This window comes from Trachypithecus francoisi, unplaced genomic scaffold, assembly GCF_009764315.1.
Source record: "Trachypithecus francoisi isolate TF-2019V2 unplaced genomic scaffold, Tfra_2.0 Lachesis_group15, whole genome shotgun sequence".
Classification (NCBI taxonomy): Eukaryota; Metazoa; Chordata; class Mammalia; order Primates; family Cercopithecidae; genus Trachypithecus; species Trachypithecus francoisi.
Genome location: NW_022681460.1, coordinates 28,427,541 through 28,499,629, shown reverse-complemented (window position 1 = coordinate 28,499,629; position 72,089 = coordinate 28,427,541).

Here is a 72,089-nt window from a genome sequence, read left to right as displayed (position 1 = left end):
ATACATAATTTGCTTTTATTTTATCCATATTGTGTAGAATAACATTGTATTTCTTTAAAGACCTATAATGATTTTAAAGTCAGATTGCCTCCTCAACCATGGCAAATCACACCTTGTTAAAATTTGGTAATTCAAATGAATTATCTGTTCTCTTCATTGAAGAGAAGATGCATTCACGACTTTAGTTTAATTGTTCAGCTGTTATTTTTGTTGCCTCTAGAGTCTTTTGAACTTTGTTTTCTACAACAAAATGTAGAGAGACATCCCCTAGGTGTAGAGGGAGCCCCAGCATCTCCTGATAAGCAACGTGAGTGGACCGGATTCCTCTGTCTCTGGTACAAGACCCATGAGGCCCTGCTGATATGATTTGCTTTATGGCAGTGTGCAGAGCTTGTGTTTCTATTAATACTGTTCTAGGGTACAGATTTATTTGCAAATGTTTTTATTGGATTCTCCTGACAGTCATCTGGCAAACAAAAGCTCCAACATTTCTGGGGTTACAAAACAAGTGTCAGAATGTTTATTAGTTTCTTTCCTTGGTGTTATTTCTACTGCCTTCCTTATCCTCATCTTTCCCTTAGTTTCAGAAACAAACTTCAAAATCTCATAATCAAGTATTTATTATTAAACATAAAAGGATTACTAGAAAAACAAATATCTTGTAAGTGTCTCCCAAATCTTACCAAAATCATTTGAGTAATGTGGATGACAAATAGACCTGTAACTCAAGATTTTTCAATCATAAAAGATGCAGGGCTTCCTTCTCAGAAGAAAGTTTGAATCTACTTTAAATGGATGAAAAAATTGAGATTTGGATAGATCAGTTGTGTGCCTAAGGTGATTAGAGATATAGCTGTTGAATTTTCTTTTGTGTTTCTTTTCTCCTAGGATCTCCATAGAAGAAAAACGAAACCTTTTGCTTTTCACCTATGGATATTTTCCTGTCTTAAGAACTGCAATTGCTTTTGGTTCCCTTCCTTCCTACCACATCCATAGGAATTTCTCTGCCCTTACCTTTAAATCTTAGCCTGTTAAGCATTCGTGTCCCATTCAGAAATCATTGCACCCATGCTGTTCTGCTGCTTTTTCCCCTCCCTTCCTTCCTTCCTTCCTTCCTTCCTTCCTTCCTTCCTTCCTTCCTTCCTTCCTTGTCTGCTCTTTCTTTTCTTTTCTTTTTTCTTTTATTTTCTTTCTTTTTGAGGAGTCTTGCTCTGTTGCCCAGGCTGGAGTGCAATGGGATGTTCTCGGCTCACTGCAACCTCCAACTCCCAGGTTCAAGCAATTCTCCTACCTCAGCCTCCCGAGTAGCTGGGATTACAGGCATCCACCACTATGCCCGGCTAATTTTTATATTTTTTAGTAGAGGCAGGGTTTCACCATGTTGGTCAGGCTGGTCTCAAACTCCTAACCTCAGGTGATCCACCTGCCTCAACCTCCCAAAGTGCTGGGATTATAGGTGTGAGCCACCACGCCTGGCCCTGCTGCTTTCTTTAGTAAGTGACCAATAGCCCATGTGAGGATCACAGGAATGTCTATTTCTCAAAATTATAACCTCCCTTTTATATCAAGGGAACTGATAGGTATTTTATAAAACTTTTCCAAATTGGTTAAATTGGTGACCGTTAGGATCACCAGCTGTATTCATTGCTATCTTAGACTGTTTTTCCCTTAATAGGGAAAATCTCCCACCCACTTCTGTTGTCATTTATGACAACAGCAGACTTCAGTAGAAGAGAATTGTGACTTTTTGCTTTCAGGTTTAGGATTAATGAACCCTTCCCTAAACCTTGCCTCCTGAGTTTCTGGCTGCACTTTTTCTCTCCTGGAAATTGTTTCAACAGAGTTCTGTTTTTATGTTTTGTTTTGTTTTTTAGTGAGAAGACAGCATAAAAGTTCATGTGACTGGCTCACTAAGGTCACAATGCATATTTCAGCGATAACTCCCAGTGTCCAGTTTCCTCCTGCTGGCCTAAAACAACAGAGTTCTTCATTTTGGGATTAGAGCTTCTCTCTGGAATTGCGGCACATTTCTGAGACCTCTAATTCATGTTCATTAAAGGAGAAATTCTACTTTCCTGGTGGGAGCCTGGGGAGTACATCTCAGTGAGGCAACATACACTGATTTTAATCATGATGTTCCTGCCATGAAGTTTCTGTGGGTGTATGGGGGAGACATTGAAATTCCTCCTAGGTACTACTATGACTTTACTTGTGAGAACTGCCATGAAGAGATTGTTGGGGCTCCTCTTTGTTGGTTTTATCACATAGATCCTGACTTCTGCTATCTGTAAACTTTTCTTCTGTACCTGCACTGCCACAAATTCCCTCTAGGCAGTCATCCTTTGCCCTCTGCCTGTGCGGCTTAAGTGGTGCTGGCCCCACTTGAGCGTAGGTCCTACACCTAAGTCAGTCAACTCTTCACAGCCCCTCAGCCATAAGGGTTGCTTCAAGGACAGCATGTGATCCTAAAAGAGTCAATGAACTCTATGAGACCTTTCATGGAGCTCCTGGGAGACACACAGATGCTCTCCTCCTGAAGCCTGACTTTGTGAAGAGAGGAGGGAGAACTACTGTGGATGTCTTCCATCTACTTGGAGGCTGAATCCAAAGCCAACACCAAGGGTGCAGCACTGGGGAATGAAAAGTGAGAAACTGGTCCAGATGACATTGTTTGAAACCCGAATCAAGCAATATAAGCTGGTCTTCTTTGTTATATCAGCCAATAAAACATCTTTTCTTGCTTAAGGTTGTTTGAATGGGATGTTTGGTCACTTGCTACCAGAATCCTATCTGATATGCTCAGTATGGTAGTCAACAAACAGCGTGAAGGACTCATCTACTCCAAAAATGCTTATCAGTAGATTTTAATAGCCAAGAATAGAACTGGTAAATTAAAAAAAAAAAAAATAAGTCATGAAAAAATAGAAAATACTTTTAAATAAAAGACTTCTAAGTACTAAGGTCACTTAAAATGACAACAAAGAATCAACTTTTATTTATGTCATTTAATTACTCCTATCCACAGGCTGTTCCAGGTCGTTTTCATGATTTGACCCTTTCTATGTCAGCCATTAAATAATTTGGTACAAAATGCAGTGTGGTGTGTTAAATAGACTTTGTTTTGAAATGTGGCTAGTTCTTTAACCTTGGGCAAGTTTCTTTGCCTCAACTTTTAGGAATATTTTTATGGTGATAATGTAGGTGAAGTGCCTCGATCAAGGCCTGGAATAATGTAGGTAGTCAAAAGTAAGAGCAGCTACTATTTATTGTTACTGCTATTACTATGGCCACTTGCTAGAAACGTAAGTACCTTCCCACGTGTTCTAGTTTTCATTACTCCTAGTCAGGGAGCTGCTCTACCCTCAGCTGCCTTCTCCTATTGTGGGTCCCTTCTGATGATCTGGAATACTAGCTCCTTTCATATTGATTGTAACTATCAACTAAATGGTCGCTTCTAGAAATTCTGTATTTCTCCATACCTGTTATTTCTGGACTTTTGATTTTGATTACAAACAATGAAGAACATAAAATATAGTTACATACAGTGGAATGCAGCAATCAAACAACAGTAGAAAGTGATGGATTGCAACATCTCTCTGTACACACAGGCATGTCTATAGTCCTGATTATTTCCTTTCGACCAATACTTAAAAAATCTGACATTGCACAAAAGTTAGCTTATATTATTTTACTATATGTTACCCCAAGAATGGCCAATAGAAGACATCTGTTGGTCCATTTCCCATCTTCTAATCAATCTTAGCATTGTTTCTCACTGGCTCTAGATTAGCCTCAGAGTCTTTCTCAATTCAAATCACTCAGTAGGCACTAATTACAGAATGCTGGTGCTTGAGCTGAAACCTTTCTTTATCCCCTCATCCCTGGGTTTCTTTTTTTTTTTTTTTTTTTTTTTGTGGTTCTTATTTTATTATCTGTGTTTCATGAACACTTGAAAAAATCATGTTGAAATGTATTAAGACATATAAAACATAGAAATACATGGCAAATAGTATATGATATACAATCTTTTACATTTTCTATTTATTAACTGAATCCTTTTATTTGTTGTATCCTGATAAAGGGAAAATAAAATCTCCTCTACTCTTCTGTTTCACCTACTTCTCATAGCTTTATGACAAATTATGCATTGTCATTTTGTAAACAAATATTCATGACATAATACAAAGCAAATTATATTATTTTTCATTATAAAGTGTTCTTTATCATTTTTCTAATATTTTTCCATGAATTAAATATTTCTGATATTTCTAACTTCTGCTTTTATACTCATCTGTCTAGATTTGTTCATCATTTAACTTTATACCATCCTTAAACATTTTGTTCCAGATTAATTTCTTGTTTATAGAAATAGCAGGGTTGCTGTGTGATCAAAGCTTCCAATCTAATAACTTTGTTTGCTCATTAAAGAGTACACTTATTCTCTCTCTGTTTATTTATATGATAGATATGCTTGCTATTAGTTTTTTTTTTTTTTTTATTATACTTTAAGTTCTAGGGTACATGTGCATGACGTTTATATCATGTATAACTCCCCAATGCAATCCCTCCCTCCTCCCCCCTCCCCATGATAGGCCCCAGTGTGTGATGTTCCCCTTCCTGAGTCCAAGTGATCTCATTGTTCAGTTCCCACCTATGAGTGAGAACATGCTGTGTTTGGTTTTCTCTTCTTGTGATAGTTTGCTAAGAATGATGGTTTCCAGCTGCATCCATGTCCCTACAAAGGACGCAAACTCATCCTTTTTGATGGCTGCATAGTATTCCATGGTGTATACGTGCCACATTTTCTTCATCCAGTCTGTCACAGATGGACATTTGGGTTGATTCCAAGTCTTTGCTATTGTGAATAGTGCCGCAATAAACATACGTGTGCATGTGTCTTTGTAGTAGAGTAATTTATAATCCTTTGGGTATATACCCAGTAGTGGGATGGCTGGGTCATATGGTACATCTAGTTCTAGATCCTTGAGGAATCGCCATACTGTTTTCCATAATGGTTGAACTAGTTTACAATCCCACCAACAGTGTAAAAGTGTTCCTATTTCTCCACATCCTCTCCAACACCTGTTGTTTCCTGACTTCTTAATGATTGCCATTCTAACTGGTGTGAGATGGTATCTCATTGTGGTTTTGATTTGCATTTCTCTGATGGCGAGTGATGATGAGCATTTTTTCATGTGTCTGTTGGATGTGTTCATGTGTCTGTATGGATGTCTTCTTTTGAGAAATGTCTGTTCATATCCTTTCCCCACTTTTTGATGGGGTTGTTTGTTTTTTTCTTGTATATTTGTTTGAGTTCTTTGTAGATTCTGGATATTAGCCCTTTGTCAGATGTTGCAAAAATTTTTTCCCATTCTGTAGGTTGCCTGTTCACTCTGATGGTAGTTTCTTTAGCTGTGCAAAAGCTCTTTAGTTTAATTAGATCCCATGTGTCAATTTTTGCTTTTGCTGCCGTTGCTTTTGGTGTTTTAGACATGAAGTCCTTGCCCATGCCTATGTCCTGAATGGTACTACCTAGATTTTCTTCTAGGGTTTTTATGGTATTAGGTCTAACATTTAAGTCTCTAATCCATCTTGAATTAATTTTCGTATAAGGGGTAAGGAAAGGATCCAGTTTCAGCTTTCTACTTGTGGCTAGCCAATTTTCCCAGCACCATTTATTAAATAGGGAATCCTTTCCCCATTTCTTGTTTCTCTCAGGTTTGTCAAAGATCAGATGGCTGTAGATGTGTGGTATTATTTCTGAGGACTCTGTTCTGTTCCATTGGTCTATATCTCTGTTGTGGTACCAGTACCATGCTGTTTTGGTTACTGTAGCCTTGTAGTATAGTTTGAAGTCAGGTAGCATGACGCCTCCAGCTTTGTCCTTTTGACTTAGGATTGTCTTGGCAATGCGGGCTCTTTTTTGGTTCCATATGAACTTTAAAGCCGTTTTTTCCAATTCTGTGAAGAAAGTCATTGGTAGCTTGATGGGGATGGCATTGAATCTATAAATCACCTTGGGCAGTATGGCCATTTTCACGATATTGATTCTTCCTATCCATGAGCATGGTATGTTCTTCCATTTGTTTGTGTCCTCTTTGATTTCACTGAGCAGTGGTTTGTAGTTCTCCTTGAAGAGGTCCTTGACATCCCTTGTAAGCTGTCATCCCTGGGTTTCTACATTTTGAAATTTTATTATTGAAATTGAGTGCATATTTTGAACTGTTTTCAATTTTTCCTTTAATTCTCTATATACCTTAGATTTGAAGGAGGGATTATTATTTGTACAGTCTTGAAGCTGGAGGCCTCATGACTCAGATTCCCTTTTTTTAGTGGAAAGGGACTACTTTTCTTGGATTGCTATTATCTTATCCCAACTGATAAGAACAACTGCCAAAAAAAAAAAAAAAAATACACAATGGAGGGAAAAAAGAATAGAAACATAAAGAAGTAAGATGAGCAGATAAGAGTCAGAGAGGAATCAGGAAAGAGATGTCATAATCCCAAATCCTAGACTCAGTTTTGATTAATCAATAAATGTGTATCAGAATTGCTGCTAAGGTCCACAGAGTGCTCAGGTGCACAGAAAAGTCAGAATGGTTCTTGCCCTTGAGGAGCTCACAAACTGGTTGGGAGGAGGAGACATATAGCACAAAGTCTGCAGTTACCAGACACTGTAGCAAGGGCTGGAATATGTATGAAGAGAATGAGATTCTAGGATGGAGTTCACTGACCTCAACTAAAAGGGCCCCAGTTTGACATTGTCTCACATTTCTTGTTTCATAAACTAAAGATTGGGTATGTGAGTTGTTACTTGACTTGTCTTGTTAGTTTGTCCTGTGGGAAGCCCTAGTTTTCATAGTAAGTCTGAGAAACCAAGTGTGGTGATGAATAATTTAAAAATACAGGCTCTTGAATCAGACAGTCCTGACTTGGAATGCTGACCTGTTGCTTACTACCTGTGGGATCTTGGGAAGGTTAGTAATCCCTCTGAGCCCCAATGTCTTGACTTAGTGGGTTGCTGTGGCTCTTAAATCTCATCTCTCTGAAGTACCTGGTGGCACATTAGGTGTTCAGTCAACTAAACTTTATTGTTGGTTAATTTTATTGTCATTATGATCAGGTCAGTAATCTGAACCCTGCTTCAATATTTGTGTTTTATTTGTCCACTTCTGAATTGGAAGTTTACTGTTTCAAATCCTAAAGAAAAAGATGAGCTCAACCTGGGACAAGGAAACAAGGATTGAGGATGTTGGCTGTAGTTAGGGGAAAACTTCTGGACTTTATGTTTGGGGTAGAGAGATGTAAGCCAAGAGATGAAGATCCCAATTGAAAGAGACAAACAATCAGAGTGTCAAACACAGAAATCCTAAATATGGGGCAAGGGGTGCAAGGAAACTGACATGGAACACAGTTTGATTTCTAAGTGTTCTCCAGAGGGGCAGAGAAAACTATCTCAGAGTTTGGGAACAGTTTTGTTGATGTGTTGACAGCTAAGGTTAGAGTGGCATTTCCTTTAGAATATCCCAAGTGTGTGGAAAATGACCTCTTACTGAATATTTTAGTTTCAGTTTAACTTCTTCCTGCATAATGAAAAGTGTTGCTTTTTTTTTTTTTTTTTTTTTTTTTGGTGGGGAGTCTTGGTGATAAGTTTGTTTATTTTATGGCTGTGTGGTTCATGGAGTCAATTATATTCCAAAGAAGAGAAATCTGACAGGACAGAAGAAATGGTGCTGCAGGAAGCAGATAACCACAGCAATAGTTTTATACTTGTTTCATGAAGAACCACAGACAGAGTTTAGCACGTGCAGTTAGTGTGGAGATTAAATGTGGCTGAGGTGGCTTTCATGAAATCAAAGTCCTTAATATTTGGCATCATCTCCAAACTGTTGATAGAAATTTGGGGTTGGGTAAATATTCAAGAAAATAAGGATAGATACTGTCTAAAAGCCCTCAACAACCTCACCAACTCCAAGTAAGTGATGTGAGCAAACATCTAGCAGGGGCATTTTCACTTAACCAAATGTAAGGTATAAAAATGCCAACTTATCAAACAGGTAGATTAGGGTTATACAAAAATATTAGGGCTGGGCGTGGTGACTCAAGCCAGTAATCTCAGCACTTTGGGAGGCCGAGGCGGGTGGATCACGAGGTCAGGAGATCAAGACCATCCTGGCTAACATGGTGAAAACCCATCTCTACTAAAAATACACCATTAGCTGGGCGCAGTGGTGGGTGCCTGTAATCCCAGCTACTCAGGAGGCTGAGGCAGGAGAATCACTTGAACCAGGGAGTCGGAGGTTGCAGTGAGCCGAGATCGCACCACTGCACTCCAGCCTGGCAACAGAGCGAGACTCCTTCTAAAACAAAACAAAACAAAACAAAACAAAAAAGTTAATAATTCATTACCTCTTGTAATTCTCACAATAAATCTCTGACTTTTGTATTTTTATTTCCACTTAACAGGTTCAAACGCATTGGGTAACTTGCCCCAAAGTCAACAGCTGGTCACTTACCAAGACTGAATTAGAACCAGGTCTGATACCAGCATACAAGCTCTCAACCACTCAGCTAAAATGCTGTCTTGAAAATGACTCACCATAGTAGTCATTACACACACACACACACACAAACACACATACACTCACACGTATTAGAAATTGATAATGGAAATAAGATTGAAATGTATCTTTAAAGACAATACATATTGTGTAGAAAAAATGCCACACTCACTAAAGTATTGTTTCTTCATTGGAATGTATGGATAGAGGGTTAGCTTTAGTCATTTGTATAATCTTGTTGGTAGAATGAAGACAAGTCATTTTTCTAAATGAATTTCTCTGTTGCTAAAATTCATTTGAGCAACTCAGGTCACAGTGACTTTATTTAGTAGGAGATAAACTAAAACTCTTGCTTCTGCAACTTCTTTGATGGGAAGGCCATTTTCAAGCAAACCCACTACAAGTGAGGTTAGATGTTCTGGGAGGAGATAGGTGTGCAAAAGGTGAGTGGAAAGACAACAGTAACCCTTAGACTGTCATGGGTACAAAATGTCAGGAGAAGCAGTGCATATTATAGGGTAGCTGGAATCATTTTTTTAAAGGGCAGGGGGATTTGAGTTATATATCAATGATCACTTTGAAAAGTTTGTCTTACTAAAACAAAGAGTTTTCAGTTAAAAAAATCAGAACACTGAAGGAGAAGGGCATGAGTATTCCACAACATTCTTAAATACACTGAATTTGCAGTATGTCTGTCTCTTCAGTAAGTATAAGAAGTGTTGGTCAGTGCAGTCAATTGTGAGGAATTGTAGGCGGTCAACATCACATAATATTTTGGGGTTCTGACAGTCATAGAAGACATGGAACCCAAACAGGAGTCAGCACCTGGAACAGGTAGAGATGAGGCTGGAGGGAAGCATGACAGTTGGTACCTTCACTCCTCCTTAGCGTCTGACACAGCCTGGCTTTTGTGTCCAGGTGGGTCAGAACCATGGACAATGGCAGCAAGGAACCTAAGTCTCACATTTGAATCCAGGACTGAAAAGGGTGAAACACTCTCTAAGAAAAACCACCCTTTGTCTTCAGGGAGCTCTGGCTGCCAGTAGGAGTCTGATCTGGAACTCTGGAGCAGTGATTGCTTATGCTGTCTTAAAGAAGCTGCCTTTCCACATATCTTCTTCCCATACTCTAAGCCTCAAGTGAGAGACAAGCCACAAATATTATGGATTCCTTAAGAACCATAATATTTGCCCCTCCCTTATGGTAATTCATAGGACATGTCATTAGTTTAGTGTAGATGTTAAAAATCTTAAAGTAACCTCTTTTCATTGTTTGCTCTGTATTAGGGTTCTCTAGAGGGACAGAACTAATGGAAGATGTATCTGTCTATCTATCTATCTATCTTGGAAGATATATATATATATATATATATATATGATGGGGAGTTTATCAAGTTTTAACTCACATGATCAAAAGGTCCCACAGTAGGCCATCTGCAAGCCGAGAAGGAGAGCCTGTCTGAGTTCCAAAACTGAAGAACTTGGAGCCTGGTGTTCGAGGGCAAGAAGCATCCATCACGGGAGAAAGATGTAGGCTAGGAAGCTAGGTCAGTCTCTTTTTTTCACATTTTTCTGCCTGCTTATATTCTAGTCTCTCTGGCAGCTGGTTAGATTGTTCCCACCAAGATTAAGGGTGGATCTGCCTTTCCCAGCCCACTGACTCCAATGTTAATCTCCTTTGACAACACCCTTACAGACACACCCAGGATCAATACTTTGTACCCTTCAGTCCCATCAAGTTGACCCTCAGTATTAACCATCACAATATCCAACTTTAGTGTATCACATAGCTATTTTATATGTATATATAATATAAACCTGCATACATATGTGCATACATATGCATATAAATATGTAATCTCATGTAATCCCCATATAAACTTCTAATAAAACAACACATGTATTTTATTATAAAGAAAACTGAAACTCACATTGACTGACCAGGCCAAGATGTTGGAACTAGTGAGATGCACAGCAGATGAGAACACAGGGCTCTAACTGTAAGTCTGGCGTCTTTTTAAATTCTGCTGTGGTTTTTCCTCAACATGAATCTTGCAGGCTGTCCTAGACATGATTGAGTCAGGACTTCCTCGGATATTAGCCGTGGAGCACAAGTCATCACAATAAGAAAAAGTGATGGTGCTACAACAACACATGCAAAAAACATCCCCTACAATTACATCCTATTTCACTGTGTTTGACTTCATTTTTATAGGACCTAGGTTAGGCTTTTGTTGGCTGACCTTTCACAGTAGGGTTTAGTCAACCGTTCAGTAGCATATGAGACAGTGTAGTGTGCTAGAAAGAGTGGGGAAGATTGTAGCCAAACTGACCTGGGTTTGAATCTTGGCTCTGGCGTTTTTGTGTCTTTTGCAGGATACTCTACCTCTTTGTGAATTTAACTTCCTAATCTGTGAAGGAGGAAAGACAACACCTTTCAGACTCATGGTAAAGTGCTTGATACAGTGGCAGTTGATTAACTGATGCTAGTATTACAGTTACCAGAGGCATAAGTGGGCCAAGAAGTGGAGGTGGGACCTGCAGAGCCATTGCAGAAGGGTCTCAATGGCGGCCTAGTTTCGAGGTCCTGAGTGATCTTCTGTTTCTCCTCAGCTGGGAGGCCTCTGGCTCTCCCTGCCTCCCTCTCCACCTTGCTGTAATTGTGTTATGAGGAAGAAGGGATAGCTGTGAGACTATCTAAAGAGGGTTTCAGAGTTTGCCTACCGCTCCCAGGTTCCCGGTAGTTGCCTCTAAAACTGAGTTATCTAAAATAGGTACTTCCACTGTGTTCCATAGCTCTCCTGGGAGGATTTTGGCAGCGGCTCATCTGTGTGTGCCTGCAGTAGAAGCGGGATTTCCAGTCATCCCATCACTTCTCGGACTCCCCCTGGGAAACCAGGGGCGACAATGCCCTGGTGCACTGTGGCCGGTAGACAGCAGAGGGCACCTCTTGCCTGCAATGGAATGCAAACAGACCCCGGAGCCAGAGATGTGAAACACGCCAGCCCCATGGTGACCACACTGACTGCTGCTCCCGGGTTTGTCTCACTCTATGTCACTACCTGCATTTGTTCTCTACTCGCCCACGTTCACCCCCACCCTCTGCTTGGGACGGCCTGTTGGTCTTTCATGACTTTTGAGTGAAGAGGGAACTTTGGACTCGGAGGGAGTTGATTCCCCTGCAAGCTGGGGACTGCCGGCAGTAACTCCTCCAGGTCTTTGTTGAGAGAGGCCTTTCGATCATGTGTGGAACTTTGTTTTATTAAATCTGATGAGTTCTATATTTTTGCCACATGTCACAGATCACCCACGTTGACTGAGCCCTGCCAGAGCTGAGCTGCTGTTACCCTGAAATGAAGCCAGATTTTTTAAGTGGGTGGGGGTAATTCCAGTTTGGTGCAATAAATTATATGGTTCTGCTTGATTTGTTTTGCTCTGGGCTGAGAGAACTCATCATGGAATGTATGTGGAGATGTGTGTGTATGGGGACGGGGAGCCAGCAGGAGTAAGGCAGTGGGGAGGAAGGAAGAGAGAATCACAGTGTGCTATAGTGAACCAGTTGAAGAGTAGATACAAGCATAGCCCCTGTCTCTTCCTTTCTGCCCTCTTCCCCACATCAGCTTGCTCTTTTTTCATATAATTTTAAAACTTGGGGCGGTTCTTCTAAAATCCCAGGAAGAAACTTGGGGACTCAAGTTCCCTATGAAGGGTAACAGAATTTCTTGTAATCCTATCTACTTCTTTATCACAGAAGAAAACTCTGGGAACTTAGAATACTAAGAAATATGACTTGTAGAAATCCACTTTTCTGCTGTGAGTCTGTTAATACTGAAGGAGAATGCTGGAGGGTGGCGATTATCATTCCTTCATGGCAATAATTTAAATGTGGTTGGGTTTCTGGGAAGATGAGCCTGGAACCACATAGATAAGGAAATAAGATTTAAACTTAATTGTTTTCTTAATTAACGGGGGGGGGGGGGGTGGTTGGAATCATCTGGACCTGACAGGCAGGGAACTAGTATATAAAACATAGTATGGTAGAGTCAGAGGGACTAAAGTTGGAAAATCTGTGTTCAAATCCTTACTCTGCCTCAAATTCCTAATCTCTCTGAGACTTGCTTTTTTAATCAGTAAAAATGAGGATAAAATCAACCTCACAGGACTCTTATGAAGATGAGATGAGAAAATGTGGGTAAACTCTTCTGTGACATCAAGAGAGCTCAATAAACATTTATTTTTTACTTTTAAAACAGTTCTGTGGGCATGAGGGCAGATTTGGATGTTGTCAAGGAAAGAAATCCATTTGTCTTCTGGGACTTCTCTTTGATGGGACAGTGAGATCACGATGGTGCAACTTTCCTGGTATCACAGCTGGAGTAGGAAAGCCTACAGCTTTAAGAAGGACTTCTGTAGAGAAACTAGGAGTCATATTTTGAAGACACATTGTATTTATAAAAAGTATCCTTCATTTACTTCCAAAACAAATAGGTTTAAATAAGCCCAAGTTTTTATTCCTTATTTAGGATTACTTTGCATGTAATTCCAGGTTTGGAATCTTACAAATAAAGTTTTAAAAAATTTCAGTGAGCTTCAAAAAGCAACAACAACAAAAATTCCTAAGTAAAAAGAACACATTCCTCCAAGTTCAGAGAACTCTGAATGGTAGAAATTTGCTTCAAAAAAATCATACGACTGAAAAATTTTAGCTCACCAGAGGGATGAAAAATTTTTCTCACAGTGACATTTATTTGCACTCGTACAGACATGGGACTGAGTTGAGTTGTGGGTGATTTCATCAGCATGACAGGAGGAAACCTTGGGCTTTCTTCTCCACTATAACATAATTCGTTGAAAGCCAGGATTTTGTTGAGAATCATTGCTATATAAATAAAATAAACTGACTCTCTTCACTAACCTGTTTTGTGTTAGAGGCTAAGCTCTCTGCTCTCTAGGTGGCATCTCTATCTATTACGAAAACACCTATGTTAGGCTAAAAACATTCTCAACATTTCTGCCTCTTATAACCTTGTAGAAAAAAACACTTGAGCAAAATTTTTAAAAAGCCACTTGAGGAAAAGATTTATAATACCTTGGTAATTGAATCATGAGCTGAGAAGGCTTGCACATGACTGTATGAGGTTGCCCTGTTGGAGAAGCCTCCCTTTTGCTTATTCTCCATACCCATATCTCCCCGTTTTGTCTGTCCTCCCTAAATCCTTTGGTCTTCCTAACCCAGGCACCAGTAAGCACTGTTTCTTCATGTCCTCTCCCCGGGCATGACCTTTCTTGATCTAACAATCTTCCCAAGTCACATTACTATAGGAAATTAGCTAACAATAGTGTTGACACCTGTTTCTCTCAGCTTCATCTTCTGATTTCCCTGACTATACAAATATTCACTTTTCCTACTGAAACTTTTCACAGTAATATTTTCTCTTCTGTTACACCTGCCAAAATGTAAACCTTATTAAAAGCACTTATTAATTTAAAATCTCTTGAGTAATAGCCTTAATCACATGGAATTTGCTAAATCTTTCTGGAGTACTTTACTATAGAATGCCACGTGTATTTCTACTAGAATTTCCCAAAGCTGCACTATTGGTAGAACAAACATTGATGATTTATGATTTTGCAGAAAATAAATTGCTGTTAAAAATAAATAATTGTTTTCAAAATGAGAAAGCAATTTAGGCAAGTTTTGAAGACAACTGGAAGACTCTTAAAGCCATCAAAATGAACTTGGATCTTTTAATAGCTCACTGCTTGTTTTCATCGTGACAGGATTTATATTATTCAATTCCTTCAACTCTACTTTTCTTTCACACTCTTCTATTTTCTGCATCATTATAACTCAGTATTTATGGAGTCTCCTTCCTGTGCCCGAGGGCAGTGTATATTCTGTTGGGCAGGACTTGAAAGAGGCAAGAAGAAGGGATGGGACATCATTAGCTCTGACCACATCCCTGCTCTGGTTTTGAGAATTGTTAGCTTTTTTTTTTTTTTTTCCAAGTGAATCAGCATTAAAAGTAAAAAGGGAGATCAGGGTAGTATGTTTCAGAGAGGTTAGCATCTTTTTTGACAGAATTTAAGATACAAGTATAACAATATTCTAACTATATTTTTGTCTTTCACATATAATTTTGGACAGTGAGTAATTATCTTCCATCAAATAACTTTCCTCCTGACTCTTACTTATTCCCCATTATTCATTCAATATATGCTTGTTGAAAATCTTAATGATCACAGCAGTGGTTTAACTATAGGAGAAAGCAAAGCCATAGAAAATAGACTTTCCCCCATAATTTGTTCACAGTTGCAACCAGGATGAAAAGTATAGAGTGGAATATATTAGGTAATAATGAAGCAATAAAAAATTGAGACATTAAATACAATAAGAGCAATATCAGTGCATTTTCAAGGAGCCTAGAGGGACAAGAGAGCACAGATGTGGAGATGGCAATTTGATTGTGGAAGGAAAAGAGTTTTACGGGTGATTATGAACACACACACACACCACACACACACACACACACTCATTTCTTCCTCTTTTCTGCCCTGTCTTGAGTCTTGGAATGCTGACCTCTATGGACTTCTTCATCCAGCTTCCTTGCCATCTGGCTTCCTGTTGGTTCAACCAATGGTAGCTAAAAGCAGGTGAACAGAGAGACTGGGATATTTCTTCTTCTGACCCCTCCCTTCTTGGCTTAGCCTTGGCAGCAGCTGCATTGTCCCCCATCTTTGACATTAGCTTTTGTTGGACAGCCTCTCTTCCAGGTAACACTGTTCTCTCCCCTTGCTGTGCAAGTCAAAAGTGGCTAACAGGTTTCCCTTGTTGTGATTCCCTAACTATAGACCATATCTCTGTAAAAAATTTGTTAAGGCTTTTGAGTTCCATTGGTCCTGTCTTCTGCTGGAACTATGACTGACATAGCAGTTTTTGTAGGTGAAGAAAACAATATGCAGGGAGGCTAAAAGCAGGAATATGCTTGGGCAAATGCAGATGGATCAAATGGAATAGTTAAGTGAGAAAGTGTACCACGTAAATTAAGTTTGGAGAGAATGGTAGAGGTCAGGTGGAGAAAGACATCATGTTCCAAGATATTTGGAGTCCTCCTCTGAAAAGGGAAGTCACGGAAGGTTTTTGGGTACAGAAGGCATATGAGAAAATAATGGTTGAATGTGGACTAGAATAGAGAAAGGAGAGTGACAGCAAGATAATTTTTTGGGAAGCTATGACAGAAATCTCAGAATTCTTATTGGGAAAGTGTCTTGGTCTTCGTGTAAGCAGCATGCTTGAGAATTTACTGCTCCAGCCTTGAGTCTTAAAGGATCGCAATGTGGGTGTCAGTTGGAACTCTCAATACTCACACAGAGAGGAAATAATTGTTGGCTTCTTCTGGGTGACTGTGTGAGTTAGAGATCCCCTTAGCAGGTGATAACACACCTTTGCACAGGAAAAGAACTAAACAAATGACAGATGACTTTGCAGCAAGGAACATTTTAAAGAGAACATGTTTCCACCTTAGTGATGTTTTGAATTAACGATCCAAATATTACATTTCTTACAGATGTTGGAATGGCATCTGCATTTCCCAGATGGGTTTCTGATGGCTGCAGCTGTGCCCCTTCATAGGTGGAGTTCTGAGAATCCTGAAATTTGGATGATACCAGTGGTGAAGCCATAATGTTGTTGGGCTTTCTGTGTGCATAGTTCTTTGGAGAATATGGGATCCTTCAGGGCCAGGTCTCAACTTTCCTGATAGAGGCTAATTTGAAGTCCCACAGTTGGAGATAATATAGAGCAAAATCTCTGAATGATGGTTTTGGCTCGTCCTTCTCTTTTGTGTGTATAGTTGCCTTTGATATTGTATAGTTTTCTTTGATAATAAATAAGGTACATAAAGATACAAGGAGAGGGGTTTTTAACCTTTGTACTGTGTTACTCCATTTTCTGCTGCTATAATGCAGTACCAAAGACTGGATAATTTATAAAGAAAAGAAATTGATGTCTCACAGTTTAGGAGTCTGGAAAGTCTAAGATTGAGGGACTGCATCTAGTGAGGGCCTTCTTCATGCATCATAACATGACAGAAGGCATCACAAGGTGAGAGAGAGAGAGAGTACCAGTTTAAGTTTCTCTTCCTCTTCGTATAAAACTACTAATCCTATCATGAGAGCCTCACCCTTGTGATCTCATCTAACCCTAATTACCTCTCAAAGGCCCCGCCTCTCAATATCATCAGCATATGAATTTGGAGATTAAGTTACCAATGCATGAAACTGGGGGACACATTTAAACAAAAGCACATTTTGTGTTGAATAATTCTTTATCATAGGAGAAGGAGCTGTCCTGTATATTGTATGATGTTTAGCAGCATCCTTGGCCTCTGCTTTCTAGATATCAATAGGATTGCACCCTTGTCCCTTCCCCCATCAGTTCTGACAACTAAAAATGTTTCTAGAAATTGTCAAATATTCCATAGTGGCAAAATCATACCTAAGTGAGAAGCCCTGTTGAGAGAAAGTAATAATAAAAGGACTCTCCTTGGCAAGTTAAAACAATTTTTCCCAAGTGACTAGTGATGCACATTTGCAAGAAACTGATACAGCTAAGAGCTTTGATGTGATACAAATGGAGTCAAGGATGACCCAAGCCCTCAGCCACATCAGCATGATGCTCTCACTGCCTAATCAATCAACTAAAGACAATGGGAAGCAATATATTTCTAACTATGTAGTGTAGCCACAACTTTAATTGTTAGTTGGACCATTTCTGGCTATTTCACTCCAGCTTGGGACTTCCTTACTGGCATAATCATAGAGGCTGCTAAATTTGCCTTGTTGCTGTTTTATTGTATAGTCTTGGACATTTAAAGCAGGAAAAAGAATCCAGGCTTCTCTATACTTACATAGTTTCAGAGATTCTTTAGTAACTAGAAATGTTTAGGAACTTGTCGATGTTTATCAACAGCAGCCCATTAGTTGATTGTGTCCCAATTGTAGGTCACAAAATCATTAGTGGGCTATAGTGACTATTTTTCTAAAAATGAGGTGACATAAAACTGAAAACATTATATTGCATTACACAAAGTACAGGTAAATACCAAATTGAGAACTATGGTTTTAGTTATGGGTGTGGGTGTGTTTGTGTGTTGGGGTGTGATTTCTTATGAGTGATAGATAAATTTAGAAAATATTCCTGTATATGGATGAAAAAAGAAAAGCTCTGATTATTCATTATCAGCAAATCATTTGGTTTTGAACCACTGGGTAGAATAACCTTTGAATTGATTTCATCTATAATTCAACTGCTATTCTTTAGTATATTTTAAAGTAAAAATGATAAAATATTTGATGATTGCATGTTATGAACAAGTAATGATGTAAAGACTATGAGAATGTAACACATGCCTTCAAAAATTAAGAAATGCAAATTTTAAATACTGGATATGATGGCAATGAATATTTGCAAGGAATGGTTGACAAATGTGTGGAACACATATCTCTGCATAAGATCAAAGATCTCTGAAGGCTAAGGTTACTAGTGAAAGCTGCATTAGGAAGGATGAGTCTGTGCCTGGTCCCATAACCAAAGAAGATGTGTGGTTCTGGGTGGGAAGAGGAGAGAGGTGGGCGGTCCAGGCTGGTGACAAAATGTGGTGGGAGACAACAAGTGGACTATTTTGCTAAAGGATTTTTTTCTAGGTAGTTTAGGGTAAGTTATAAAGACATATGGGGCCAAATTTGAAGGGTCTCAAATGAAAGTCCAAGGGGTTTTGGATATATTCTGAATTCAGGTGAAATCACGGAAGGCTGTGGAGCAGGAAATTCCAAAGATAAGCAGGGTATTTTATTCATTTATTCACTGAACAGTGTGTTAAACACTTCTTACATAACAGTGAAGGGGTGGATGAGGCCAAAAGATGCGTAAGATCTTCTTCTTTCTCAATTTTCTTGAAGTCCAGAAGGAGAACCCTACATACAAATAGACTCTGGAGTAATACAAAAACAATAACAAAACAAAATGGCTACAAGTAATCTGGGGAGAAAGAGGTTGATTTTGCCTGATACTTACAGCATTTTTATTTGTATATATGGGCAAGGACTTCATGAACAAAGTCACAGAGATGGGAAAGAGGAGCTGGTAATTAATCCAGTTGGGCTGGGGCACATGCATGTGAAAGGGAATGTTTGAGGGTAAGACTGGTGAGGCTGGTTGGGACCCCAAGGAGGAGGGCCTTGAACACCATTTGGTGTGTATCCTCCTTTTGGCAGTCAGGGGCACCTGCCAAGACTGTCAACCTGGAGACATGCCATCAGAGGTCTGCTTTAACGTGAGCAGTCCGGGGGTCATGTGTGGAATGGATTAGAGCAGGAAAGACTGAATTACTTAGCATTGCACTAGGAAGTTTTATTTCACCTCATTCCTCATCATTCTATGAAATCTAGGGTGAGTCAGGCTTTTTGCGTATATGGGATTGACAGGGCCAGGAGAGTGTCGGCAAGTGTCAGTGAGTTACTAAGCAGTAACAAACCACATTGTCCACTGCTAAGCATACTGTTCATTGAGTAATAGTCAAATAAAAATAATAAAAGGGTTTTTTGGTCCAACTTATTTTTTTGACCAATTTTTTATGTTGTTTAAACATTGAAAAAAACAATAAAATGACAATATTCAAACAGCTTTTAAAACACAACATCAAGTCTCCGCTTTATTTCTAAGGCCCAGAGCCCTGGAAAACAGCTTGTACAGTACCAGATTTCTAGAGTCTTTGTATTTCCTTCTCTCTGTGGATCAATAAATTAAGTAACACGTCAATACCGAGATAGCAGATGAACATCTGTCAGGGAGAACTGGTCCTGGGGGCTTTATGCTGTGGTATGGAAAGTGTTTGATCTTGGTGTGCCGTCATAAAAGATGGGAGAGAGTTTATTATCTTTTATGATCCCGACTTACTAACAATACCTGACAGGGTGATTGTGCCTTAGCCTCTAGTTGGAGCTTGGGATGTTCGCTTTGGTTTGTCCCCGTATGAGGCACAGAACTTGCTGGTGAAACATCAAAACAAGCTATAATATGCCTCTGGCAATGGGATTCATAACAGCTGCAGGGCTTTCCCCTGTAGGGGCTGGCAGGAAGAAGAAAAATGAAAGTAGAACAATCAATCTCTATAGCATTCTATATATTAATAATGTTTGCCAGCTCCAGACATTGTTTAATCAATACTGGATGCAGGAGTTGGCAATGTTTTATAATAGTAGTTATGCCTTGTGGAAACAGCCTGAACCCGTGGCGTAGGGAAGTGGGAGGGTTCAGAAATATCCACAGTGTTAAGTCCTTTCATATCCGGGCAGTAAAGGGTGCTAGGAACTGACTAAAATGACATAAAAAAGATTATGTCTCAAACTCAGAAGACTAATTCTTGAAGTTTTGTTACAAGAACGGATTCCAAGAGAAGCTGTGCAGCCCCTCCCGCTGTTTTCCTTCCTCTTGATTGTCTCAGCCTCCTTTTCCCAATGTCTTCAGTAAAATCTGAAGAGGGATTCTCCTCTGAGACCAGCAGAAGAGAGGCATGGTGCAACCACCAGGGGCAGCCCATCAAGCTGAGCCCACAGGATGCTGTGAGCCACTGAGGCCCTAAAGAAAAGCTTTAATTTCATGGAATTTGGGGGTTAGAGGGGACTGCACACAGGGAGCCTCACTGAACTCAGATATTTGCAGAACAATAAAAGTTCAAACAAAAGTCATCTAATGTCATCGAAGAATGTTTGGTTTAAACTTGGATGGCAAAAGCATAGAGGATTTTTCTTTTGGGAAGTTTTAATTGATGGAAGGCAATCTGAGCCTCCTAGATCTTCCTGCTAGCATGGAAAGTAGAATGTAGCCTAGATGGGACTACTGTGAGAGGGGCATCTCAGCTTTCACCAGAAAACTTCAATTTAACAAAACAGGATGGATTTCTTTTGATGGAGTCAGCTGTCATTGGCCATCTTTTTCAGGCCCCTAGGTCTAGGAGTGTGCCCTAATGTACACTAACAGCAACTACAATGAAAATCAAAATCAAATTAACTCTTCAAACAAACACCAAAAACCAAAACTCCAACACAAACTTCAGTCCTTTTATTTTCTACATGTCTTTCCCCTGCCCCACCCCCACCATTATATTTTGGCATCATTTAAACTCTGAGTCTGTGGGAAGTTTGCCATGCAAGACGAGGGTGTGCACACACATGCATCTAACAAGCTGAGAACCAAAGCTGAGGTGGCAATTTGCTCATAAACCAGATAATTAAGGATGTGCCAAATTACCTGTGGGGAACCCGGGATTTATCAGTGGTTTTTATTTACTGTTTAATAGTATAGCATGTTACATAAACCTTTAAGTAAAACAATTTGATTATAAAAATGGCCTTTTCAAAGTCACAGCACCTCCCCTACAGAGTTCTAAAATCAGTGGAAAATGGGCAGCATCAATAAACACGGTGACTTATGTCAATAAATGTTCTGCCCACCCGGGCATTTGTTAACCAAGACTTGTATAAGGGCAAGGTGTAAATATGAAAATGTATCTCAGTTCTCCTTCTTCCATCACTAGAAGTGTAGAAATGTAGATATCTTTAAGCTGCATTTGAAAACTTATTTCCTTCAATGAATCTAGTTCAAGAATAGTCTTTTTTACTCTTTTTTGTTTAAGTATTTTTGCGTTTTTTAAGGTTGATTTTTGCTAATGGGACTAGAACAGTGGTTCTGAAACTGGGCTGTGTATTAAAACCACGTGGAGAGGTTTAAAAAGTACTGGTGTCTGGGTTCCAACACCAGAAATTTTGGTCTAATTGTCCTAGAATTAGAAAAATTCCCCAACTTTAATGTGCATAGGGATGACTTGGGATTTGTTGCAGAATCTAATCAATAGGGGTGCATGTTGGGGACCAGGGGAGGTGGATGTGCAGGATAAGATTCTGCATTTTTGACAAGCTTCTGGGTTAAGCTGCTGCTGTTGCTGCTGCTGTCTGAGAGTACATTTTGAGTAGTGAGTGTCTGGAGGAAGCATTTTGAGTATGGATTTTTTTTTCCAAAACAATCTTTATCTTATGAAGGCCAACATGGAAGGGAGAAAGAAGGTACGGTGGAAGGCCCTTTCCACCATTCACATCAGTCTTTCATGTGTGGAATTTCTGAACACACTGGCCTGGACCCTTTCACTACTTCCAGTGTGGGTAAATCCTATCAAAAGCTAAGATTTTCCTAAAACAACAAAAATATGATCTCAAATGCACCATGCTGAGTGATGGTTTATGCTGGCTAGGGTATTTCTAGGTATGGCTGGAGTCAGGAAAGGGAGAGAAAGCACATGTTCTGACCTTGATTGAGTACTTACTATGTGCCAAGTCCTAGTCAAATTCTTTGTACTCACTGTGCTATTCAATCTGGGAAGGTGAGGTTATCACTCCCTTTTCACAAATGAAGAAACCAGAGCTAAATGGGAAAAGGTACTTGACCAAGATCATAGAATTAACTCTTGGAGGAATCACATCTCATTATTGCCTATTTATGTTTTCAGAGTCCAAACAGTTCCCCTGCCCCCACCACATTGCCCATCCCTCTCTGTAAGCCTGTCTTTTCCTGTTTGGATGACCTGGTTTTCTTATTCTTTATCAAGACTATAAAGTTGTTTCTTTTGCTGGGTCACAGCTACTCTGATAAACCAATTTATGTTCACATATTAATGGGTTCGTGGGCTACTATCATTGTCTTGTGACATAATTATTAAGTGTTTTCTCTTTTATCTTCATTCTAAAATGATAAAGTTTTTCTGATTGAGTTTCACTGTTTGCCCTGCAGCTCTTAAGTGATGCCAAAGTAACCAGTCAGTTCATTAAGAAAAACAAATCTGTCAAGGGATGTATTTGAGGTCTTGTGGAACAAGCAGCTGCTTGACTGACAATGTTATTTTCTTTCCCCTGGTTTGGTTGGCATACCATGGACCCAACCACAGAATCTTAAGTACTTATTTTTAAAAATTTACCACTGAAAGGCGTCTAATCGGGGTGGCTTTCAACGTGCACACAGTAAAGCCATTCATCACAGCTGGCTCCGAGGAGGACACAGCACTGTGGGGTTTCAGAGACTGAAGTCTCACACAGGCCCTCCCACTCCTTAGCCTGACCCTACACCTCCCCAAGCTACATCCTTCAGGTCCCCAGAGCTCTCTTGGGAACAAGATGGAGACTTTTCTTTTTCTCTACTGAGACTTTCCAAAGCTTGGGGCACCTACTGTGCAGGGTATCTGTGTTAGGGAGAGGACCCTGGATATGATAGACTAGGAAACAGGTAGCAGGGCCTTCGACTGCTACTCTCCACCCAAAGCTGCCTCTCCCAACAGCTGCAACTGCTAAAACAATCTTGTTCTTTTGTTTTCCACACTTAAAGAAAGGCCTTCAGCCAAACTGTCGCCTCTGACCTTGTTTTATATTTCCAATGTGCATTTTATTAACTCCTTTTTCATATGGTACATGTGGAGCCTGCCACCAGATGAAAAGGAGGCACATTTCACAATTCTGATGGAAACAGCAGCTCCCTAGGAACAATTTTTGTAACAAATATATCTTTTGTGTGGATCCGAGTTTCACTTGGGTAAATGAGCTCAATGCATAGGTGATAAAAATGCATTGAAGTTGTGCAAATCACTTAATTAAAAAAATACAAATGCATTAACCATGCATTTTTCTTAGAAGTTATTTTGACCAGTAGATAATTGAAGAGCACTAAATGGATATACTCTGTTGTCATGGTCATGGTGGAACTTTAACTTTTATTCTTCAACTTGGCAATTATAGCCTTAAAAAACTGATCCAAATAAAAATTCATCTTGCATACACTTTCATTGATTTCTAACAGCCCTGTTCTTTACAGAACAACAGCCGGGAAAATCATTTCTGTCTATGGAGGAATGATATACTGCCATTAAAAAAAAAAAGTTAGCTCCCCACCCCCACCCCCACCCCCGCCCGCCCCACCGCCCCCGTCCCCCCCCCCCCCCCCCCCGCTCCACTTTCTTCCCCTAGGACTGTGTGCCTGTGTGCAGGGGTGTCTACCTAATTGGCCACAAGAGGGAATTAAACTAAATAAAATCACTATCCACGGGGGGCCTCTAAATATGCCTTTTTAATTTGAAAATTTTTGTGGGTTATAGTGTAATTCAAGCTTTTCAAGGTTTATTAGTGCATAGTTGTTCACAGAGCTCAAGACTCCAAGTCTAATACGCTCTCCGCTGCTAATACAGAAAGCCAAACTGCCTTTCATCTGCCGAACGCATAAAGTGACACAACCCCTTTTAAAAAAAACTCCCTCAAATAAAATGCATATTAATAAAAGTGACTGAAGGGAGTTGAAGTTGGTAATTTGTGCTGCTGACTTGACACGGTGTTCGTCATTGCCTGTCTGAGGAACTGTGTCAATTCATTACCTTTGCAGGGAACGCACTGTGCTGATGATAAAGACGTTGCTCGCAGATAGGCGTAAATGCCCGTGACCTGACGCGTTTGCTGTGGTCCGCGTCAAAACACGTCGCTCTGTGTAATTAATTGCTGCGAGAGGAAACGGACCAATGGCGCCTTCTGCTGTGAAACTGTTAATGGAGAACTTATGGAGAGAAAGTCAAGTCCTCCCATCCAAATTGGAATGCGAAATAAATGTGTTGGAAGGTGATGACAGAAATGAAGTAAAACAGTTGTTTCCTGATCCGCGTGCCAGGTGTGTCACATACTGTGATAAATAAGATCTGCGTCTTACACTCCAGAAATTGGGGAATATTACAAGCGTTTATTATAGTAAGGTACAAAAAACGCACTTGAAATGCTTTGTTTCTCCTGGCACCAAACAGTGAGCAGTTATTGCACAATGCCTGGAGCTGCTAATTCCTTTGTTTAGGTTTAAGCCAACACGGCCTATTAAAAGCTTAAATTCAATTTTATTGTTAAGGTATTTATTAACTGATTATGAAAAGACATTAAAAGACTCATAATTAAACTACTAAGTTGTTCCTTACCTTGATTAATTCTCTCCTTTTCTTAGACAATAGAAAATATCCTTGTGTTTTGAGGTAACTGTTCACTCCCTTGACATTATTTGCTTCAGCTCTCACCTCTGCACCAGCCAGAGCCTTAAATTAAATATATCTGTGAAAGCCAGTGGGTTATGGTTACAAGCATTTCCCCATAGCTACGGTGTGTGCAGTGCTTATGTTTAACTTTAAAACCATTGCCATGTTTCACCTGAGGAGGGAATGTGAATGATTCGTGGCAACAATTTTTAAAGTGCCTTGCTGATGTTTTACTTGTTAGAAGTCTGTTGCCAAATGGTACATGTGTACGCGTGCGCACATACACAAGCCAGGGCTTCACCAGGGCACCCACCTCTGTCTTCTTCATGGAATGATCTTAGTCTTGCTAAAATGATCATTCCACTGAAATTACTTTTCTTTCTTAGTTTTTTAAAGCCTTAAAATATTTTAATGTACTGTATTTCATTTACTAATTGTTTTATCTAAAAACTGCAAAAGATATATGACATTTTCTTACTAAGAACAAAAGAAAAATTTTATGAAAAATTATTGGAAATTCTGACTATACATTATAATCTTTTTGACTATATAAAAATCTAAATTTATTATATATATATACACATACACAATCTTTTGATAATGGAACTTATGTATTTAAACTATTTAGTAAGTTTTTAATAGCAATGATTACTCCTTGAATAAACTTCATTGATTGCAATACCACCAGTAGTCAAAGCGGGATTTAAAACTTAAAAAAAAAAAAAAAAAAAAAAGGAATTGCAGTAACTTTGGAAACACAAGGTATTTAGTTACTGTTGAATTATATATTTTATTAAAATCTTCCATTTCAGAGCCACATCCCCCTGCTACTGTGCAGTCATTTAAAATTGGTTTGAAAGATGAGGAAGTCTAATTCTTAAAGGGGCCCTTTACGCATATTAAGGAAGTTAAATACAACACTTAAGTTAGAATTGACAGCATTATGAGTCAAAAAATTGTAAAATGCCAACTACAGCTATGTTTCTTTTAAAGATATCAGCTATAATTTTTGTAGTTTATGCATATTATCATGAATTTATAGACAGTACTGAAATTTTGAAGGAAATCTCAACTTCTTTTAAAAAATTTTATGTATGGGGCAAATTTGAGATAATTGAAAACTTGAAATTTAACTTTTTAAAAGTGCTGAGTCACTGCTAATTTCCAAAATTTAAAATTAATGCTTACTAAAACTAATATCTTTACTCTGCACAGCAGATTCAGTTTAAAGTTATCAAGATAAGAAGTTCCTGTTTGCCATTTAAAGTTGTCTTATTTCATGAAAATATTACTTTAGAGACAAGTAGCTGAAAGTTTTTCAAGTTGTTTTTCATACTCAATAATATTTTAAAACATAATTAATATTTTAGATGATATTATTTGTGCAGCATTTGTTCAGAAAAAGTTAAAATTATTTTATCTAAATTATTTTTGTTTTAATCAATCATTTTCCTTTCATTCATTAAAAAACTTATAAAAGTTTGATTGTGTAGTTACTTGCATCTTGAAAATGTAACATTAGCCTGTTTATTTCTCACTCTTTCAGTAGGGAAGATTTCATTCATTCATTCAGTTACTGCTTCCACAAGGATTGGTTATTTGTAATGGGTACTTCCAAATCCTACAGACTTACAATAGTGAAAACACAGTTCTTGTCCTTGAAAATCTTGACTGAACCAAGACTTGGATGTAAAAAAAGAACTTGGGAGAAAACATGGCCCAATTACCTATTTTATTTCTGCAAACTTAGAGGGAGAATCAAGAAGAAAATAATCTATAAATAATTAAGATTTGGCTGTGGATAAAACCATCTACCCAATTTTTTAGTTTCTCATTCCATTAATTGGTCTCTGGGCCTCCCTTTTGTGTTTTTGTCTACCGTCCTTTCTCCAACTCTCACACCACATGAATCATGTCCAATGCATCCACAGCCCGCAGCTCTTCTATGATTGTTCCTGAAGTCCAACCAGTGTCAAATCAGCCTCTCTGTGTCTAGATGGTTTGCTTTGGCCAGAAGAAAACGTAATTCCCACAAAGGGGTGTATCTATTTCTGTGACCTCCCCTACTGAGTCTGTGTTGTGTTCCATGCTTAAAGAAGGCTTTTGGACAAAATAGGCAGCTGAAGAACTCCCACATCCCTTCAGAAAGGACCCCCATCCCCCGTCCTGGGAGTTTAAATGGGAAGAATGATGTAGCCTGAAGGAGTTGTCTTTTTACAAGAGCACCTCCCGCCTCACTGCCCCAAGCCAACAGTATTTGCTAGGCAAATATTATCCGGTGCCGGGCCTCAGCCAGCCTACCTCCCACTGCCTGAATCAAGGCCTGTTGGCAGCTACAAAAGTGAGGTGTCGCTGACTGATGCATAATTATGGTGGACAGAAAAATGTAGACGTGTTAGCAAAGTCAATATTATGGAGACCTCTGTCTTCCCAAATATTGTAAGTAAAAGATATTTCTAGGGTATAGCCAATTATATTCTCTATTTTTACGACCAGTCACAAATGTATTTTTTATTAGCTGGTGTGTTCAGTGTTTTGAATGCATAGCCCTTATTTCAATCTCATTTTAGTTTGTGGTAAGTGCAAAAAGATTTTTGCTGACTTGAAATAGTGAAGCTGCTCTCTTTTAACTGAACTTCAGGGCCTGTCACACTGAGAGTTTATTCCACAGCCTTCTGCGACTCTTGCCTGTAAATTAGTCTGTGAAGTGGTGTTTATTGCTGAATGGGGAGGTTAAGACAGCCTAATTATATGTTTGTGCAGGAGAAAACACCATGCCCCACCGTGAGCAATTATCCTGTCCCCTTTTTATAGTTTAATCTAGCTTCAGCTAAGAAGAATGAGGAGATAGCCTGTCTTCACCAGCAACTTAGCTACCACGCATTTTCAGTGTTAATTAGAAATTTTGTTCACTGAAAGAGTGACTTCTTAGCATAATTCAGCCTTCAGCCAAGCAGAGGGCATCTGGTAAGGCAACTTGAGGTGTCTTTGTGGATTAGATCTCTAATTCCACCCACGAGGTAACACGTGGGTGGGACTCTTGCCACACTCTCAAGTTGGTTTCATGGTGCAATTTTCCTTCTTTATACGTTTAAAGCAGTGAATGTTCTATATGGCAGGAGAGAGACTATTAGGATATTGGGGCACTGTGTAGAATTTTTTTTTTTTGAAATAAAAATCTTGCTTTTCCTAAGGGATTTTTTCTTATGTTAAGAAGGATGTAGTGAATAAAAACCAGAACAAGATCAACAGGTCAATGTCTTTAAAGTTGGTCATAAAATGTATCACAACAAAGAGCCTGTAGGATAGGAATTGCATGCCAAAATACCTCTGTCTTTGTTCTTGGACACTTTTCTGTCACAGGGGCAGAATACTTCTGTTTCTCTTCAAAAGCATTTGGCTCATATTTTTCATACACAGGCACATGCTGAAGTCCTACAATGCATAGGTTCAATTTCCTCTTAGGAAAATAAAAGATGCCCTTCATGTCTTCTCGCACTCAACTAGAAATGCTCATTGTCACTGAAACGAGCTGAGGGAAGAACCAGTTCTCTAGGAAACAGCATCTCAGTCTGGTCCAATCTGCCTGCTGTGATGGGTTGCCTCTAGGGAAACAGACTTCTCATTATTAGCAAATTTCCAAGCTATTACTTGGTTTCCCTTCTCTTTATCTCATTTCTATTAGTTTTGTATCTAGAATGACATATCTCTCTCCCCACCCCCTTCGAGCTCTCAACTTTCTTTGCCTCTTAAGACTTAAGCAACACCCCCTTTCCCCATTGGCTAACTCTTCTGGGCTTTTTATTAGCTTAATTTAGTTTCTACCTTTCTTTTTGCAAGGCAAGTTATTCTAACACTGTGCTTGAGATACAGTCATAAAAATCTAGGAGCAGTATGGAGAGGCAATTTAATTCTTTCCCACTTATTTTAAAACCTAAAATCTTCCCACCATGTTGTCCAACAGCTAAACACTTTAGGGAAATCTTTAATAAGTATATTCCATGTTTCTCTTCTTCTCTGCTTGTCAAAAGAAAGTGATTGGGGTGGATGGAAGCTGGCAGAGCTGTTTGTAGTTTCTTCATTATTTTAAGCTTCTTTAAAAAAATTCCCAAAAGACTATATCCTTATCCCAGTGAAATCATATGAGGCTCCCCAAACACTCTCCTCCTGTTTTATGAAATGTCAGTGACATTTTTTTTTTTTTTCCCACTGATCTTTCGGCTGGCCTGTCAGATTGTAAGCTCATTTATTCAGCAATAATGTGTTGACCACCTTCTGTGTGCCCGGCTTTATTTACATAAATGACATGTGCCATGTTGCTGGCTTCTTAGGTTTCTTCCTCCTCTGCTAGAGCACATTACTGTTTTCTGACATATTAATTTTTTTTCAGTTACCAATTTCAAATCTCTTTGAAACAAATCGTTTTAATCTCATGAAGTGGTATTATATTTTAACTTATCACTTGCGAGAGTGAGAAAGTGAAGGGGTGACTTTACACTGACTTCCCAAGTGGTGTGTTGATATTATTAAGGAATCTGATAAATGGTGATCTGCTGGGTGCTGGGGTGGAGGGGCAGTTCTTTGACAATGTTCTACACAGAGGGCTATGTAACACTTTAATCCATGACTACCCTTAATATACATTCTGCTTTAATTTAGCTTTCTCTTTATTTCAGGGAGCCACAGGAAAATGACAGGAGAAACATTTTTAATGATAATCTACTTTCTAATCAATAAATTTGAAAGGAGCCCTTTTGAGTGTAAGAATTCAAAATTTAGTCTGGCTGAAGAAAACACAGGTTTAACCTCTGCACTATATCTTCTCTGTGAAGGGCAGAGAGTTTAAATCTCTAAATTCAAGGTCACACAGCTGACTAGTGGCAGACTGGGGCTAAATCTCAGGGTTTCTGAATTTCACTTCAGCACTCAAGCTATGCATCCTACTAGGTGACCTTGCATGTAGCCCAAGGCACCATCTACCATATTACTTACCATCTGCTGGCTTTGACTTTGCCCAAGAGTCAATTCTCTTTAGAGAGTTTTTATCAGGATTGTCAAAACATTCTTCCTCAAGTCTATCTGAAAACCTAGAAAAAAACCTCGAAATAAAATTTCATAGATTGTTGTATTAAATTCTTGCTTGACGTCCACAGCCTCATTCCTGCTTTAAATTACAGCTGTGCCAGCTTCACTGGGGTTGTTAAGTCTGAATTAAAGCTAGCAGACTCTGTCTTATGTAAAAATGTGCAGGTACTACCCTTGCATTTAAATTGAGGAGAGAGAGAATGAGTGTATTTCTGCTAAAGCGGTCTATGAAACAAGAAGGCAGTAGCTTCAGGCTTTAAGAATTTCCAGGAAATAAGCCCTGGAAGAGGAGGCTGCTTCCCTGAATGCTGGCCTGGTGACTAGAGGGAAGACTTAAAGTCTGGCTTTAGGAGGAGGTTAAGAAGGAAATGAGAGAACCCACCACAAGGACATGGGCATTGCGGTGGAGAGACTCAAGTTCAAATACAGGTTGTGTTCCATATTACCCATGTTGTCTGGAGGCAATTTTCTAGCCTTTCTGAAAAGCCTAATACAATGCCAATGTGTTTTAACAAATGAAATAAAATAGCAAATGCAAGGGTAGTTTCAGTTTGTGTGTGTGTGTGTGTGTGTGTGTGTGTGTGTATGTGTACATGTGAACCTACCTACCCACATACATGTATCTATATCCATGTATGCACTGGATTGCTGTAGTATTGCATGCTATTTCCTACTGTGGCTTATGGTCAAAAAAGAGTGAAAGCCTCTGGCCAGGCAACTACTTGGATGTTTCTGGATCAACAGTTCTTGCCCCCCTGGGCTGTGCTAACAGCTCGGGTAATCTTCCTCTCAAAAGTAGCTAAGTTGGCTAGATCATCTTGCCTTTCCCAAATCTGAATTACTCTTCACAGCCAAAGCCAAATGAGAGTCTGGCTTTTATGAGACATATGGAGAAAGTGCTGATTTGGGCTGGAGAGCAACATATGAGCTCATCTACAAATCATGAGGTTGTGTCTGACGGCATTCCACATTAAAGTTGGGAGTGGTTTTTCTGTTGGTGACATGAGTCAAATGTGAGGTAAACTGAGGTACAGTAGGAATCAGCTGCAGCTAGAGGGTGTGTGTGTGTGTGTGTGTGTATATATATATATATATATATATGTACTTGGCACATGGTAAGTGTATTGCTGATAGATTCTTGCAGGAAATAGACTTTAAAAATACCAACACCGACAATAACTGGATTTTGTATTTGCAGGTGCAGTCTGTAAATTCAGAATGTGTTCTCTTCACGCTGCAGACAGAACCTTCCTTGAAACAAAAATGCTACTCCTGAGTGTAGAGTAAATCTAAGTCTAATGATGGCAACTGCCAGCTAGCCGAGCCCTTAGTGGCAGAATTTCAACATCAAACTTAACTTCATACTCAAAATTTCAGGGCAAATTTTGTCAATGACACCTTCTATGTCTCAACATAAGTGTTAGGCAAGACTTTCCAATAATAACATCTCCTGCAAAAATATGGAAAGTAGGCCCTAGTCCCACTAGAACTTAAAAAGCCTCAAGAGATGTTATATTATTCTGCTGTAATGAAGGCACATAATGGCTTCTCCTAGGTCCCCTTCACACCCATTATCTCCCCTCTCTACAAATTAGGTACATTATTGGGTTCTTGTTCATGCCTGGTGACTCGATCAGGTCTTCAGGAAGCAACATAATATAAAGGTTAGGCAATTAGACCTTGGCATTAGAGTGCATGAATTATATCACTTGCTAAACATGTGGCTATAACAAGTTACCTTTCCTAAGCTTCCGCTTCCTCACTTACACAATACAAATGATAATAGTATTATGTAATGGGTTTTTGTGAGGATTAAATGAAACCACGTAGAAAGTGCTTGTTATAAGGTTGTATTTTCCTCTTACACTAAGTTTGGATGATGGAAATGTAAAATTATACATAATAATTATTTTTATAATTTACTTTTTTATTATTTTGATATAAAAATAAACAACAAAAAGTTTAAAAGTGGGAAGATGAAGTTAAGGTGTAGAGTTTTTGTAGTTTTCATTTTTCTTATTTGTTTATGCAGTCTGCATTAAATTTTCATCTGCTGAAAATAATGGGTTATAAGAGAGTGTTTGCAAGCTTTATGGCAAACTCAAATAAAAAACCATGCAATGAATATAAAAAATATAAAAAAGCAAGAAATTAAATAATACCATCAGAGAAAATCATCTTTACTAGAAAGAAGACAGGAAGGAAGGAAAGAAGGAAGAGAAGATGGTAAAACAACCAGAAAACAAATAACAAAGTGACATGAGTCAGTCCTTACTTATCAAAATAACATTGAATGTAAATGGACTACTCTTCAATCAAAAGACAGGGTGGTGGAATGTATACAAAAACAAAATCCACCTATCTGTTGCCTACGAGAAACACTCTTCACCTATAGAAATACACATAGACTGAAAATGAAGGGATGGAAAAAGATATTCCATGCCAATACAAACAAAAAAAAGCAAGAGTAGCTATAATTATGTCAGATAAAATATGCTTCAAGACAAAAATTGTAAGAAATGACAAACAAGGTCATTATATAATGACAAAAGGGCCAATCCAGCAAGAGGACATAACAATTGTAAATTTGCATGCACCCAAGACTGGAGCAACCCAGTCATATACAGCAAATATTATTAGAGCTGAAGAGAGAGAGAGATATCAACACAATAATAGCTGGAGACTTCAATAATCCACTTTCAGCATTGGACAGATCTTCCAGACAGAAAATCAACAAAGCAACATCAGAATTAATCTGCACTTTACAACAAAAGGACTTAATAGGTATTTAAAGAACATTTCATTCAATGACTGTAGAGTACATACTCTTCTCCTCAGCACATGGATTATTCTCAATGATACACCATATGTTATGTAACAAAACAAATCTTAAAACATTTTTAAACTGAAATAATATCAAGGATCTTCTCTGACCACAATGGAATAAAATGAGAAATCAATAACAAGAGGAATTTTGGAAACTATACAAATACATGGAAATTAGACAATATGCTCCTGAATGACAAGTGTGTCAATAAAGGAATCAAGAAGTAAATTGAAAATGTCCTTGAAACAAATGATAATGGAAACACAACATACCAAAACCTATAGGATGCAGTGTAACTAATACTACAAGGAAAATGTATAGCTATAAGTGCCTACGTCAAAGAAGAAAAATAAAACCTGAAATAAACAACCTAGCAATGCATCTTAAAGAACTAGAAAAGTAGGAGCAAACCAAAAACCCATAATTAGTGGAATAAAACAAATAATAAAGATCAAAGCAGAAATAAATGAATTTAAAATAAAAATGTGAGATATCAATGAAATAAAAAGTTGGTTTTTGGAAAAGGTAAGCAAAATTGACAAAACTTTAGCCATACTAAGGAAAAAGGAGAGAAAATCTGTATAAATAAAATAAGAGATGCAAAAAGAGACATTACAACTGATATTGCAAAAATTAAAAGAATTATTAGTAGCTACTATGAGCAACTTTATGCTAATAAATTGAAAAATCTAGAGGAAATGGATAAATTCCTAGACACATACAACCTACAAAGATTGAATCATGAAGAAATCCAAAACCCGGACAGACCAATAACACATAATTATACTGAAGCTGTAATAAAAAGTCTGCCAGTAAAAAAAAAGCCCATGACCTAATGGCTTCACTGTTGAATTCTACCAAACATTTAAAGAACAGCTAATACCAGTCCTACTCAAACTGTTCCGAAAAAATAGAGGAGGAGGAAATACTTCCAAACTCATTCTATGAGGCCAGTATTACCCTAAAACCAAACAGATACATCAAAAAAGAAAACTACAAGACAATATCTCTGATGAATATTGGTGCAAAAATCTTCAGCAAAATACTAGCAAACCAAATTAAATAACACATTAAAAAGATCCTTCATCATGACTGAGATTTATTCCAGGGATGCAAAGATGTTTCATCACATGCAAATAAATCAGTGATACATTATGTCAACAGAATGAAGGATAAAAATAATATGACAATTTCAATCGATAATGAGAAAGCATTTGATGAAATTTAATATCCCTTCATGATAAAAATCCCTCATAAAACGTAATGGAAGGAATATACCTCAAGATAATAAAAGTTATATGTGACAGACCCAGAGCCAGCATCATACCAAATGGGGACAAACTGAAAGCCTTTCCTCTAAGGATGAGTACACGACATAAATATCCACTTTCACCGCTGTTATTCAACAGAGTATTCAAAGACCTAGCTAGAGAAATCAGACAAGAGACAGAAATAAATGGCATTCAAATTGTAATGAAAGAAATCAAATTATCATTGTTTGAGGGTGATGTGATCTTATAATTGGGAAAATTCAAAGATGCCACAAGAAAACTACTAGAACTGATAAATTCAGGAAAGTTTCAGGATACAAAATCAACATAAAAAATCAGTAGCATTTTTATGTGCCAAACGTGAGCAAGCCGAAAAAGAATAGAAAAAAAGGAATTTTATTTAGAATGACTAGAAATAAATACCTAGGAATTAATGTAACCAAAATGAATAATCGCTATAATGAAACTATAAACCACTGATAAAAGAAATTGAGGAAGACACAACAAAATGGAAAGAAAGTCCATGTTCATGAATTGAAAGAATTAATGTTGTTAATATGCCTATACTACTCAAACCTACAAATTCAATGCAATTCCTCTCAAAATGCCAATGACTTGATTCACAGAAATAGAAAAATCAATCCTAAAACTTATGTGGAACCACAAAAAGCCCAGAAGAGCCAAAGCCATCCTGAGCAAAAAGTACAAAATTGGAGGAGTCACATTACTTCAAATGATACTACAGAGCTATACTAGCTAAGACAATGTTATTGGCATAAAAACAGACACAGAGACCAATGGAACAGAATAGAGAACCCAGAAACAAATTCATAATCATACAATGAACTCACTTTTCCTTCCTTCCTTCCTTCCTCCCTTCCTTCCTTCCTTCCTTCCTTCCTTCCTTCCTTCCTTCCTTCCTTCCTCCTCCCTCCCTCCCTCCCCTTTCTTCCTTTCCTTTCCTTTCCTTTCTTCTTTTCCTTCCTCTCTTTCTTCATTCTTTCCCTCCCTCCCTCCCTCCCTCCCCTTTCTTCCTTTCCTTTCCTTTCCTTTCTTCTTTTCCTTCCTCTCTTTCTTCATTCTTTCCCTCCCTCCCTCCCTCCCTTCCTCCCTTCTTTCCTTCCTGCCTTCCTGCCTTCTTTTTTTTCTCTTTCTTCTTTTTTTCTGAGATAGAGTTTCACTCTTGTTGCCCAGGCTGGAGTGCAATGGCGCTATCTCGGCTCACCGTAACCTCCGCCTCTGGGCTCAAGCGATTATCCTGCCTCAGCTTCCCGAGTAGCTGGGATTACAGGCATGGGCCACCATGCCTGGCTAATTTTGTATTTTTAGTAAAGAAGGGGTTTCTCCATGTTGGTCAGGCTGGTCTCGAACGCCTTCAGGTGATCCGTCCGCCTCAGCCTGACAAAGTGCCGGGATTACAGGCGTGAACAACCGCGCCCGGCTTCTTTCTTTTTTCTTTTCTTTCTTTTTTTTTTTTTAGAGTTGACAAGATGAATGCTTTATTTTTAAGAAATCATAATTTTATGACAAAAGGCATTTGTTATCTGTACTTTGAAATGGTCTAATATGGTCTCTTTATTAGTACTAATAGAAATATTATTTTGAGAAAGATACTTTTAAAAATTTCAATAGATTTTTGTGGAACAGGTGGTATTTGTTTCCATGAATAAATTATTTAGTGGTAATTTCTGAGATTTCGGTTCACCTATATCCCTAGCAGTGCATACTGTACCCAATATGTAGTCTTTTATCCCCTACTCCTTCTCACTCTTTCCCCCAAATTCCCAAAGTCCATTGTATGAGTCTTATGCGTTTGCATCCTGATAACTTAGCTCCCACTTATGAGTGAGAATAGACGATGTTTGGTTTTGCATTCCTGAGTTACTTCACTTAGAATAATGGTCTCCAATTCCATCCAGGTTGCTGCAAATGACATTTATTTCCTTCCTTTTTATGGCTGAGTGATATTTAATGGTATATATCACATTTTCTTTATCCACTCATTGATTGATGGACATTTGGGCTGGTTCCATATTTTTGGAATTGCAAATTGTGCTGCTATAAACGTGTGTGTGCAAGTATATTTTTTGTATAATGACCTCTTTTGCTCTGAGTAGATACCCATTTAGTGGGATTGCTGGATCACATGGTAGGGCTACTTTGAGTTTTTTAAGGAACTGCCACACTGTTTTCCATAGTAATAGTACTAGTTTACATTTCCACCAGCAATGTAAAAGTGTTCCCTGTTTACCACATCCATGCCAACACCTGTTATTTTTTGATTATGGGTATTCTGGCAGGAGCAAGATAGTATCTCACTGTGGTTTTGATTTGCATTTTCCTGATAATTAGTGACATTGAACATTTTTTCATATGTGCATTAGCCATTTGTATATCTTCTTTTGAGAATTGTCTATTCATGTTCTTAGCCTGCTTTTTGATGAGGTTTTTTTTCCTGCTGATTTGTTTGAGCTCCTTGTAGATTCTGAATATTAGTCTTTTTTTGGATGCACAGTTTGCAAAGATTATCTTCTACTCTTTGGGCTGTCTGTTTAATCTGATGATTGTTTCTTTTGCCGTGCAGAAGCTCTTTAGTTTAATTAAGTTTCATCTATTTATCTTTGTTTTTGTTGCATTTGCTTTTGGATTCTGGTCATGAAGTGTTTGCCTAAGCCAATGTCTAGAAGAGTTTTTCCAATGTTATTTTCTAGAATTTTTATGGCTTCAGGTCTTAGATTTAAGTCCTTGATCCATCTTGAGTTGATTTTGGTATAAGGTGAAAGATGAGGATCCAGTTTCATTCTTCTACATGTGGCTAGCCAATTATCTTAGCACCATTTGTTGAATAGGGTGCCCTTCTCTACTTTATGTTTTTATCTGCTTGTCGAAGATTAGTTGGCTGTAATTATTAGGGTTCATTTCCGGGTTCTTTATTTTGTTCCATAGATCTATGTGCCTTTTTTATACTAGTACCATGCTGTTTTGATGACTATGGCCTTATAGTATGGTTTGAATTTGAGTAATGTGATGACTCCAGATTTATTATTTTGCTTAATGTTGCCTTTGCTATGTGGGCTCTTTTTTGGTTCCATATGAATTTTAGGATTTTTTTTTTCTAGTTCTGTGAAGAATGATGGTGGTATGTTAGTGGGAATTGCATTGAACTTGTAGATTGCTTTCAACAATATGGTCATTTTCACAATATTGATTCTACCCATCCATGAGAATGGGATGTGTTTTTATTTGTTTGTTGGTATATGATTTCTTTCAGCAGTATTTTGTAGTTTTCCTCGTAGAGGTCTTTCACTTCCTTGGTTAGGAATATTCCTAGGTATTTTATTTTATTTTGCAGCTATTGTAAAAGGGATTGAGTTCTTGATTTGATTCTCAGTTTGGTCACGCTTGGTGTATAGCAAAGCTACTGATTTGTATACATTAATTTTGTATCCTGAAAGTTTGCTGAATTCATGGATCAGTTCTAGAGGCTTTTTGGATGAATCTTTAGGGTTTTCTAGGTATACAATTATATCATCATCAAACAGTGACAGTTTGACTTCCTGCTTACCAACTTAGGTGCCCTTTATTTTTTTCTCTTGTCTAATTGCTCTGGCTAGGTCTTCTAGTACTGTATTAAGTAGAATTGGTGAAAGTGGGCATTCTTGTATTGTTCCATTTCTCAGGGGGAATGCTTTCTACTTTTTCCGTTTCAGTATAATATTGGCTGTGTGTTTGTCATAGATAGCTTTTATTACCTTAAGATATGTCCCTTCTATGCCGATTTTACTGAGGGTTTTAATCATAAAGAGATACTGGATTTTGTCAAATGCTTTTTCTGCATCCATTGACATGATCATGTGATTTTTGTTTTTAATTCTATTGACTTGCCTATGTTAAACCATCTTGCATCCCTAGTATGAAACACATTTGATAATGGTGGATTATCTATTTGGTATGCTGTTGGATTTGGTTTGCTACTATTTTGTTGAGGATTTTTGCATCCATGTTCATCGGGAATATTGGTCTGTAGTTTTCTTTTTTGGTTATGTCCTTTCCTGGTTTGGGTATCAGGGTAATACGGGCTTCACAGAATGATTTAGGGATGATCCCCTTTTTCTCTATCTTCATTAATGGTATCAATAGCATTTGTACAAATTCTTTGAATGTCTTCTGGAATTCAGCTATGATTCTGTCTGGTCCTGGGTCTTTTTGTGTTGGTATTATTTTTATTACCATTTCAATCTTACTGCTTGTTATTAGTCTGTTCAGTGTTTCTATTTCTTCCTGGTTCAATCTAGGAGGTTAGTATCTCTCTAGAAATTTAGCCACCTCCTGTAGGTTTTCTAGTTTATGCATGTAAAGATGTTCATAGTAGCCTTGAGTGATTTTTTTGTATTTCTTTGATATCAGTTGTAATATCTCCCATTTCATTTCTAATTGAGCTCATTTGGTTCTCTCTTCTTTTCTTGGTTAATCTTGCTAATGGTCTATCAATTTTATTTTTTCAATTCAATTCAACAACCAGATTTTGTTTTATCTTTTGTATTTTTAAATTTTAATTTCATTTAGTTCTTCTCTGATCTTTGTTATTTCTTTTGTTCTGCTGGGTTTGGGTTTGGTTTGTTCTTGTTTCTCTAGTTCCTTGTTGTGTGACCTTAGATTGTCTGTTTGCACTCTTCTAGACTTTTTGATTGTAGGCATTTAAGGATATAAACTTCCCTCTTAGCACTTCCTTTGCAGTCCCAGAGGTTTTGATAGGTTGTGTCACTATTAATGTTCAGTCTAAAATTTTTTTAAATTTCCATGTTGATTTTATTGTTGATGCAATGATCATTCAGAAGCAGGTTATTTCATTTCCATGTATTTTCATGGTTTTGAGAGTTCCTTTTGGAGTTGATTTCCAATTTTATTCCACTGTGGTCTCAGAGAGTCTTTGATATAATTTCAATTCTCTTAAATTTATTGAGACTTGTTTTGTGGCCTATCATATGGTCTGTCTTGGAGAATGTTCCATGTGCTGATGAATAGAATATATATTTTGCAGGTGTTGAGTAGAATGTTCTGTAAATATCTGTGAAGTCCATTTGTTCTAAGGTATAGTTTAAATTCATTGTTTCTTTGTTGGCTTTCTGTCTTGATGACCTACCTGTCTAGTGCTGTCAATGGATTATTGAAGTCTCCCACTATTATTGTGTTGCTGTCTATCTCAGTTCTTAGGTATAATAGTAATTGTTTTATAAATTTGGAAATGCCAATGTTAGGTGCATATTTATTTAGGATTGTGATATTTTCCTGTCGGACAAGTCGTTTTATCATTATATAATGCCTCTTCTTGTCTTTTTTAACTGCTGTTGCTTTAAAGTTGGTTTAGTGTGATATAAGAATAGCTGTTCCTGCTCAGTTTTGATGTCCATTTGCATGGAATACCCTTTACCACCGCTTTACCTTAAGTTAATGTGAGCCTTCATGAGTTAGATGAGTCTCTTGAAGACATCAGATACTTGGTTAGTGAATTATTATCCATTCTGCCATTCTGTGTATTTTAAGAGGTGCATTTAGGTCCTTAACATTCAACGTTAGTATTGAGATGTGAGGTACTGTTTTATTCGTTGTGCTATTTGTTGTTGAAACACCTTTATTTTTTTGCAATGTGTTATTGTGTTATAGGTCCTGTGAGATTTATGCTTTAAGGGGGTTCTATTTTGGTGTATTTTGAGGATTTGTTTGAAGATTTACAGCTCATTTTAGCAGTTCTTGTACTGCTGACTTGGTAGTAGCAAATATTCTGAACATTTGTTTGTCTGCAAAAGACTGTGTCTTTTCTTCATTTATGAAACTTAGTTTCATTAGATACAAAATTCTTTGCTGATAATTGCTTTATTTAAGGAGGCTGAAGATAGAACTCCAATCCCTTCTAGCTCCTAGGGTTTCTGCTGAGAAATCTGCTGTTAATCTGGTAAGTTTTCCTTTATAGGTTACATGATGCTTTTGCCTCACAGTTCTTAAGATTCTTTCCTTCATCTTGACTTTAGATAACCTGATGACTATGTGCCTAGGCAATGACCTTTTTACGATGAATTTCCCAGGTGTTCTTGGAGCTTCTTGTATTTGGATGTTTATATTTCTAGCAAGGGCAGGGAAGTTTTCCTTGATTCTTCCCTCAAATACATTTGGTAAACTTTTAGATTGCTCTTCTTTATTAGGAACACCAATTATTGTTAGGTTTGGTCATTTAATGTAATCCCAAACCTCTTGGATGCTTTGTTCATTTTCTTTTTATTCTTTTTTTCTTTGTCTTTGTTGGATCGGGTTAATTCAAAAGCCTTATCTTCAAGCTCTGAAGTTCTTCCTTCTACTTGTTTTATTCTATTGTGAGAATTCCCAGTTTGTTTGCATTTCTCTGAATGTGTCCTTTATTTCCAGAACTTGTGATTGGTTTTTAATTATGTTATCTATTTCTCTGGAGATTCTTTCATTCATATTCTATAAATTTAAAAAATGTCTTTACATTGGTTTTCACTTTTCTCAGGTACCTCCTTGAGTAGCTTAATATTTGGTTTTCTGAGTTCTTTTTCAGGCAATTCAGTGATTTCATCTTGCTTTGGATCCATTGCTGGTGTGCTAGTATGATCTTTTGGGGGCATTAAATAACCTTATTTTGTTACATTACCAGAATTGTTTTTCTGATTCCTTTTCATTTAGGTAGACTATGTCAGAGGAAAGATCTGGGGTTCAACGGCTGCTGTTCAGATTCTTTTTTCCCATGGTGTGCTCCCTAGATGTGGGACTCTCCCTCTTCCCCTAGTGATGTGGGTTCTTGAGGGCTGAACTGCAGTGATTGTTATTTCTCATTGGGATCTAGCCACCCAGCAGAGCTACCAGGCTCTAGGCTGGCCCTGGGGATCATCTGCAAGGAGTCCTGTTATGTGATCTGTCCTCAGGTCTCTCAGCTGTGGATACCAGCACCTGCTTTGTGGAGGTAGCAGGGGAGTAAAGTGGACTCCTTGGTTGTATTTTCGTTTAATATACTATTTTTGTGTTGGTTGATCTCCAGCCAGGTGGTGGTACTTTCAAGAGAGCATCAGCTGTGGTAGTATAGGGAGGATATAAGCTTGCCCTAGGGTTGCCTGGAAAAGCATTCCAGTTTCTCAGGCAATGCACAGGACCATAGGATCTCCCAAGAGATTATGTCCTTTGTCTTTGGCTACTAGGGCAGGTAGAGAAAGACCATCAGGTGAGTGCCAGTTTAGATGTGTCTGGGTGGGGCTTTTGTGGCTGCTGTGGGAAATGGGGATGTGACTCTCAGGCCAATGGAGTTGTGTTCCCAGAGGGATTATGGTGGCCTCTGCTGCATCATGTAGGGGACCAGGGAAGTGGGAAAATCCAGCAGTTACAGGCCTCACCCAGCTCCCACGCAGCCCAAATGACTTGTCTCACTCCTACCATGCCCCTCTAAACAGCACTGAGTTTATTTCCAGGCAGCCACTGGTCAGGGCTGAGAACTTGCCCCAGGCTACCAGCCACCCTGCTGAGAAAGCAAGCAGGGCTTTCAGATTTCATACCTCCTTGCCTACTTCTGTGCTCCTATCTGCATTCCCAGTTTGCCCCCTCCCCTGGGTTCTGTTCAGGAAACTTTGTGTTCAGTTGAAATTGTTACAAAGTTCAGCTGGTAGTTTTCTTCTTCCTGTGGTCTTTCCCCAATTTCACTGGCAGTCCCCCTCCCGCAAGAATACCTGTGAGACAAAGTCAAAAATGGCTTCCTTGGAAACCGAGGGTTCCCACAGGGCTCTTTCTGCTGCTTCCTGTGCCTCTGTATTTCACTCAGTTCTCTAAATTTATCTCAGCCCCAGATAAGGTCAAGTCCTTCTTCTGTGATCTGGACCTCTGGGTTCCCCAGTGAGGATGTGTGTTTGGGGGCATATGATCCTTCTTTCACACATTTATACTTTGGGTACTCACAGTTTTTCAGCTGTCTCATGGAACTTGCAGTAGAAAGGCCATGTCCTTCAAAGGGTCTGTGGATTATCTCAGCTTTTCTGCTGTATTTCTCTCCACTCCTTTTTCTCTCAATGAACTCATTTTCAAAAATGATGCCAGGGACATACATTGAGAAAGGACAGTTTCTTCAATAAATGGTGCTGGTAAAACTGAATATTTGCATGCAGAGTAATAAAACTGGACCCCTAATCTCTCACCATATACAAAAATCAAATCAAAATAGATCAAAGATGAAAATTTAAGGCCTTAAACTATGAAACCGTGTTCAAAGTTGGTGTCTGCTGGTGGGTTCGTGGTCTTGCGGACTTCAAGAATGGAGCCAGAGACCTTCACAGTGAGTATTACAGCTTTTAAAGATGGCACAGACCAAAAGAGTGAGTGGTAGCAGGTTTATTGTGAAGAGTGAAAGGACAAAACTTCCACAGTGTGGAAGGTAACCCAAGCGGGTTGCCACTGCTGGCTGGGGTGGCCAGCTTTTATTCCCTTATTGGTCCCTCCCTTGTTCCAGTTCTGTCCTATCAGAGTGCCCTTTTTCAATCCTCCCTGCGATTGGCTACTTTAGGAATCCTGCTGATTGGTGCATTTTGCAGAGCGCTGATTGGTGCATTTTACAATCCTCTTGTAAGACAGGAAAGTTCCTGATTGGTGCATTTTACAATCCTCTTGTAAGACAGAAAAGTTGCCCAAGTCCCCACTGGACCCAGGAAGCCTAGCTGGCCTCACCTCTCAATCCCCTCTTTAAACAGGACATCCCAAATGCTGTTTGGAACTGGACAATGACCACTCTAGCTACTTACTGCTGGATAGGGGAGAAGAAGGGGACCTGCAGCTGTAGTGTCTTTCAGAAGGGAACTCTCTAGGCCAGTCACAGAGCCAGTAAGTCAGTCCAGGGGTCCTCTGTAGAAGTTGTGAGTTGAGCTCATTTGGGACTCCATTTGTAAGACCATCTGTAGCTTGATGGCCTTGATCCTGGAGGAAACAAATTTGACAAGGACGTTAAAATACAGGACCCAAAAGCGAGTAATAGCAAGATGGCTGTCATGGGACCTAGAAAGGGGAGAAACCATGTTGCCCAACTGCAGAGGTTGGTATAAGAGTTTGAAAGGGGTTGTCTGATTTCAGAAGCCTTTTCCTGTAAACCCTGGGCAGTGTCTCGTAGTATCCCTGACTGGTTAGTGTAAAAATAACACTTTTCCCCTAAGAAGGTGCAGAGTCCTCCTTTCTCAGCAGTGAGGAGGTCTAGGCTTTGGCAGTTTTGGAGAGTCACTGCTGCCAAAGAGTCTATTTGGGATTGTAGAGTAAGGATAGATTTTGTTATTTCTTGCAAACTGTCTGAGAAATCCTTTGAGAATGTGTGGTAGTAGGATAATGGATTAGATAAATTGGCTATTCCAGTTCCTGTAGCAGTGGCTATTCCTAACCCTGTAAGTAGGGGTATTAGTTGTATGGTCCTGCACTGATGGACTTGAACTTTGAGGGGTACTGGTAGTGTCTGATGTCCTGAGGTAATGTTAATGTTGGAACTTAGAAGGACTAAGGTCCAGGTGCCTGTCCAGTTGGTGGGGAGGTAAATATAGGTTGAAGTTCCATATAAGAAGAATATGCCTTGGTTGGGTAGACAGAACAAGTTGTGTATGTTAAAAAGGTGTGTGAATATTTTGTTTTTATTTTCCTATACTCCTAGAGTACTTGCCAAGTTAGTTCCTGTGACCAGCTGGAAAGGGGTGTTGGGAGCAAACTGAGTGGTTCCCTGTGTTCTATTTTCCCACTGGAGAAAAAACCATTTTGTGTCTACTGGGAACCATTCAAGAGAGTAATTGAAAGAGGGAATGATAAGGCATTCATTCACTGAAAGAGGGGATGATAAGGGGCACTGCTGCAGGGGGTCTGGGGTGCATGGTCATGCAGAGAGTATGTTTGCCATTCCAAAAAATGGACTGTTTTTGTTAAGCAGGGAGGAGGTGATGATTTTTGGGGGCCCTGATAAGTGGACAAGCCATCTGAATGGGGCTGTTTGGGTGACTCAGAAGTTACTATGATCGGTTGGGGCTTGAAGTTGTAGGATGTAATTACACTGATGGGATAATAGGTGCCCCAGGGGCAGGCCGGATAACAGGTTGCATTGGATGCATAAAGGCGCTTGGAAATTTAAGACAGTATTCATGGTTACAGGGCGGTGTATGGGCTTTTCATTGCTCGTGTCAGAGGTGAAGTTGGAAATGTAAGAGCACAAAAGCTGGATTGTGTGTCCTATTAGGGTATTTTTGGTCCTATCAGAGATGGGGAAGTCAGTTAATGATTGCATATTTAGAAGTTGGAAAGGATCTTTTCCTTCTTAATGGGGGTGGTAGGTTAAGTTAGTAAAGACCCAGTTTTGCAGGAATGGGAGTGGCAAGGTAACCAGTGGCTGATAGAGATACAAAGTACAAAGCCAACAGTCACTTGCCAGAGAAGAATTGGACTGGTTTAACAGAGAGTGGGTTAAGTTGAGAGTCTTGTAGAGGTAATTAGGAGCTAGTGGAAGGGGAGGGGTGACTATGTGGGGTATCCAAGGAAGCAGGAGGGATAGATAGGAGAAGAGTAAGTAGGAAGGTAAAGAGAGTGCCCTGGAAGATGAGATCATTTTATCCAGTCTGAGTTAAAGGTAGGAGTAAATTGCTGTCAGAAGGAAGGCTGATAGAAAAAATGGTTGATGTGATTAGGATTTTCATCCTGGCAGGAGCTACAGTACATAGTCCTACTGCAAAGAGTATGGTTAGTATGCTGCCTAATAATGTGATGAAACAGTAAAAGGATTCCATTAAATGGGCAAGGAGCGATGTTAAAGATTATGTAGATTTTCACTTATCTTTTTTAAGTAGGAAGGGGTTTGTCCTCAGGATCAGCTGTAGGAGCCTTTTTAGTCTGGAATGTTTCCTTCCCAAATAGGAGACGCAAGTCCCCCAATGGTTCACAGGTGTATTGAGGCTGGTCTGGATGATCTTGGGACTCCTGAGCTGATGGTCCCACAGGTTCCTCAGGAGTTGTCCAAAGTTTAGCTTGGGTGTGGTGAACCCAAGATTCCACTCCTGCCACCTTAACTGAAGTGGCGGTAGAGAGGATTACTGAGTATGGTCCTTCCCACAAGGAATCCAGAGGGGAGGGACTTGACCAACACTAGATCTACCGGTTGGAACAACTTTGTTCCCTCGTCTCTGTGACATCCTTTGGATAGGTTTTTAAGGTTTTGCTAATATTTTGCTAAGGAAGTTGTATCATTGACCAAGTTGGCCATTTCCTGATCAAGTAGGAGGTCATTTGTGAGAAAAGGTCGTCCATACAGCATTTCATATGGACTAAGCCTCATTTTGTGAGGAGAATTTTGAATTCTCAACAAGGCCGTGAGTAAGACAGTAGGCCATGGGAGATGAGTTTCTTTTGTTAGTTTCCTTAAGTGCCTCTTGAGTATTTCATTTGCCTTCTCAACCTTTCCTGAGGATTGTGGCCTCCAGGCATAGTGAAGGTGATATTGTATCCCTAGCACCCTGGAAATTCCCTGAGTTAACGTGGCTTTAAAAGCTGGACCGTTGTCACTTCGTAAGCTTTGGGGAAGCCCAAATCTAGGAATTATTTCATAAATCAGGACTTTAACCACTTCCTAAGACTTCTCTGTCTTGCAGGGGAAGGTTTCTGTCCAATTTGTAAAATTCAAATATCCACATGGACGAAAATTCTAAGTTTAGGAAGGTACCCTGAGGAAGCCAACTTCTGTTTGTCAGGGGAGTCAAACATGGTTGTCTCTCACAGTCCTTTTAACTCTTCTATGAGTAGCTGTGATCCCAGAGCAATAATAGTTGACAGTCACCATTTCTTGGTAATGTGAATCTTCTCCTTCTGGAAGGGGGTGGGAGACAGGGCACATTATAAAATGTATTTCTTATTTGAAGTTACAGTTACAGGAGGACTTTGAGAAAGCAAATTGCTTAACAATAACAATGGAGGAAAAATCAATACCTTCTATATTTCATGTCCAATATAAGTAATTAGAAGTATTTGTGGTTTAAACATCAGATGTAGAGGACTTTTGGTTTCAAACCTTACAACGGTACACTAGTACCATTATAGGTTCTTTGCCACAAAATTCCAGCAAGATTGCAGGGTGTGAGAGTCTAAAACTGCAGAGTCCTTGTGGTTGCCCTAGAGAACTGATATCTTTCATGAAACATGATCCTGCCAGCAAATGGGCCTTAGCTTCATGTTACACCAACCCTCTGTTTTCTGGACTCTGTCTTGTATTTATGGCCTCTTATGAACTATAGAACCAAATAAGGAATTTTCGGATTGAAAGGGATTTTAGGAACTAGTTATTCCAAATTTTTGTCCAACAGCCTTTTAGCTGATATCCCTGCTTCTATCCCTACTGCTGATATCCCTACAATCCATTATCCACACAACAGCTGAGGTGCTCTTTCCAAACTGTGCATTTGAACCTGTCATTTCACTGGTTAAAACTCCTCAGTGGCTTCCCACTGCACCTTGAATAAAATCCGGATGGTTCTCTGTGATCTCAAATGACCTTCTTGAACTGATACGAGCTTACTTCTCCAACTCGTTTCCCTCTAGTTCAGCCACATTGAATTCTTCTTCTGCCTGAAACATGTCTGTTTCATCTTGCCCTAAGGCCTTTATTCTTGCTATACTCTCTGCCTAGGACACTGTACCCATCATTCCCCGTCTTCATATGCCGAATTCATTCTTGTCAGCCAGGAGTCGGTCCCACAGAATCTTCTGTTGGAAACAGAGGCTGTTTCTGACCACTCTATCAAGGGAGTCCTAACCCACCACATACCATCACAGCACCCACTTTCATTGTACTCATGTCTCTTCTTGTCACTGAAAATGATCTTTTTCATTATTTATTTACTAGTATACTGTTTGTCTCCTCTTTAAGGATAGAAGACTGATAAGAACATAAACCTCTTCTGTCTAGTGTACTAAGGCATATTCTTCACATCCAGGATAGGAGCAAGAACATACTAGGGTTTTGGTTTTACTCTCTCTGTAAAGGGGGAATTAGAGTCTTGGGAGAAACTTTGAAATCATGTGGGCTAATTCTAGAAGTGTCAAAGAAAGAACAAAAGTTCTAGAGGGGTATCTGGAATAGATGCTGCTGTTGTCACTACTGATATTCCTTCTCAGTGAAAATTCAACTGAACTACTTTCTAACCCTGGTGTTTGGGACTGAGGTCAAATATGAACTGATCAGTCTATCAGAATGCACTTGTGCTTGGGGGAAAATTTTACTCATGCTCTATTTGAACAGGAATAATAATGAATCATTTGGTGTTTTTCAATGAGGTTTCTCCCAGCATTTTGGGATGAACACTAGTTTGTTGTGCCTGAGTCTTCCCATCATCAATTGGACACTTAGCATCCTTGGACCCTGCCCACTAACTACCAGTAGCATACACCCATCACTGTGACCACCAGAGCACACCCACCCTTTTTCAAATGCCCCTGAAAGGAGTAGTGGTTACTGAACCGGATAGAGAATCTTAATTACACGGTATTCTATGGTGGGATATTAACCAATCATCTGAAAAAATTAAGACAAAAGGAAAAATTTAACTGAGCAATCAAACAAAAACATGCCTGTCATATGTGCACTTCAGTGAGGTGCTTCTTTATCCTCTGCTAGTACTTCAGAGCCAGTGAAGGCTACTGTAAAGGTTGGTGTTGATGCAGTTGGGTCTGGGAATGTGATTAGCCTCTATTGGAGCAAACCCAAATTCCTGCTCACATAGTCGAATTCTCACTAACGTACTGGGGAGAAATGGATTAGGGTCTAGGCCTGAAATCTCCTCAAAACAAATTGCTTTTCTCTCCTAGGCCCCTATGGGGCCATTGCTCTGCTGTTGTTACCCCTTTCAGTGTTGTGTTCATCTATTTCCTCCATAACACCTCCATCATATACTGCTGATGCCTTCCTTCACACACTTTGAGTATATCAGGGTTGGGCAATGATTTTTATTTATTTCTGATATTTTGTCTTCTCTGTGTCTAGCCCATTGTTCCTCTCACCATAGAATTGCAATAAAGATTATTGGCATGGTGTTCTGGACAAAAATTGTTCACAAACCATCTTCATTATAGACTGTGTTCCTGGTGGAAATTACATTACATTCACTACTCCACTGGAAGAATGAAGAAACCCGACTGAGTTATGTTCTCTAGGCAGGTGGTGGTGATGATGATGATAATGATAATGATGATGATGGTGGTAGAGACCAAGTAATGACTAAACTTATCAAGTACTTATGTGTCCGTCATAATTTTAAATAATTTACAAGTTTTAGCTCATTTAATTCTCACAGCAACCCAGTGGGTGGATATTATAACCCCATTTTATATTAAAAAAAGAAAAGAAAAAAAATGAGGGACAGAGAGTTTAATTAAATAACCTGTCCAAGCTGGTAAGTTGCAGAGTTTTGAGTTCACCCCATAAGTACAAGGTATGTGCTGTGAACAAGAGAAGTGAGGCAGGATAAGGAGGTGAGGCAAGCAGAGACAATTGGGAGGGAAGTGATGTGGAACACATATTCACTGTGTACGGCAGACACTACTCATCTTCAGCTATCTGACCATACTGGAAAGTGGACTCACTGTTGCTAAACTTTCTGACTTATTTTCAAAGGATGCAGACAATTTGCAAAATTTCTTTATTTTAAAAGATTGACTCAATTTTAATAAATATTCTGTGACCTGAACAAATAATGATGTCTGCCATAGGAGAACTCAGTGTTTCTCACCATAAGTTTTTTCTATCAAAACAAAAAGTGTAGGCTCATGTCAAATGTAAAATGCTGTAGATTTCAGATAATTAATAAGATGGGGTGTGCTGGATTTTCTTTTTGTGTGTGTGTGTGATTTATTTATTATGATTATTATTATTATACTTTAAGTTCTAGGGTACATGTGCACAACGTGCAGGTTTGTTACATATGTATACATGTGCCATGTTGGTGTGCTGTACCGATTAACTCATCATTTACATTAGGTATATCTCCTAATGCTATCTCTCCCCCCTCCCCACCCCACAATAGGCCCCCGTGTGTGATGTTCCCCATTCTGTTTCCAAGTGTTCTCTCATTGTTCAATTCCCACCTATGAGTGAGGACATGTGGTGTTTGGTTTTCCATCCTTGCGACAGCTTGCTGAGAATGATGGTTTCCAGCTTCATCCATGTCCCTACAAAGGACATGAACTCATCCTTTTTTATGGCTGCATAGTATTTCATGGTGTATATGTGCCACATTTTCTTAATCCAGTCTATCATTGATGGACATTTGGATTGGTTCCAAGTCATTGCTGTAGTCCAATAGTGCCACAATAAACATACGTGTGCATGTGTCTTTATAGCAGCATGATTTATAATCCCTTGGGTATATACCCAGTAATGGGATGGCTGGGTCAAATGCATTTCTAGTTCTAGATCCTTGAGGAATCGCCACACTGTCTTCCACAATGGTTGAACTAGTTTACATTCCCACAAACAGTGTAAAAGTCTTTCTATTTCTCCACATCCTGTCCAGCACCTTTTGTTTCCTGACTTTTTAATGATCGCCATTCTAACTGGTGTGAGATGGTGTCTCATTGTGGTTTTGATTTACATTTCTCTGATGGCCAGTGACGATGAGCATTTTTTCATGTGTCTGTTGGCTGCATAAACGTCTTCTTTTGAGAAGTGTCTGTTCATATTCTTTGCCCACTTTTTGATAGGGTTTTTTGATTTTTTCTTGTAAATTTGTTTAAGTTATTTGTAGATTCTGGATATTAGCCCTTTGTCAGATGGGTAGATTGCAAAAACGTTCTCACATTCAGTAGGTTGCCTGTTCACTCTGATGGTAATTTCTTTTGCAGTGCAGAAGCTCTTTAGTTTAAGTAGATCCCATTTGTCAATTTTGGCTTTTGTTGCCATTGCTTTTGGTGTTTTAGACATAAAGTCCTTGCCCATGCCTATGTCCTGAATGGTATTGCCTAGGTTTTCTCTAGGGTTTTTATGGTTTTAGGTCTGACATTTAAGTGTTTAATCCATCTTGAATTAATTTTTGTATAATGTGTAAGGAAAGGATCCAGTTTCAGCTTTCTACTTATGGCTAGCCAGTTTTCCCAGCACCATTTATTGAATAGGGAATCCATTCCTCATTTCTTGTTTTTGTCAGGTGTGTCAAAGATCAGATGGTTGTAGATGTGTGGTATTATTTCGGAGGGCTCTATTCTGTTCCATTGCTCTATATCTCTGTTTTGGTAGCAGTACGGTGCTGTTTTGGTTACTGTAGCCTTGTAGTATAGTTTGAAGTTAGGTAGCGTGATGCCTCCAACTTTGTTCTTTTTCTTAGGATTGTCTTGGCAATACAGGCTCTTTTTTGGTTCCATATAAACCTTAAGTAGTTTTTTCCAATTCTGTGAAGAAATTCATTGATAACTTGATGGAGATGGCATTGAATCTACAAATTACCTTGGGCAATATGGCCATTTTCATGATATTGATTCTTCCTATCCATTAGCATGGACTGTTCTTCCATTTGTTTGTGTCCTCTTTTATTTCATTGAGCAGTGGTTTGTAATTCTCCTTGAAGAGGTCCTTCATATCCCTTGTAAGATGGATTCCTAGGCATTTTATCCTCTTTGAAGCAATTGTGAATGGGAGTTCACTCATGATTTGGCTCTCTATTTGTCTCCTATTGGTGTATAGGAATGCTTGTGATTTTTGCACGTTGATTTTGTATCCTGAGACTTGCTGAAGTTGCTTATCAACTTGAGATTTTGGGCTGAGATGATGGGGTTTTCTAAATATACAGTCATGTCATCTGCAAATAGGGACAATTCGACTTCCTCTTTTCCTAATTGAATACTGTTTATTTCTTTCTCCTGCCTGATTGCCCTAGTCAGATCTCCCAACACTATGTTGAATAGGAGCAGTAGAGAGGGCATCCCTGTCTTGTGCCAGTTTTCAAAGGGAATGCTTCCAGTTTTTGCCCATTCAGTATGTTATTGGCTGGGGGTTTGTCATAAATAGCTCTTATTATTTTGAGATACGTCCCATCAATACCTAATTTATTGAGAGTTGTTAGCATGAAGGGCTGTTGAATTTTGTTAAAGGTCTTTTCTGCATCTATTGAGATAATCATGTGGTTTTTGTCTTTGATTCTGTTTATATGATGGATTGCGTGTATTGACATGTGTATGTTGAACCAGCCTTGCATCCCAGGGATGAAGCCAACTTGATCATGGCAGATAATGTTTTTGATGTGCTGCTGGATTCGGTTTGCTAGTATTTTATTGAGGACTTTTGCACTGATGCTCATCAGGGATATTGGTCTAAAATTCTCTTTTTTTGTTGTGTCTCTGCCAGACTTTGGTATCAGGATGATGCTGGCCTCATAAAATGAGTTAGGGAGGATTCCTTCTTTTTCTATTGATTGGAATAATTTCAGAATGAATGGTACCATCTCCTCTTTTTACCTCTGGTAGAATTTGGCTGTGAATCCATCTGGTCCTGGACTTTTTTTGGTCGGTAGGCTATTAATTATTGCCTCAATTTCAAAGTCTGTTATTGGTCTATTCAGGGATTCAACTTCTTCCTGGTTTAGTCCTGGGAGGGTGTACATGTCCAGGAATTTATCCATTTCTTCTAAATTTTCTAGTTTATTTGCATAGAGGTGTTTATAGTATTCTCTGATGGTAGTTTGTGTCTTTGTGGGATCAGTGGTGATATCCCCTTTATCATTTTTTTATTGCATCTATTTGATTCCTCTCTCTTTTCTTCTTTATTAGTCTTGCTAGCAGTCTATCAATTTCATTGATGTTTTCAAAAAACTAGTTCCTGGATTCATTGATTGGGTACATGATGAAATAAAGGCAGAAATAAAGGTGTTCTTTGAAACCAATGAGAACAAAGACACAACATACCAGAATCTCTGGGACACATTTAAAGCAGTGTGTAAAGGGAAATTTATAGCCCTAAATGCCCACAAGAGACAGCAGGAAAGATCTAAAATTGACATCCTAACATCACAATTAAAAGAACTAGAGAAGCAAGAGCAAACACATTCAAAAGCTAGCAGAAGGCAAGAAATAACTAAGATCAGAGAAGAACTGAAGGAGATAGAGACACAAAAAAGCTGAATTTTCTTTATTCTCTTTTGGCTCCAAGAATGTTCTCTTTTTGTTTTTTCGAGTCACAGACATCTGTTTATGACCATCCAGCTAATTGGGCCCCATTGTAGCCTAATGAGGGCAGAGTGAGCAAGTGAGTGGGTTTAGTATTCAAGGAAATGCATGTTTCTAGTTGTGCTTCCAGGGAAGGTGGAAAGGTTAAAGTAATGAGCTGCTCTTGAGAGTTCTAGTGAAGAGAGAGAGGGCTTTGTTGTTTTACATTCCATCTTTATTATTGTCACTGCGATGTGCTCTTATTTCCATAATGGCATTGATTGCCAAGATGCTCTATTACATTCTATTATCTTGCCATTTCTGAAGGGGGCAGGTCTGTTCTTACAACGCAATGACAGTGTGCAGATGATCATAACCACCCCCTCCACTGCACTCTGTAACATCTTGTATACGGCTGTGAATGGCTGCATTAGTGCCAATTAATCTGAGGGTAGATTTAGTGAAGGAGGAGGTGCTGTCAGTACTTAAGGATTGTCCCTGGGTTTTCCAAGTGGCGTTTCTTGAGAAGGAATGGTAACTGAAAACAGTAGACAGATGAGGAGGCTGTCAGGTTATGTGTTTCAGTGAGGATTGGTGTCTCTAAACTGTTCCACTCATCCTGCAGGGAGGCAGGGTACAAATCAAAGGGCTGCATTTCATTTCTAATTCAAGAGATTAGATCTTAAACAGTGTGGTTGTTTGAAGATGTTGTGAAGACCTGCTTTAGTTGAGACACACTTAGTTAATTTAGTGACCATTGTTGGTGAAGATGATAGACCAGTTTAGAAATGAAGGGCTTCTGTCTCAGTGAATCTAAAATACTTGAGCTCTGGGGTCACAGGGTAGTGGGTGTAGTGGGCAAAGATTTTACTTTCAATGTTGGTGAATATCGTATATTGTCAGACTTTCACACAATAAATTGAATCATGGCTTTGATTTTAGAATTCAAAGTTCTGACTATTAAAAAAGAAAATTTCCCCATTATGTCTTCTCTCTACCACCCTCCCCAGTCATGATGTGCCAACAACCACTGCCTCCTTAAAGTTGACAATTTGAAGAGTGAGTATCCCACTTAGATGGTTTGGGGTTAAAATATAATATCAATCCTGGTGTTTGACTACATTTTTAAACACAGAGGAAATGACATGAAATGCCAAACTCCTTATCCATGTCTGGCCTGGCCTGATTTGGCCCCTGCTTCATCAACTCCCACGTGCTGGCTGGTGCCACTTTGTGGCCCTCTAACCCTCTTGTAGACCCTAAATCTCCTTGCAATTTCTTGATCCTACTTACCTTGTTTTTGTCTTTGAGGTTTAGCACCTTCCCTTCCAAAGTGCTCCCCGTCCTCACTTCTTTGCTTAGTCTTCCTCTTACCTGTTCAGTGTCAGGTTAACTCCTCTCCCAGTTTGACAGTAAGGTAATAATAAAATAGACACTTAAGCAGCAATTTGCTGTTTGACAATAGCTTACCTTAAAAAATTCTTTTAAATCAAAATACCCATTTCATCCTACCTAGAGGCTATAGAGTGATGTATAAATAGGCTAGACCCTAGAGCCAGCCTGCCTGAATTTGAATCCCAGCTCTGCCATTTCTTAGCAGAGTGTGACTTTGGCAAGTCATTTCAATCTTTGTAGTTTGGTTTCCTCTTCTGTAAAATGGGAATAATTTTATTTACAGGGGTAAATTGCATTTTCAGGGTTGTTGTAGGCATTGAGACTGAGATTCATGTATATAAAGCTTAGTGCCTGGAATATTCTCTTAGCAAATATTAGCTATTATTGTTATTATTAGGTATATCTGTAGGCCTACCTTCCTAGCTAGATTGCCAGCTCTTGACATTAAATGTGAGTATGTTGCACATTCCAGGTAATCAATAAATATCTATAAGATTAATAACATGGTACCTTTTTCAGTGTTGAGGAAGTTGTTTTGCAAGTGAGAGGTTCATTCTTCATAGTAGGCAGAGGGGTATCCTAGAGACAATGGTCCAACCAAAGGTCATATTTGTGCACACCTGTGCATATTTGTGCATACTTGTGCATATTTGTACATACCTGTGCAGTATGGAGGACATAGATTTTGACTTATATATCTCGAACCAAAAAATGTTTATGAACGTGAGAAATATACCCTTGAATATTTCATGATTTAGTATGTGTGCCCTTGTGAGTTGTTGAATCGTATTGATATTTCAGTTCTTTTGCCCTAGCATGATGTCCTTTTCATCTGGCTCCTTAGATGGTGAAAGGAGGTGATGAGTGGAGCCTTCAACAAACTCCAAACGAGTCCATTTAAAATGTACACTGCTGCATGTTAGTAGGTATTATTTGGATAATGCAGAATTATTCAAACATCAAGGAAAATGAGCCATATTTCTTATTTTACAAAGCAAGTAACATTTCTGCCACAGGAGCAAAGAGCACAGGCAAAGCCATTTAATAATCCTGGTGGCAGCCTCCCTGTAGAATGAACTTTCTCTGGCATTTGTAACAGGGGAGTCAAGCTTTCGTGGGCCTTTCAGTTACTTCCTCGCTTATGGGTCTATCACCTAAATCCACAGATGACCTATTTCAGGTTCATAGATTTCCATTTCCCCGACCCAGAGGAGGAATGATGATAGCATCACATTTCCTGCTCCACACATCAGCTTGCCTTATGCTTAAGCAACAGATCAGGAAGTCAAGGTGGAGTCCAGAGGGAGGTCGTGTATGGCAGGCCTCACATGCACCCAGAAGCCATCACCACTGACAGCAATTCTGTCTCTTAAAAAAAAAAAAAAGAAGAAGAAGCAAACCTTATTTTCGCTATATGAGAAGGTGTTTTCTGACAAATTTCTCCTCCATCAAGGTCTTATTCGAACACCACTCTCAAAAGGGGAAAGCAATCCCCTATGAAGAAAATCACCTGAGCAGAGTCCTCCAGAGCAATCTACAGAACCACATCCGTGCTTGGTACCTGAACCAAACACTTTTCCCTCTGTTTTATTTCCTTTTTCTTCTTCATTGTCCTATTCCTATTACTCTTCTCCCTCACTACCCTGCTTTTTTTTTCTTTTTCTTTTTTTTTGAAAGAGTAAGGTGTGGTTATTGAAACACAGGCCTAACAGGAGCTAGTCTGCCTGGGTTTGGATACAAGCACCACTTCGTACTAGCAAAGTGACCGAGGGCAAGATACTTAGTCCCTTTGTGCCCTAGTTTCTTCACTGTACAATGAGGTCAATAAAATGATCTCCCTCAGGGGACCTCACAGGTGGAAGAATGACCACTATCTATTCCTTGGGCAAGAGTGGTGACCTTTCCAGGATGAAACAGCCATTTCTATATCCTCTGTAGTCATCCCACAGGATGGTGTGTTATGAGGTATTCTGGCGTTTTACAGTGTGAATGGCAACCTTTGGGGTTATGCAGCACATCTTTACTGTGTAGTGTTGTTGTAATGACTAAATGCATGAACACATCTATAGCTGTCTGCACAGTACCTGGAACACAGTTAGTCAGTATCCATGCTCACCAGGCATTGGCTATGGCTCTCACTTCCTTTCTCCTTGACACCTAGCCCTGAAATGCCCATGGCAATCAAGAATATGTTTGCTCTCACTGATGGTGCTTTTTTTGCCATTTAAAACCGGTTAAATTGAATCAAATTAGGTGCCCATCAAATGTGGATTGGATAAAGAAAATAGTATATATACAACATGGAATACTATGCAGCCATAAAAAGGATGAAATCATGTCCTTTGCTGCAACATCGATACAACAAGAGGCAAATTAACACAGGAACAGAAAACCAAATACTGCATGTTCTCACTTATAAGTGGAAGCTAAACATTAGGTATTCATGTGTATAAAGATGGCAACAATAGACACTCTGGGCTACTAGATGGGGAAGGGAGAAATAAGGGCAAGTGTTGACAAACTAACTATTGGATATTATGCTCCATACCTGTGTGACAAGATCAATTGTACCCCAAACCTCAGCATCACGTAATATACCCATTTAACAAACCTGCAGATATAACCCCTGAATCTAAAACAAAAGTTGAAGTTATTTAAACTAACGAACTAACTAACTAAATAAATAAATCCAGTTAAGCTTGCTTTTTATCTGGGAGCTTTTAGTCCTGCTGTCTTAGTTCTGTTCCGGCTACTATAACAAAATACCTTAGACTAGGTAATTTATAAACAATACAAATGTGTTGCTCACATTTCTGGAGGCTAAGAAATCCAAGATCAAGGTGCCATGGCAGAAGGGGTAAGGCAGCTCCCTTCGACCTCTTTTATAAGGGAATTCATCTCACTCAAGAGAGCAAAGACCTCATGATTTGAATAATTCTCAAAGGCCTCACCTTGTAATACTCTAATATTTGGGTGTATTAGGTTCCAAAACATAAATTTTGGGGGGACATCAACATTCAGACAACAGCACCCACTTTTTGTCCTTCCGTGAATTGGTTATTTTCACTCTACTGATTACTTTCTGTACTTTGGGAAGCCCTTGTTTTCCTAAGCCATTCTAGCTTTAGGGAAGAAAAACTACTTGTGCTGTGCTCCTAATGCAGGGGGCATCTCCCTCCTTCCCTTCCCCTCCCCTCCTCTCCCTTCCCCTCACCTCCCCTTCCTCCCCCTTGCCTCACCTCGCCTTCCCTTCCCTTCCCCTCCCCTCCCCTCCCTTCCCTTCCTTCTCTTCCTTTTCTTTCTTCCTTTCTTCCTTCCTTCCTTCCTTTTCTTTTTGTTTGTCTTTTTTCTTTGAGACAGGGTTTCACTCTGTTGCCCGGGCTGAAATGCAGTGGTGCAATCATGGCTCACTGCAGCCTCCACCTCCTGGACTAAAGGGATCCTCCCACCTCAGCCTCCTGAGCAGCTGGGACAACAGGCACATACCACCACACCTGGCTAATTTTTGTATTTTGTATTTTTATTTGTATTTATTTATTTCTTCTTAAAAAAATCTGGGATACATGTGCATAACGTGCAAGTTTGCTACATAGATATATGTGTACCATGGTGGTTTGCTGCACCTATTGACCCATACTCTCACTTCCCTCCCCTCAACCCCCACCCCCGTAGCAAAGACATGGAACCAACACAAATGCGCATCAATGATAGACTGGATAAAGAAAATGTGGTACATATACACCATGGAATAATATGCAGCCATAATTTTTGTATTTTTTATAGAGTCAGGGTTTCACCATGTTCCCCAGGTTGGTCTTGAACTCCTGGACTCTAACAATCTGCCCACCTTGGCTTCTCAAAGTGCTAAAATTACAGGTGTGAGCCACTGCATCTGGCCAGGGAGAGCTTTCATTTTCAATGATTGCAGATATTTTTTTAAAAAACTTTGAATTTTTTGTTGACTTTTTTTTCTTAAGCCTTTGGTGGCCTAGCTCTTAGAGCTTGTATCTGCCATTCCCTCACCCAATATATTTTTATTGAGTGTCTTCTGTATGACAAGTGCCATGCTTGGCAATAGGGCTAAGCTGTGAGGCGTTTGGTGGAGACTGTCTAGAGCCTCACTAGGGTTTCTTCCTATTCAGGATCAACACACTGAGGCTCAAAGACCTTTCCTTCTTTAGGAGGTTCTCATCTAGCCCATTCACCTCAGGGGCTGTGATCCACCATATTCTCCATCGTTAGAGGCAGGGACCCACTGGTACACTCTGGGGTCAGGGATGTGGGCTTCACTCTGGCATGTCCCTTCTGCTTCAATATCCCATTGTCTCCCTCCAAGTCATCCAAGTAAGCACATTGGATTTTACTCAGAAGCAGCCGTTATTTTCTGTTGTATTTAGGAGTTGAGTATGCAAATTATTTCCTTTGCAGATAATATTTCCTTCTGTGGCACTAATTACAAAACAAAAGGAGGTCAACTTTTTTCCTTGATTTTACTATTTTATTATATTATATTTTATTTTATTTTAGACACTGCCTCACTCCGTCACCCAGGCTGGGGTGCAGAGGTGTGATTCTGACTCACTACAGCCTCAAACTTCCTGGCTCAAGTGTTTCTCCTTCTTTAGCCTCTTGAGTAGCTGGGACCACAGGTGTGCACCACATCTAGCTAACTTTTTAATATATGTATATATTTTTTGTAGAGATGGGGTCTTGTCTTGTTGCTCAGGGGTTTTCCTTGATTTTAAAAATATAATTTAACTACATTTTAGATATACCAAAAATAACATTTTGTACCTCAAAGTGTACTTATGAAGACTGTTTGACCAGCTGAGATTTTGGGATATATCATGAGCACGAATAACTCGTTTGCAAATGATTCCTTTTTGTCATTTTAGCCAGTAAAAATCTCCAAAAGAGTGAAGTAGCACCCACAATGCTAATAAAACAAACCCCAAATCAGGGTTCTCAAATTAAACTTTTGGCAACATAGTTTTCTGGACAGAATAAAGCCAATAAATAAATTCAAAAACAAAAAAAATTCCTATTCTTCTTTTAATTTGATTTTTGCTTTGATCAATGGTCTTTTCCACCTTTTCCGCATATACCTGCTCCCAGTGAGTACCTTCCACTTATAACCAAATTTTTGTGTATTTTTGTGTTTATGTATAACATGCTGCAGTGTTCTCACTTGATTTTCCAGTTTTAGACATTTTTACTGCCTTTCAGCTTTGAAAAGTGGGGGTTCACTCTCTTCACACACTCCTACTCCCTAACACATGCACGTGATGCACATGTGTGCACACACTCTTGCTGTCCCTTCATTCTCCCAATACAGTTAGCTCTAATTTTGGCTGGATCTTTCAATAAATATTATAATTTACATTTTGATAACAATATTCACAGAACTGAAACTATGCAAGGTTTTGTCTTTCTTTTCGTTTCTTCCACATTTTTCTTTTATTTTAATTTTTAAAAATTTCAATAGCTTTGGGGGTACAAGTGGGTTTTGGATGAATTGTGCAGTGGTAAAATCTGGGCTTTCAGTGTACCTGTGACCTGAATAATGTACATTGTACCCAATAAATATTTCTTTTATTTCTCAGCCCTCTCCCAATCTCTCCCTTCTGAGTCTCCAATGTCCATTATGCCACCTTTTATGCCCCATGTGTACCTGTTAGCTTAGCTCTCACTTATAAATGAAACATGAGATATTTGGATTTCCATTCCTGAGTTACTTCACTTAGGATAATGGCCTCCAGTTCCATCCAAGTTGCTGCAAAAGACATTACTTTATTTTTGTGTGGAGGATCTTCCACATTTTTTATTTTCTTGGAAGTTATAAATGATTTTTTTTTCATTTTTTAGTTTTCTATGTACCTGCCACTAATTTATTCCCAAACTCCTTCAGCCATGTAAACTTCCTCAGGATAGATTCAAACCTATCTGGCAGCCTGTCTCTTTTAGTTGATTGAACAAATCTCAGCAGAGCAGTCTGACTTGGACCTGTTGGATTTGCTTGCTCTCTAGGGCTCTCTCTGGAACAGGTATCGTTTTGGGATCTCCTTTATCATTCAGTCATGCTGGGGGTTCTCTTTGACACTGTCCTGAGTTGAAGCTCCTATGTGCTGAATTCCCTGTTGTTTACCGTTTGGTGTTTTTTGTTTTGTTTTTTGTCTATTCCTGCATTTTACTTATGCATATGCTGCAGTTGCTTCCTAGGAAAAAATACATGAGTGGTAAATTTTATGAGACCAAGCATGCCTTTATTTTACCTTCATACTTGATTTAGAATTTGGCTGGGTATAAATTTCCAGGTTTGAAGCAGTTTTCTCTCTCTTAGTTTAAAAACTTTCTTCAATGTCTACTAGTTTTCAGTGTTTCTATTGAGAATCCAAAACCACTTTCATCCTTGTTCTTTTGTATGAAACCTGCACTCCTCCTCAGTCTCATTTCCTTTGTACCCCCTTTCAGAAGGCTTTATGGATTTGTTATTTTTTCCTTTTTTTAAAACCTCAAGCATTCTGAAAATTCAGAGTAATGTGTATTACAGGTTGAATTCCCAAGAAACAGACTCTGAGATGGAAATTAGTGTGTGAGAGATTTATTAGGAAGTGGTCTTGGAATCAATACCTGTGGAGGAAGGGGAAGGAAGTATGAGACGGCATAGGGAAAACTTGAGTTGTGATGTACTTTCCAACTACCTCACCCCAACATTCGCTGGTAGGGACTGTATTGGCTCTATAGCTGGAGTAACCCTTCGGGGTTGTCCTGAATTGGGTCAAGGAGGTGAGTCCTTTATCCCCACGTTGATTAGATATGAGCTGCTCCTGGAAGCAGTGACCTTGGGAAAGGCAATTTTCTTCTGCTAATGCAATTCCCAAAGATGGCTGGCAGCACTCCCAGCAACTGGGGGAATGAGTCCCTCATTCCTGAATGGAAATCTGAGGATTGCATGACAGCACTTGTCACAGTGTGCCTGTGGTGTGGGTCTAATTTTATCCATTATGCTAAGCACATCATAGATCCTTCGGATTAAAAACTCATCCATTGGTCTGACCAATATTTTTGAATTACTTCTTTGATTTGCTTCTTTCAATTTCTTCATTTTCTCTTTCTGAAGCTGCTAATATTTGAGTGTGGAATTACCGGAACCAACTTTCTAATTTCTTAATTTTTTGAACATATATTATCTTCTGTTTGTCTTTTTTGCTCTCCTTTCTGTGAGATTTTGTCAACCTTGTTTTCCAACTATTCACTGAAGTTTTTTACATATACTATCTTCTTTCTAATTTCTTTGAGCTTTTAAAAAATTCTCTAACTTTTTAAAATTATGCTACTGTTTAATGGATGTAGTATTTTCTCATCTTTCTGAGACTATTATTCATAAAAGTTGTATTTAGTGATAACTTTTATGAATGTTTTTTCTTGCATTTCTTTTTTACCTCCGTGTGATTTTTAGATGTTTATTTGGCCCTTCTGTTTTTCATATTAGATGCATTGCTAAAAGTTTGGAGAGCCATGTCCTTCTGCTCATGGTTAAGTGTCGGACACTACAGAGCTACCTGTAAACTCTGTACATGTAGCTGAGGGAAACTGTGGGCTGATGATCAGGGTGATCAGCTTGGGTGGTTTCAATGAGGCAGATCCAATGTCCATACCTTTGGGCCCTTTTCTTGGGATATTCAGATTCCCTAGAGAAGGACATTACAGTATCTTATTGGAGGAAATAGTTCATGTTTCTGGAAAGCAAATATAGAAAGAGAACTGGAGAGCAGAGGCACTTACTAATAGATTTACCTAACCACCAGTTTTCAGTGTATCCTATCAGTTGAGCTTAGTGTTTTTCAGTTCAGGGACCCCTTGCTCTACCTTCCCTGGAGAATAAACTTTTGTTTTTTGCCATGGTTAGAAGTGCATCCACTTTGCTGTTGGTATCACAGTAGGTACAGTGGTCTCCTCCTTACCTTTGGGGGATACTTCTGAGACCCCCTTGTGGATGCTCAAAACTGCAAATAGTGCCACACCCTGTGTCTACTATGTTTTTCCTATACATACACACCTACGAGAAAGTTTAATTTAGAAATTAAGCACAATACTCTTGTCCTTTGGGGCCATTAGTAAGTAAAATAAGGGTTACCTAAACACATGCACTGTGAGAGGGGACAGTCAATTTGATGACCAAGATGGTCAGTAAGTGACTAACATATGGGAACATTTACGGCATAGATATGGTGGATGGAGGGAGGATTCACACCCTAGATGGGACAGAGCAAGATTTCATCATGCTACTGAGAACAGCATGCATTTTTTTTTTTTTTTTTTTTTTGAGACAGAGTCTTACTCTGTCACCCAGGCTGGAGTGCAGTGGTGTGATCTTGGCTTACTGCAACCTCCGTCTCTTGGGTTCAAGTGATTCTCGTGCCTCAGTCTCCCAATTAGCTGAGATTACAGGTGTGCACCATCACGCCCAGCTAATTTTTGTATTTTTTAGTAGAGATGAGTTTTTGCCATATTGGCCAGGTCGGTCTTGAACTCCTAACCTCACGTGGTCAGCCCATCTGGGCCTCCCAAAGTGCTGGGATTACAGGCGTGAGCCACTGTGCCGGGCTTAGAACAGCATGCAATTTAAAACTTGTGAATTGCTTCTTTCTGGAGTTTTCCTTTGAATATTTTCAGACCACAGCTGACTGTGGATAACTGAAACTGTGGATAGTGAGTGAAACTAGGGATAAGAAGAGACTACTGTATTTGGAAATCTCATGCAGATTATCAATCAATACTTCTTTTATTAGCTCTACCTTCACCCCTATTTCCCAAAGTCCTGGGTGCTGTCAATTTCTGAGCCGCTTGGGGTTTTTTTGTGGCATAAATCTGGTTTTTCTTGCCTTTCTCTATTGCTGTTTTAGCTCTTTGCTTTCTTCGGTATGCTAAGTCTGTTGCACTCATTCATTTGCTTTCCAGAATCTAGAGTTTTGTTACTTCTGTTTTCTTTTCTATTCTCTTAGGCCTGTGGGTTTATAACTTTTACAAAATTCTCCTTGCTGTTATTCTAGTAGAATTTTTGAAGGGAACAGAGATAGTACAACAAGCTGTCATTCTTAACCAGAAGTAAATACTCAACAGTTTTGATCTCTAGATGTCTCTGAAATTCCCTTGAAGTGAAACCGGATTGATTTCAGTACCCATTAAAATCCTCAAACTAGAGTTTTCTTCTATTTAGTTTTGTAATTAAAAATTTAATGTTCTACAATTTAATAATTTTTTGTCTAAATGGGAACTAACATAAGAAACATAATATAAGGACCAAATTACAGGCTGAAAGTAAGAACACAATAAGAGATACTGTGCATTGTGCCTGGTAGCATTTTGTGGTAGAAAGAGTAAAAGCTTGTGTCTCTATCTTGCCTCTGCTATTCAGTAACAGAATAAAACATAATCCCTTTGAAGACTCTGTAAAATAGGCAACATAAACGAATGCTGCACTTTGCTGAAGGCAAGATTGAGTAGAGGATGGAAGTAGGGCATCCAGCAATGTCTGACATATAGCTAGTGCACAGCGAAAGTTCGTTCTCTTCTCTGGCATCAGGGGGTAGTGGGGAGAGTGATGTTATCCCCTGGAGGAGAAGTAAATGAAGCTTGAAGACACTTTCTATTCCTGAGGGCCCTCAACTCATCTTTGGAGCCCCTGTAGAACCTACATGTTTACTGCTGTAGTAAAGAATTCAGGAAAAGGAGACCCCGGAAGAAAGAGGGATAGCTGGTGGTGAATAGGACAAAGAAAAAGAAAAAAAGAAGGTGCAAAGGTGAAGTGAAAGCTGCATTGATAGACATACTGCTGACAGGAGTGGTGGTGGTGTAGGAAATCTGGTCACCCTGGGTATTCACATTCAGAGTAAAAACATGCAGTTTCTAAATTAGCCTTAAAACCAAGGAGAAAACATGTTCAACTTTATTGACTCAGAGGTGATTATCCAGTTAAGGGATTATGTGGTTTTCTTCTCCCTGGATCTCCTTTCCCTATTGCCTGACTCTGGTGACTCATTAGTCCTCTCACTAGAGGAATGGTGAGATAAATAAAAGAAGATGAAACTTAAACCAGTTCTCTCAGATACTGGCTTGTAACTCTGGTGAAAGTTTGATAAAGAGAAGGCAAATGAGCTTCTTTGATCATCATTGGAATTAGGTTATGTCTGCTGTGCCTAGTTTCCATTATTGAGGATTGTGAGTTGGCTCCCTGTCAATTTGAAGGACTATGTCATTTAAATAAATTATCTACATCTGGAAGTTTCTGTTTCCAGAAAAAAATCTCTAGAACTGAGTTTAAAAGTTGGCTCACTTTCAAAAATTTAGATTTGTCAGATTATAGTGGTCATTAGTGGAGGAGAAGAACAGCAAAAGGAAGGTAATTTGTTACCTGGGGACAGAGCCTATTGAAAAAAATTGTTAAGGTGACAATATGTAACTCTGACCATGTAGAAAGAAGTTTGAGTCTGGCACTATTCTCTAAGGGAGGCTGCTGCTTTTTCATTATTGTCATCCAGAATTCTAATTATAGTCCTCAGTTGGGGGCTATAATTCTAATTACAGCCCTCAGACTAAGTATTTCACCCTATCTAAGTACTTCTATAGAGATTACTGAAGAAATTTCTTTACCTGGAAATTTATGAATATAACAAAGGGGTTTGAAAACAACTGAACTCTTGCTGCTGAATGAGCTCGGTAACTTAGGAAACAAACATAAACTTATGAGAAAATATACTTAACAAACCAATACTGATATGCAGCAGAACTGTATCTGGTATTGTTTCCAATTCCTGGTCCCTAAGCCATCAGAACCATAGCCAGGTGTGGTTAAGGGAATGGTCCATGCCTGGGTTTTGTTCAAACCACCCTCTTCTTTCATCATCTTGTTCTGCAGCGTTTCTGATCTTCAGTGTCCCATGATGCTCTGCATACCATCTGAACAGCCACATCATCATAATGAGATGAGTATCCTAATTGTGGCAATTCTCACTGTCACTGCTGCAGTTGCTCAGAATCTGTACTTTTAAAGTGTCATCACTAGCTGTATTTCTACAATGAAAAGAACTTCTGTTTCTAATTTGCTCACAGAGGGCAGATTCTCACAAGGCCTGGATATAAAAGAAGACTGCTCTCTTTCACCGTGCTGCTCTCAAACCCTTACCAGATCCTCCACTGTCTCTGGGCCCTGTCCTTGTGCTGTGTACATGCCTACAAATGGCAAGATTTTTATACACAGCCACAGCTTTAAAAATAGATAAAATAATAATTTTACTAAAATTTCTACCATCTGGAAGTTTCTCTCCTACTTTGTTGAAGTTGTTGACTGAAGTGTATCTCTTGGGCTGTACCTTCAAACATCTTTCTATGAAACCACAGTGTTTGCTATTTAATTAATTAATTAATTAATTAATTTTTTATTATACTTTAAGTTCTAGGGTACATGTGCATAATGTGCAGGTTTGTTACATATGTATACTTGTGTCATGTTGGTGTGCTGCACCCATCAACTCGTCAGCACCCATCAACTCGTCATTTACATCAGGTATAACTCCCAATGCAATCCCTCCCCCTCCCCCCTCCCCGTGATAGGCCCTGGTGTGTGATGTTTCCCATCCTGAGTCCAAGTGATCTCATTGTTCAGTTCCCACCTATGAGTGAGAACATGCGGTGTTTAGTTTTCTGTTCTTGTGAAAGTTTGCTGAGAATGATGGTTTCCAGCTGCATCCATGTCCCTACAAAGGACACAAACTCATCCCTTTTTATGGCTGCATAGTGTTCCATGGTGTATATGTGCCACATTTTCTTAATCCAGTCTGTCACTGATGGACATCTGGGTTGATTCCAAGTCTTTGCTATTGTGAATAGTGCCACAATAAACACATGTGTGCATGTGTCTTTATAGCAGCATGATTTATAATCCTTTGGGTATATCCCCAGTAATGGGATGGCTGGGTCATATGGTACTTCTAGTTCTAGATCCTTGAGGAATTGCCATACTGTTTTCCATAATGGTTGAACTAGTTTACAATCCCACCAACAGTGTAAAAGTGTTCCTATGTCTCCACATCCTCTCCAGCACCTGTTGTTTCCTGACTTTTTAATGATCACCATTCTAACTGGTGTGAGATGGTATCTTATTGTGGTTTTGATTTGCATTTCTCTGATGGCGAGTGATGATGAGCATTTTTTCATGTGTCTGTTGGCTGTATGAATGTCTTCTTTTGAGAAATGTCTGTTCATATCCTTTGCCCACTTTTTGATGGGGTTGTTTGTTTTTTTCTTGTAAATTTGTTTGAGTTCTTTGTAGGTTCTGGATATTAGCCCTTTGTCAGATGAGTAGATTGCAAAAATTTTCTCCCATTCTGTAGGTTGCCTGTTCGCTCTGATGGTAGTTTCTTTTGCTGTGCAAAAGCTCTTTAATTTAATTAGATCCCATTTGTCAATTTTAGCTTTTGTTGCCATTGCTTTTTGGTGTTTTAGACACGAAGTCCTTGCCCATGCCTATGTCCTGAATGGTATTACCTAGGTTTTCTTCTAGGGTTTTTATGGTATTAGGTCTAACATTTAAGTCTCTAATCCATCTGGAATTAATTTTCATATAAGAAGTAAGGAAAGGATCCAGTTTCAGCTTTCTACTTGTGGCTAGCCAATTTTCCCAGCACCATTATTAAATAGGGAATCCTTTCCCCATTTCTTGTTTTTCTCAGGTTTATCAAAGATCAGATGGCTGCAGATGTGTGGTATTATTTCTGAGGACTCTGTTCTGTTCCATTGGTCTATATCTCTGTTTTGGTACCAGTACCATGCTGTTTTGGTTACTGTAGCCTTGTAGTATGGTTTGAAGTCAGGTATCATGATGCCTCCAGCTTTGTTCTTTTGACTTAGGATTGTCTTGGCAATGCGGGCTCTTTTTTGGTTCCATATGAACTTTAAAGTAGTTTTTTCCAATTCTGTGAAGAAAGTCATTGGTAGCTTGATGGGGATGGCATTGAATCTATAAATTACCTTGGAGAGTATGGCCATTTTCACGATGTTGATTCTTCCTATCCATGAGCATGGTCTGTTCTTCCATTTGTTTGTGTCCTCTTTTATTTCGCTGAGCATTGGTTTGTAGTTCTCCTTGAAGAGGTCCTTTACATCCTTTGTAAGTTGGATTCCTAGGTGTTTTATTCTCTTTGAAGCAATTGTGAATGGAAGTTCATTCATGATTTGGCTCTCTGTTTGTCTGTTACTGGTGTATAAGAGTGCTTGTGATTTTTGCACATTAATTTTGTATCCTGAGACTTTGCTGAAGTTTCTTATCAGCTTCAGGAGATTTTGGGCTGAGACAATGGGGTTTTCTAAATATACAATCATGTCATCTGCAAACAGGGACAATTTGACTTCTTCTTTTCCTAATTGAATACCCTTGATTTCTTTCTCTTGCCTGATTGCCCTAGTCAGAACTTCCAACACTATGTTGAATAGGAGTGGTGAAAGAGGGCATCCCTGTCTTGTGCCAGTTTTCAAAGGGAATTTTTCCAGTTTTTACCCATTCAGTATGATATTGGCTGTGGGTTTGTCATAAATAGCTCTTATTATTTTGAGATATGTTACATCAATACCGAATTTATTGAGCATTTTTAGCATGAAGGGCTGTTAAATTTTGTCAAAGGCCTTTTCTGCATCTATTGAGATAATCATGTGGTTTTTGTCTTTGGTTCTGTTTATATGCTGGATTACATTTATTGATTTGTGTATGTTGAACCAGCCTTGCATCCCAGGGATGAAGCCCACTTGATCATGGTGGATAAGCTTTTTGATGTGCGGCTGGATCCAGTTTGCCAGTATTTTATTGAGGATTTTTGCATTGATGTTCATCAGGGATATTGGATTAAAATTCTCTTTTTTTGTTTTGTGTCTGCCAGGCTTTGGTATCAGGATGATATTGGCCTCATAAAATGAGATAGGGAGGATTCCCTCTTTTTCTATTGATTGGAATAGTTTCAGAAGGAATGGTACCATCTCCTCCTTGTACCTCTGGTAGAATTCAGCTGTGAATCCATCTGGTCCTGGACTTTTTTTGGTGGGTAGGCTATTAATTATTGCCTCAATTTCAGAGCCTGCTATTGGTCTATTCAGGGATTCAGCTTCTTCCTGGTTTAGTCTTGGGAGAGTGTAAGTGTCCAGGAAACTATCCATTTCTTCTAGATTTTCTAGTTGATTTGCATAGAGGTGTTTATAGTATTCTCTGATGGTAGTTAGTATTTCTGTGGGGTCAGTGGTGATATCCCCTTTATCATTTTTATTGTGTCTATTTGATTCTTCTCTCTTGTCTTCTTTATTAGTCTTGCTAGCAGTCTATCAATTTTGTTGATCTTTTCAAGAAACCAACTCCTGGATTCATTGATTTTTTGGAGGGTTTTTTGTGTCTCTATCTCCTTCAGTTCTTCTCTGATCTTAGTTATTTCTTGCCTTCTGCTAGCTTTTGAATGTGTTTGCTCTTGCTTCTCTAGTTCTTTTAATTGTGATGTTAAGAGTGTCAATTTTAGATCTTTCCAGCTTTCTCCTGTGGGCATTTAGTGCTATAAATTTCCCTCTACACACTGCTTTAAATGTGTCCCAGAGATTCTGGTATGTTGTATCTTTGTTCTCATTGGTTTCAAAGAACATCTTTATTTCTGCCTTCATTTCGTTATGTACCCAGTAGTCATTCAGGAGCAGGTTATTCAGTTTCCATGTAGTTGAGCGCTTTTGATTGAATTTCTTAGCTAGTTTGATTGCACTGTGGTCTGAGAGACAGTTTGTTATAATTTCTGTTCTTGTACATTTGCTGAGGAGTGCTTTACTTCCAATCATGTGGTCAATTTTGGAATAAGTGTGATGTGGTGCTGAGAAGAATGTATATTCTGTTGATTTGGGGTGGAGAGTTCTGTAGATGTCTATTAGGTCTGCTTGCTGCAGAGATGAGTTCAATTCCTGGATATCCTTGTTAACTTTCTGTCTCGTTGATCTGTCTAATGTTGACAGTGGGGTGTTGAAGTCTCCCATTATTATTGTATGGGAGTCTAAGTCTCTTTGTAGGTTTCTAAGGACTTGCTTTATGAATCTGGGTGCTCCTCTATTGGGTGCATATATATTTAGGAGAGTTAGCTCTTCCTGTTGAATTGATCCCTTTACCATTATGCAATGGCCTTCTTTGTCTCTTTTGATCTTTGATGGTTTAAAGTCTGTTTTATCGAGACTAGGATTGCAACCCTGCTTTTTTTTGTTCTCCATTTGCTTGGTAGATCTTCCTCCATCCCTTTATTTTGAGCCTATGTATGTCTCTGCATGTGAGATGGGTCTCCTGAATACTGCAGACTGATGGGTCTTGACTCTTTATCCAGTTTGCCAGTCTGTGTCTTTTAATTGGAGCATTTAGTCCATTGACATTTAAGGCTAATATTGTTATGTGTGAACTTGATCCTGCCATTATGATAGTAACTGGTTATTTTGCTCGTTAGTTGATGCAGTTTCTTCCTAGCCTCGATGGTCTTTACATTTTGGCATGTTTTTACAATGGCTGGTACTGGTTGTTCCTTTCCATGTTTAGGGCTTCCTTCAGGGTCTCTTGTAAGGTAGGCCTAGTGGTGAGAAAATCTCTAAGCATTTGCTTATCTGTAAAGGATTTTATTTCTCCTTCACTTATGAAACTTAGTTTGGCTGGATATGAAATTCTGGGTTGAAAATTATTTTAAGAATGTTGAATATTGGCTCCCACTCTCTTCTGGCTTGTAGAGTTTCTGCCGAGAGGTCTGCTGTTAGTCTGATGGGCTTCCCTTTGTGGGTAACCTGACCTTTCTCTCTGGCTGCCCTTAAGATTTTTTCCTTCATTTCAACTTTGGTGAATCTGGCAATTATGTGTCTTGGAGTTGCTCTTCTCGAGGAGTATCTTTGTGGCATTCTCTGTATTTCCTGAATTTGAATGTTGGCCTGCCCTACTAGGTTGGGGAAGTTCTCCTGGATGATATCCTGAAGAGTGTTTTCCAACTTGGTTCCATTTTCTCCCTCACTTTCAGGCACCCCAATCAGACATAGATTTGGTCTTTTTACATAATCCCATACGTCTTGCAGACTTTGTTCATTTCTTTTTCTTCTTTTTTCTTTAGACTTCTCTTCTTGCTTCACTTCATTCATTTGATCCTCAATCGCTGATACTCTTTCTTCCAGTTGATCAAGTCGGTTACTGAAGCTTGTGCATTTGTCACGTATTTCTCGTGTCATGGTTTTCATCTCTGTCAGTTCGTTTATGGCCTTCTCTGCATTAATTATTCTGGTTATCAATTCTTCCACTCTTTTTTCAAGATTTTTAGTTTCTTTGCGCTGGGTACGTAATTCCTCCTTTAGCTCTGAGAAGTTTGATGGTCTGAAGCCTTCTTCTCTCATCTCATCAAAGTCATTCTCCATCCAGCTTTGATCTGTTGCTGGCGATGAGCTGCGTTCCTTTGCAGGGGGAGACGCGCTCTTATTTTTTAATTTCCAGCTTTTCTGCCCTGCTTTTTCCCCATCTTTGTGGTTTTATCTGCCTCTGGTTGTTGATGATGGTGACATACTGATGGGGTTTTGGTGTGGGTGTCCTTCCTGTTTGTTAGTTTTCCTTCTAACAGTCAGGACCCTCAGCTGTAGCTCTGTTGGAGATTGCTTGAGGTCCACTCCAGACCCTGTTTGCCTGGGTGTCAGCAGCAGAGGCTGCAGAAGATAGAATACTGCTGAACCGCGAGTGTACTTGTCTGATTCTTGCTTTGGAAGCTTCCTCTCAGGGGTGTACTCCACCGTGTGAGGTGTGGGGTGTCGGTCAGCCCCTAGTGGTGGATGTCTCCCAGTTAGGCTACTCAGGGGTCAGGGACCCACTTGAGCAGGCAGTCTGTCCATTCTCAGATCTCAACCTCCCTGTTGGGAGATCCACTGCTCTCTTCAAATCTGTCAGAGTCATTTGCATCTGCAGAGGTTTCTGCTGCTTTGTTGTTGTTGTTGTTTTGTTGTTGTTGTTTAGCTGTGCCCTGTCCCCAGAAGTGGAGTCTACAGAGACCGGCAGGCTTTCTTGAGCTGCTGTGAGCTCCACCCAGTTCGATCTTCCCAGGGCTTTGTTTACCTATTTAAGCCTCAGCAATGGCGGGCGCCCCTCCCACAGCCTCGCTGCTGCCTTGCAGTTAGATCGCAGACTACTGTGCTAGCAATGAGGAAGGCTCCGTGGGCAGGCATGGGACCCTCCTGGCCAGGTGTGGGATATAATCTTCTGGTGTGCCTGTTTGCTTAAAGCGCAGTATTGGGGTGGGAGTTACCTGATTTTCCAGGTGTTGTGTGTCTCAGTTCCCCTGGCTAGGAAAAGGGATTCCCTTCCCCCTTGTGCTTCCCAGGTGAGGCGATGCCTCACCCAGCCTCAGCTCTGGCTGGTCGGGCTGCAACAGCTGACCAGCACCGATTGTCCAGCACTCCCTAGTGAGATAAACCCAGTACCTCAGTTGAAAATGCAGAAATCACCTGTCTTCTGTGTTGCTAGCGCTGGGAGCTCCAGACTGCAGCTGTTCCTATTCGGCCATCTTGCTCTGCCCCCAGTGTTTGCTATTTAACTGTTTGGGGTCTATTCTGCGTGGCCACAGGACCAGATTACAGCTTATATAATTACTGTGGTACATAATGTAATATAAAAATATTGTTGTGAGATGTATCATATATTTAAAAAAGTGCATATGGGGAATATGTACAATCTGGGGAAGATTAATAACATGAATTTTCATTCACCCACCACTTATCCCAAGAAATACATTGTTTACAGTCCTTTTAACACTTTGTTTATTGAATCCCTTCTTTTTTCTTTCCGTCAAAGGTAATACTAGCCTGAACTTTAAGTAAATCATTCTCTTGCTTTTTTTCTTATTTGTATTTCTAAGCAATGCATTATTTTTTAAGATTAAATAAATGAAACTCTATTGTATACATTCTGTGAGTATTTATTTCCATTCACTGTTACATTCTTATTAATACATACAGCTACAGTTTATACATTTTCATTGCTATACAATATTCCATTTTATGAATATATTATACCGTTTGGTATGGTTTGACTGTGTCCCCACCTAAATCTCATCTGAACTGTAGCTCCCATAATTCCCATGTGTCGTGGGAGGGACCCAGTGGGAGGTAATTGAATCATCAGGGCGGGTTTTTCCCTTGCTTCATGATAGTGAGTAAGTCTCCTGAGATCTGATGGTTTTATAAAGGGGAGTTCCCCTGCACACTCTCTTCTAGCCTGCTGCCACATAAGATGTGACTTTGCTCCTCATTCACCTTCCACCATGATTGTGAGGCCTCCCCAACCATGTGGAACTGTGGGTCAATTAAACCTCTTTCCTTTATAAATTACCCAGTCTTGGGTATGTCTTTATTAACAGCATGAGAACAGATTAATACACAGTTGATAGATATACTTGTGGATTTTTTTTTCTCTGCCACTCAGCAATGCTCTGAACTTCCTCATGCATGTCTCAGTAACATCTATGAGAATTATTACTCAGAAATATATGTACGATCAGCTTTCCTTTTTAATCTCGTTTTTAAAAAATGCTTATAACAATTTATCCTCTATCAGTAGTTTATTATTAGTGTCCCCATTGGTA